Source organism: Apium graveolens, chromosome 11, assembly GCF_009905375.1.
Source record: "Apium graveolens cultivar Ventura chromosome 11, ASM990537v1, whole genome shotgun sequence".
Taxonomy (NCBI): domain Eukaryota; kingdom Viridiplantae; phylum Streptophyta; class Magnoliopsida; order Apiales; family Apiaceae; genus Apium; species Apium graveolens.
The window spans coordinates 148165390-148237478 of record NC_133657.1 but is presented as its reverse complement, the minus strand read 5'-3'; the positions used below and the strand labels follow the sequence as shown (position 1 = coordinate 148237478).

Sequence of the window (72089 nt, the reverse complement as noted above, 5' to 3'; positions counted from 1 at the left end):
AGAGATCTATTCAGAATCACTGGTATAATGACTTCTCAGTATATACCAATGATTACTGAAGATGATGGAAGAGAAATTCCTATGCTGAAGAATTCTGCTAAGGTGGAAGTTATTCTGAAAGGAAAATGCTTATATTATAATGAAAACTCTTCACATCCTAGAGTTATCAGACTTGGTGATGGACTTGAAAGGACATCAATTCAAGCTCTCAGAACTGCCATTTATCAGATTGGTGATAGTAAAGATGAAGAACTGATGCAGGTCAAAGCACAGTTAGTTAAAATTCTGAGGAAAGCTGAAGACAAGATGGTAAAAGATTTTGTTAAGAATCATTATGGATTCAGATTTATCCAGTAAAGTTGGTAAAGCTATAAGGACTGTAAGTTGTAGTTAATAGTCTTATTAAACTCTTATTACATTTGAACTTAAATGTTTTTGACATCATCAAATCTATTAACTTGTATATTTTGCACAATTTACAAGTTGGGAGAGATTGTTAGATATATTTGAGATGTCATGTATAATATGTTTCATGTTTAGTTTTCAGATCTTAACAAACGAGAAATATCAGTACTTACTGGAATCAATACTTACTGGAAGTCAGAACTTAAGGATATCAGGACTTAGATTATCAGAAGATAAATATCAGAAGATGGATATCAGAACTTAAGTACTGGAGGACTAACTGTTAAGGAAGGAAGCTGATTTACAGGAAAGAAGATCGAGACTAATACAAAAAGAAGATATGCATGGAAAGAGTTAGAAGACTTAAAGAATTGTATAAGATATCTGATTGATATATTTTAGGAGACAGAATTATATTCCATATCAATTAGAAGTTATCTTGTAACTGTGTACTATATAAACACAAACATAGGTTTACACTATATGTGTTATCATTATCGAGAAGATTATACATTGTAACCTAGCAGCTCTCGTGATATTTGTTCATCACTAAGAGAGAACAGTTCCATTGTAACAAAGTTTATTATATCAAATATATTTGTTTATTGTTACTTGTGTTTGAAATCGATTTGATTGTATTCTACACTGTATTCCACCCCCTTCTACAGTGTTGTGTGACCTAACACTATTATTTCATGATAATAATTTTTGAAGTTAATCAAATATTACCTTAATCAGTATTTTGATTACAGGATTGAAGTTAGTTGCAAGTGGGTAATTTTTCGTGATTACAGTTGTTTACACAAGGACGTGAGGATATGAAACATATTCAGTTAATGCAAAACTGTATTCTCGGGAACTGTGCATGCAGTAACACACGTTTACATGATTACTTTTATAGTCAACTATATACTGCCACGTGTCCTATTAAATTGAAGTGTTTTTAAATTAGTGGAGTGATGTGTTATAAAATCAGTTTTTGATTTCAAATAACACTTTCCATATCACTATTACTTTTCTCTCTGCTACTTTACCTTCTCTCACCCCGTCAACTCTGAAACCCTAAGTTCTGTTTGAACTTTTTCTTGCAAATTAACCATGACTTCGCCTGTTGCTTCTAAATCATTTGATTATGGTGGTGCAAAGTTTGTGACTAACAACTATTCTGATATCCTGAATAACAATATTGTGAAAGTTGATTTTCACATTTTTTAGGATTTCCTCAGATCTAGTGAGATTGGGTTTGCTCTCACAGCTCCACCCACAATCTATGGTGACCAGGTGCTTGCTATTTGGAAGACTGGAGTTTATGATGATGGAGGAGCTAATGGGTCTCCAAAACTTGTATTTGAATTTAATAATAAGACAAGGATTGTAAATCCTCAAACTGTAAAGGATGCATTATAGTTGCTTACTCATACCTCCTACACTAGATTCATTGCAGATACTGAAATGAGGAGATTCTTTACTGAGATATGCTATGACAAGGATTTGAAGAACATTGGTTAATTAAAAAGGAATAGGCTCAGGAAGGAATGAAATTTCTTCTTTGACTACATCACAAAGGCCTTCAACAACAAATCTTCTAATTTTGATGCCTTGCCCATCATGACACAACAGATAGGGTACTCTCTAATTCATGGTTCACATTATTATTATGGTAGAGTAGTCTTGTCTTTTATAGGTGATAGGATAAATTCTGATAGAAATATAGTATATTATTCTAGATTCTGTTAGTTGATTTTCAATGTTTATTTTCCTAATACCCTTATTCCCTCTAATCAAATAGTGTCAGTGTTTAAATTGACAAAAAGTGCTTTTTCTGACTTAATTTTACAAGATGAAAATCAGTTGAATTTAGCTCCCTTGAAGTTGCCATTGGTTGCTAGGAACTTGCTCATTGCAAGGCTCCTTGAGACTTATTGTTTGCTTAACAGCCAGAGTGCTAAGCTGCAGAAAATTAACATTGGAAACCCCCTATAGCTCACCCCAGCACAACAACCCACATACAAACCCAAACACAAACTCAAAAGACACCTGTTATAAAAAGAAAGAAAGAATTGGCTAAGAGAGCTACAAATCCTGCTATAGCTAAGTCAAAAGTTGAAGCAACTCAAGTTCCTCATTCTTCTAAACCTTCAAAATTTATCAAGAGTAAACTTGTGCTTGCTAGATTACAATCAGATTCAGACGAGGACAATGTTACCATGTCTTCTAGATTTCCAAACCTTTTATCTTGTTCTTCTCCGATACCAGTTGTCCTACCAATTGAAGAGGGAACAACTACTAATGCTGGTACAAGCCCAAGGCCAAAGAAAATAAAATTGGTCAAAGCATATTATAATCAGAACTTGCTCAAGATTAAACAAGAAATTTCTGAGGAGACACAGAGTGCTTCTACTCCAAATCCTGAGTTTCAGACAACTATTGAGGCACCGGTGGAACTGTCTGATTCTCCAATATAGCAAGAGAGCAAGAGAAGTCTCTCATGAGCAAGTTGAAGCTAGTGTCAAGAGGCTGCAAGGGAAAGGCCTCTTCCCTGGATCAAGCACACAAGAACCTTTATCTCAAAGAGGTACAACAACTGCATCTCATGATCTAATCCCATAAAAACCTGCACCTCAAAGTGTTGCATCAGATATTGAAGAACAAGAGCCTCTGACTGAAAAGTCCATTCAAGGCATGATGAAGAGCCTGCTCATGAGTCTAATACTATAATTATGGAGAAGAGTACACAAGAACCTGGGTGTCAAAGTCATTCAGCAACTCCTGATTCTCCAACTACACAAGAACCATTGCATCAAAGTTGTAATAAAGGCACTACTCCTGCTGCAGTTACTCTAATTATAGATGCTGAAGGCAGAATTCATCCATCTCCATAATCTGCTGATGTCTTATAAGTACCACCACTAAATGTCTGAAAAGAAGCTGAATCTTCAGATTCACAAAGTATAAATACTATTTTTTACTTTATCAGCATTTATTCTAAATCCTGATTTGGTATTTTCAGCATTTATTATTGTTGGTGAAACTGCGTAGCTGTATCAACAGTTACGTGATAACTCAACACGAGAACAACACTAGAATAGGACAAGTTAATAATACTACGACTACACAAGAAATCAAGATGAATGAAGACAAGGCAAATATAAAGAATCAGAAGATTAGAAGAAGGCCTGAAATATGTTTACATGTCACTGAAAAAAGTTCATTAATATGATTATGCCTCAGTGAAGAACAAAGGTTAAAGACTTTCAGGATTTCAGAAATGATGAAGATTCAGTATATAAGTGCTACTAGAAGATTCCATTCTATTAGTATTGATTGAAGATGGACAGTGTATAAAGCATAGGAATCTGAAGAATTTAAGACATGGTATAAACAAAGGTTAAAGAAGACAACTGCAGTCTTGAAGCTATACTCACTGACAGGTGTTCATTTATATGTTCAAGCGTTGGTGAAGAACAGTAAATGAAGTATTCCAGATTGTAGTAGCAATGAAGACGTTGTCTACAGTACCAGAAAGGATTTCAGTGAAAGTATAGTTGTTTGTTGACAGTCAGTGTTCGAAGCGATAAAGTTGTTGCAAGCTTAACAATGTAATCAAGTCTATAATACGAAGACCTGAATCGGAGTTATTCATCTGTGAACCAGACCAGTTGCACTAGGCGTCAACAGCTCGTGAAAGAAATCTGGGTATTATTTTTAGAAGAATTTTTAAGTTGAGAAACGTACTTGGATTGAACGTTTATCTGTTAAAGTACGAGAAGAGGTGCTCAGGGTATACAGCTAAGCGGCTTGAGGGATTGGCGAAGCTCAAAGTTTAATTGTTAAATTAAATAAATTTATTTGGTGGACTGTAATATAATTTATTTAATAAACTTAAAATGATCTATCTTATAAACTTTTAATAAGTTTATTTTATAAATCTAAATTAGTTTATTTATATAAGTTATATTTAAGTTAATTTTATAAATTAATTTAGTTACAATTTAAACTAAAATAAATGAAAAGAAAAAAAAGGAAGAAAAGAAAAACAAAAAGAAAAAACAAAAACAAACAAAAACAAAAATAAAAAAAAAGAAAACAAAAAGAAAAGAAAACAAAAAAGAAAACAAAAACAAAAAGAAAACAAAAAAATAAAAGGAAAATCAAAAGAAAAGGAAATGAAGTAAAACAAGGTGACTTTGTTGTGGTCGCCAGTCACATTTGTTTGTTAAATAAAATTAAGTAAATGTCCCCCCAGTCGCCATAGGCAGTTTTATTTTAGTACAAAAATATGTACTAATAATAGTAGTTGGTCGCCACAGAACTAGCTACCTGAGTCGCCACACATGCTTGGAGGAAAATAAACTAAGGCAAAATATTACTCCTTCCCCTGTACCTCTTGGTCGCCACATAACAAATACTCTTGGTTGCCACAGAATCCTCATCCACTACTTTATTGATTCATTCAATTTATTTGTGTGGTTAAAATTGAGCCACACATTTGAATTGAATATAAAATCTACACATCTGCAGCAGAAGCATTCAAGCTATTGGATTAATTTTTTGTTCATCTTCTCTCCCAAGAGAGGTGAAAAATAGCAGCAAAGATTTACAGAGAAGTTTAAGCTTTTTGTATATTTGTTTAACTTCTCACCGGAGTAATGTTATAATGTCTGATTTAGTTCTTGTATATTCATAGGGGCATTATAATCGTTATCCGGTAATTAAATCCTTAGATAAACAAAAGCTAGATCATTGTATATGATTTAATTTGTATATCTTTGTCGAAGCAAGAACATTGTTGTTCTTGGATTGTAGCCGGTTAATTTATTTACCGGAGTGTAGCAACACCCCTCGAGGATTTATATATGAATATATACTTCCCCGAATATCTTGTGTTCCTCGTTTTATATTCCCAAACACTATTCACCTCAAGAACACGGAACCACTAACCGAGCACTAAATCTATATCCGCTAAAGATTTGAAAGAATTTTTAATTTAGTGATTATCGTATTCAACCCCCCTTCTACGATAACTTGAGACCTAATGATTGGTATCAGAGCTTACTGATTGATATACAAATCAGGATCCTTAAATTATTTTATTTTATTAATTTTGCATTTAAATAAATTTATTTTGTAAATTTGATTTAACGAATTTATTTTATAAATTTAATTTAAATAAGTTTATATGAACTTGATTTAAATGAATTTATTTTATAAATTTGATTAAATTAATTTATTACCTAAATTTTAGTAAATAAAAAATTATTAATTTAAATCAGTTTTTCAGGAGTTTTAAGTTGCCATTTTTGAGTATTGTGATATGTTCTATACTCGGGCAAAATAATCAAAAACAAAAGAAGTTGTTTTGGCATCCTTTATTCGCTTACTATGGCTGCCACTTTTTGGTTATTCAATTGATTATCAACTTCAGAATGCATGCACACTTTAATCTTAAACAAAAGAAAAACTGTTTGAGGTACAGTGCACCGCGCAGAAGTTTGTTCGGCACTCACGTGGGTTGGCTTGACTATGCACCACACGCGGAAAAGAAAACATGATCTCGCCTTGTGATACATGCGCCTGGTTCGCGCCTAAGCAACATGCAAATATGAAGCCCACGCGCGAGAGTTATTTTCTGAGCAGTTAGGTACACACTGGGGAGAAATCATTTGGCAGCTAAAGTAGTCGCCATTGAATCAAAGGTACTTGGAGTCTCCGTACAAACAATTGCTTCTCTGTTATTACTCTGGTCGCCACAGCCTTCCGATTTATGTAAATAAGCTAAGGCAAAGATGGCGCAAGAAGTACTAGTAGGTCGCCACAGGGAATAATTTTCTAAGGCAACGTACACCTCCTCTTAACCTCTAGTCGCCATAGAATTATTTACAAGGGTAAAGCTGTAGTCGCCAGTCACTATTTAACAAAATCTGTAGCCCCTAAATAATTATTTCTGATTTATTTATTTTTTCATAAAAATTTAAAATTCTTAAATTTTAATTTTTCTTAGATAATAATTTACGTTTTATTTAATTTTTAAGAAAATTCAAAATTCTTGAAAATTAGATTTTACGTAAATATTTATTTTTGATTAATTTATTTTCTATGAAAATTAAAAATATTGGAAACTTAAATTTATCTTAATTATTAAATTAAGGGCACTCAAAGGGTTGGTAGACTCAGGATTCCTCCGGGCTTTTAAAGTGGATTTTAATCTTTTGAAGAAAGTGAAGACCATGTGCTATTCAAACGGAAAATTCCCGAACACGGATATTATAGATAATGGTTTTCTTACTCCTTTGGAACTGATTTCAAGACCTACAGACGAAATTTTTGGAACTTCCTCAAAGGCTTACTCCATGGGATGCCATTGGGGTTTCAGACGCAGGGAATGAATGAAATTTCTACGGTTATAATTTTTCTCGGAGATTTTAAGACAACTCCATGATTCCAGATTATACAGTCACACAATGGTTTGTATCAATGCTATATTTATCTGGGAATCAATGAGATCATACATGCAGGAATTGTGGAGGTCAGAGAGAATAGTGGGGACAGACAAATATCTCAGTTACATGCATTAAGGTTGGAACCTCAGGACAGAATGTAAAAGTTACTGATAGCTGAATCAGAAGAAGCTCAGGTAGAAGTACTTGAGGGACTGGACATCGGGGCAGTGTTTCATATGTCAAGGAAGTTTGGTCGTATTGGATTCAGATAGAATATGGAAGCTATATCCAAAGATCAAGCCTATCTATTCTGAAGCAAAGACTTTTACAGATTCAGTTCAAGAGGTGATTAAAAAACTGAGATTAGGACATAAACAAGATTTGATAGCTACAGGTTTGACAAGCAATATGTGTCAAGTAACTATTAGGGGTTTTACTACAATAGAACAAGAAGCTTGACAAACAAGGATGAGTAGAGATTCAGTTGAATAAGTTGAGACAAAGGTGAAATGTTTTCTTAGGAAAGCAGTCAGTCCAAACTTATAGTGCACGGGAAAGAGTTGGGATGGATCAGATGATGGGGATAATGAATATTTTGCTTTCATAGCAATCTCTGAAGATGATCTAACTCACATATCTCAGGTTTTAATTTCTTGAACCACTGCAATATTTTGCTCTTAATATTCAATACATGATAAGATCTTAGTGTTTAAATGTTTAACACACGCACAAGCATGATATCATCACACATAGATAATGCTGAACTAGTTCACTAGATTATTTTTCTGGTAACTAGGATTGATGTTTACCTTGTGCATGTTACTTTAGATGATCTTAAATATGTGTTTGAATATTTGTTGAACATGATTAATTGCTTTAGTGAGATATATGTTTTCCAGCATAAGACCTTTGTCTATGCTTATCTTCTGTATCCTATTACAATGTGATTTATTCATTTGATCTGAATTGTTTGTTAAGATGTATTAGTTTATAATTGGATTGAGATAGCTAGATGAGATTCTTTAACAGGATTGGACTAGATAGAATTAGTGACTTATTTGTTAATTCTGTTAATTCTGTTTATTTCATATCATGCCTGTCTTGCTTAATTCTTATGGGTAATGTTTCTGAATGAATGCCATGTATTCTTAATATAATGCTTGCTTAATTTTATGCCATAAATGCATTTCCTAGAATTTGCATCAATTGTAGAAAGCATGTTTAGGATCACAATAGGGCAAAGATTGCTAGTCCTCATTATGTAAGGTTGGAACCATTAATCCCCTAGCCTAAGAAAAATCTGTCAAGGTATTAAAATGGAGAAAATGGTCAGTCAAAGACAAGAATTAGCATGATAAGGTTGCAGCTGTTGTTATCTCCGTTTATAGTAAAATCTCTAATCCAACTGGATCCAAACTAATAAGTTGGGTACCAAGGACTGTTAATCCATTTGTGAGTGCAGGACATAATAGGTCAATTGATTCATATGTATTCTTGGTAATTCATACTCAAGGAATATGATCAAAGAAAGAGCCTCACAATTAAATGTGATAAAAAAAGCTATTCCATTAGTAATCTTTGGAGATGACAATAAAGGTTTTCATTACGGGACAAGTATGCAGAAAAGGGATGTCATCATGGACTCAACAATTGCTATCACTAATAACAATTAATTATTGGAGTCATTGATAACAATTGAAGCATCTTTCTTGCTGGAGAATTAAGACACAAATCCTTTAATCAGACAGTTCTGCATCAAAGGACAAAATGTCAATTCAATGAAGGATTAGTGTTTCATCTGAAGCTGGAAGGTTGAGAAGCTTGCTCTTCTTAGAGTAAGGAAAGGAGATGCTCGTGGCTAGACTGGAAACTCTGAAAAGGTGAAGTCAATGGTTTCTGCTGTAAAGCTTAATCTGACAAAAGTTTAGCTATGGCATTAGAATCTCTCACCCTTGAACATCAACTCAAGGAACTCTTTTATGGAAAGGGGTTAGTGAGAGGACTGCCTCATCTGGAATTTAGAAGATGATAAATATGAGGCATGTCGGAAAGAGAAGTCAAAGACAACATCACATCAAAGTAAAGATATACCTTAGTGATGGTGGTTGACTACTCTTATTAAACAAAGTTGTTGTTCATGCACTCTAAAGACAAGACATCACAGATGGTGATTGATCACATCAGAAGATCAAGCTGGAAGCAACTGTAAAATAAATGATCTTGTAGTCAGATAACGGGACTGAATTCAAGAAGCAGTTCTGATTAATATTTGTAGTATCAAGAATATTTTGAGATATATTCAGCACTGGGAGCTCTGTGTCATAATGGAGTGGTACAAAGGAAGAACCAGAACTTGATTAAAGCTACAAGGGAAATATCAAGCTAATCAAGACTTTCTAAATACCAAAGGGCTAAATCAGTCAATACAGTTTACAACAAGTAAGATCAAACCTTGATCGGGATATATACATGAAGACCACTAATGAGTTAATGGCCAATAGGAGCAAACACTGGATAACCTAAAAGTATTTGGAGAGAATGTTCTACATGAGCAAACAATGAAATGTTTTCAGTTGTTTGAAGATCTTGGCATTTGCAGCTAAGACTTGTAAGGATATTCTTCATGGCTACTCAGTGGAGTTTACAACCTACAAGGAATTTGTGGTTGATCAACAGAAGATGATGGACAATCTAAGTGCATAGTTCAACAACTCAGTGCTCGAAACTGTTAAAGGAGAAATTAATGGTATTGATAATTCATATCCGAGCAGTGAAATGACAGTGTATAACATAACTCATTATTTCAATGAAGCCAGATATCAAGGATAAGGATTTTCAGGAAATCCCAGCAACAACATAGGGGGATCAATAGAAGGACCAACTAGTCAGACACAACACCATATTGAAAATCAGAGGACACTAAAGAACATATATGCTAAGACAAAGGGTTTTATGTCAATATTATTCCCAGAGTCTAGTTCTTAAGTGATCCAGATGGTGGAGTAATGATTAGTAGGGCTACTGAGTATGAATAACTAATTCTCTGGTTTTCTATCTGAAGAAGAAACTAAGAAAGTTACAGAAGCTCTGATAGATCCGAATTGGTTGGGTGATTGCAAAGCAAGATGAAATCAATCAGTCAGCAAGCTGTTTGTAGGGAAGCTGATATCCAAACCAAATGACAACTTTGTAATTGGTACTAGGTTAACTAGAAGTCAATACTGGATGACAATGGCATTGTCACGAGGGACAAGGCCAAACTGGATGCTAGGTTATTATCTGGAAGCAGTATCTGACAGAAAGCACCAGTGATGAGACTTGAGGATATTACGACATATCAGGAACCTGATGCACATTCTACCCGGAATTGGACTCTGGTAAATGTGTACAAGTGCACTCCTGGTTGGTGAGTCAAAAGAGGAAGTCAATGCACAACAGTTCATGGACTTTGCAGTTGTAGATCTATTGGACTACGTATATCTCTTCTTCACAAGCTCACTTCAGGTTGGTATGAACTAGTATACTACTCAAGCAATCATCAAGGACATGGTATGGCACTCTAGCTGAAGTTACAGTTAAATATGAACTAGTAGAGTCATCATATTAATAACTCTCTTATCACCAGGCACGGACATAATGTTATACATGTGCAGTGATATCATGATAATGTTATATGTTGATCTACTAACAAAAACTTGTGCAAGATTATTTGCTAAGTAATTGCAGAGTAGGTATGGATGAGCGTGTTAGAAAGGTTGTAATTCTATTTGGAATTACTACAAGTATGCCAAAAGAATATTTGTTTTAGAAGCTCAAGTAAACCAAAAGAATGATGGCAATACAAGTAAGTTAAGGATCTTTTGAAGATGTAAAATTTTGGAAGATTCTGAACATGCCAAGACTATTTACCAACAGAAACCCATAAAGCTTGATCAATGCAACTCGGGTATAATGATAAGTTATAGAGGTATGATAAGCTCCCTCTTGTACTCAAATGCTAATAGAAAACATGTAATGTTTTCAAGATGCCAAAGTGCAAGGTTCCAAGTGGATCCTAGAGAATCCAATCTTATAGCTATTAACAACATTATTAGATATCTTAAGGGACTATCAACTCTTGGAGTAAAGTACCCTAAAGATATTATGCTTAACAAGTTTGGCTATATAGATACAGATTATGCAGGTTGTAAGAAAGACAAGAGAAGCATCTCTGAAGCTGTCAACCTAAGTGACAGGAGAAGCATCTCAGGAAGTTGTCAACTTCATGGAAGAAGATCGATTTCCTGTTATGATGAGAAACAACTTCAAATTCAACAACTCTTTGGAACACTCTATGACAAGGCACCTTCACACCAGGTATCATTTATTTCGAGAGCATGTCTTTTAGTCAAAGAGTCACGTGCAGAAACACTTATTAAATCACTTATTAAAATTAATCTTTCAAGGCTGGTTTGTAAGTGTGGGATATCATTCATTACATATTAGTTGGAAATCCCATCTGTCAGGAATTCTTCATATAAGTTCACAAGTATTAAATCTTCAATATTTAAAGGACTTGTGAATTTATCAGTAATCCAGTACCTCATACTTAGTGCTACTATCTTGATTATCATGATTACTATAACGACTCGTGTATTTTTGGTATTATTCGAATGCATAATTATGGAATTATTAAATAAATAAAATATGTGTATAGCTTTTGTCAGCTCGATGTTGTTTTATTATTATATATGTGTGATTTATGGTACACCGGGTTGTTCATGTAATAAATTATGAAGTTATGTTGAATTATTTTCACTTTTAAAAGTGAATTTAATGCAAATTTATTTGCATAAATATTTAAAATGCCTCTAAAATTGTTTTTATGGTTTTATAATAACAATAATTATTTATAGGATTTTATAAAATTTAGAAATCAATATTTCATTAATTATTTAGCCCTGAGTGATTTTCGGATTGTATTTATTCGTAAAATCTGCATTTTATTTCAGAATTCTTCAAAAATTATGAAATTCATATTTATATAAGTTGGGAATATTCTGAGAATTTTAAAATTATTTTGGGAATTTTGGGATTAATTTCACCCGCGCGTTGATTCGTTTATTTGTTAAAGCGGGTATAAATTGCGTTTCAAAAATTGTTTTAAAATTACGAAATTTATATTTTTATTAACTTCAGGATATTTGTAATATTTTACGACTAAATTTTTAGGTTTCGGGTTAATTTTTATTTATAAGTTTGTTCGTTATTTTTGCAAAATGCGAACAAAATCTGAGATTATAGTAGAAACCAGGACACGTGTTAAGTTTATATGTGTTGAACTGAAACGTGGCAGTGCAGGATTAATAGGAATAAAACACTCAAAATATACAACTTCTTTCCTATTCTTATCATCAGTCTCTCGAAACCTCTCAATCTCTCTCGATTCTCTGTTTCCCTCCTTTTGCTCTCCCGAACCCATCTTCTTCCCTGTTCTTTCATTTTCCTCTGTTCTTCCCCGATTTCGCGCGGTTTCTCGCCTTCCGGTGAGTTCTCCAGCTGGATTTCCGGTGATTTCTTTGTTCCCTATTTGGCTTGTTATATATACTCCTATATATATGTCTGTGTGAGTGTGTGTGTGTGTTACCTGTGCTGTGTGTGTACGGCGGTGGCCGTGTGGTTGCCGGATGTGCTTCCTGGTTACTCGTTGGGATTGTCCTTTGCAGATGGGCCTGTTAATTTAGGCCTTGTTGTTGATGTTGGGCCTCTAACAGTGAGACCGGTTGTGTGTAGTTGGGGTGATTATTTAATCCTGATTTGATTCTTTTATTTGCAGGAATTATTTGAATAAACATTCGTGATATTATAATTCGTGCAGGAATTTATTTTGTAATCGATGAAATTACGTTGGAAACCCGAAATTTATAGGGTACTCGTAAATTTTACCGCCGTTGACGATGAACTTCGGTGAGTCAACGGTGGACTGTGATGACGCGGTTCTGAGTCCTAATATTTTAAAATAAATAATTTAGTTCGCATATTTTTATTCGAAATAAAAAGTAGTAGTTAAATAATACGTTTTGGGATTATTTGGAATGTGAAGTTGGATTGATTTCCTGTTTGTTGGATTGATTGGTTGATTGTGACGTCGATGATGTTCGACGGGTAGTCCGATAAAACAAAGGAGACGCTGCCCGATTTCTGAGAAATTAAATTACGGAAATACGGGGGCGTATCTGGTAATTATCGGGACGTCGAGAGAATATGTATAAATATATATAAATATTCTATGAGAAACCTGATTGTATGTTGTGATAAAATGTTTTACCAAAACCAACAATCCTACTTTCGTGAAATAATGAGTATGCGTATATTCTGAAAACGAACACCAAACTGATTTCTCGAGAACGTGAACCCTGACTGTTGTGTGTGTTATTGTATTATAACATTACATATAAGTATGAGTCGGGATTGTTATCGTTTGGGTAGGATTGGTATTGAGGATATGTCAAGCATACCTGGACGACTAACATAGAGTATTTCGACCCTGTAGGTTCCAGTCGGGAAATCAAAAGTGGACATTGGACTAAGGACAACCTAGTGGACAGTCGATGAGCTCAGTAGGGATTCAACTAAAGAACCTGAGTGTTGAAGTCGAATCCTAGGTGATCTAGTGGTTAAACGTTAACGCATGAGCGTCCGAGTCGGCTTAGAGTCGATCAGTAATAGTTGTAAAGCTCTGCAAGGCAAGTACCCCTGACCATTCCTTTATGGTTAAGTATATATGAATGAAATGTTGTTTTATTTTTAAACAGGAACAGAAACATTTTAAGTTACGTATCCCCTATATTTGAAAATGTTGTTAAATATGTGTTTTTGGGGAAAAGTAACTTCTGAAAATACCTATCCCTAACGTGTGATTAAAAATGGAAAAGAGGTTTTGAATAGTGTGTTGTGACATAATTGATTTTAACAAGAGAAAGGTAAAAGTGATTTTGAAACTGGATAAAATGAATCAGATATTGGATAACGTTGCGTAAGTGGCTAATTCGGTTGCGCGCATTACATAACCGATTAATCCAGCATGGTTAATCAGAGACCGAGCTAGTCTCTGCGGATCCGGTGATTTTTTGTGAAAGCCCGATCAGCTTTCCTAGACATTTTGTGTGATAGCCCGGCAAACTATCCTAGATAATTTATGTGGAGGCCTGATCAGCCGTCCCTAGATAACATCCAATACATATCTGATTGTGATTTAGTGGTTCCCATAATGGAACAGATGATTTTGTGGTTCCAGTAACGAAACAAATGGTTTTGGGTCCCCGTAACGGGACAAATGGTTTTATGGTTCCTGTAATGGAACGGAAGGTTTGAAAATGAAAATAGCATGCTAAAATTGAACTCTGGTATTATGCACAGCACACGACAGTTGATTTTGTTTTACAGAGCAAGCTAGTTTTGATATCCAGTTTATACCTATTTTACATGTTTATAACAAGTTATGAATTATGTTCCTATAACTGCTTTACTTTAAATCGTTTTTACTTGTTATTCATATAATGGTACTGCTGAACAATTGATTGCTCACCCTTGCAGAATGTTTTATATATGTATTGCAGATGCCTAGGAGATTCTTCCACGGTAGTCAGGGCAGAGTTCCAGTTTCTTTCGTGTCAGGCTCCTCTAAGGTAGTTGTGTTGGACCAAAGATGGTCTGTTGAGTTGCTGTATTAAGATAGTATTGTTCAGATCATTGTTATAGGTTGGTTTTGTATAGATGTAACCTAAGTCATACTTAAACCTGGAAAAGGTCTTGGTAAAGGGGTCGTAGTTATATTATTAATGATTTGAATTATGTGGTGATTAATGACGTCAACTCCTGACCCCGGGGTTGAGGCCGTCACAATTTCAATGTCGTATACATTTGTGGTAGTTAAGTATTATAACATTAAGTTTGAATTTTATTTTAATTAATTTAAATTATGACTGTAGACAATTCCATTCCATATCAGTCTCATAATTTGAATTGTATTAAAATAATATGCAACATAATTATTTGTATTGTGTACGAATAATTGTGATATTTTTAGTATTAGTGATATTATTTAGAATTTTGGTTCTAAGTAATCAATGCTTATTTCTAAAATCACTGATATTGAAAGTTGAAGTATTTTCTAAGTCATGTGTATAAAACTCTCAATATTTTATATGCTTAGAAAGTATTTCTAAAATTACTAATTATCCAGAAAGTGATTGCCATGTATATAAGTCATATATCCTTTTGGTAATTATTCAAGGATAATTATAAATACTTAAGTGCTAGTATCTAACTCATATATATTCAGTATTTATTTATTTAGTATTTATTTTGGGTAGTTTGAATTATGGAAATTGAAGCAATTCAATGATTTTATTTGCTCCATAATTCAAACTAACTTAAAATAAATAAGCAGCATGATTGATTATAACTAAATCTGTCAACAATTGATATCTAGTATATTGATTGTAACTTATGTGTTATAAGTTAATTATGAAATTTTGGTTTTAGTGAATTTAGCAATGCTTATATCTCAAGAATTCACTGAAATCAGAATATGATTGTAGCATGATTAGTTGTGTGTAAATTCTTGACTTATATCAGTTAATGATATCTAGTTAAGAGTTTAACTATGAACTAATTGTGAAGTATTAGTATTTGTGACATTACTTAGAACTCCTCTAAGTAATCAATGCTTATCTTCAGTCACTTATACTAATATAGAAAGTGTGGAAATTTTTCTTAAGTACAACTATGGTAAAAATGTTTGATTTCTTTATTAGAAGTAACCATATGTTGTCAAGTTAGAATAATTTTTATACTTATTTGCAAATTCCCAAACACTTCGATAATAGATGCAATACTCAATGGATCAAAGTATATGGAATTTAGAATATTTTTCTAAGATTTCAAACAAGTCAATGTTGGTTAATGTTGATTTATTTATCGAACCAATATTGTTTGAGATATTACAGTTGTTAGGAATTAACAATTGTACGATATATGAAATTGAATGCTGATGTCTTTTTGATTTATAATTGGTATTTAATTAATTGATATCTTATTTTAATATTTAAAATAGGATGCAACATAATTATTGGTATCTAAAGTACTTGACACATATCAGACACTGATATATTATTAATATTTTGTTGCAGATAATTGTGAGATCTTAAGTTCTAGTAAATTTATATGAGTTTCTATATCTGAAAGATTCACAATAATTTGAAATCAGAAGCATAGTCAGTCTTATTAAGGTTATTTATCAATAAACAATATTGTTGGTAATAATTTTATAAAGATAGATTATGGAGCTTTTGACATGAATGAGAATTGCTTAGATTTTACCCTAAGTGATCAATGCTTTTACAAAAACTCATTCATATTGAAATACAAAATATTCCTTTCTCTTCTTAATACTGCTAGGTCATCGGTCTATGTCTTATCAAATCATTTATCTTTTTAGGCATAAAAACAGACTCATGCACTCGAACAGTTTTAAGAGAAAAATCAAACTTCTTTCTACAGTGGTGATTGCTTATTTCATTAATTTTTTTTGAAATCACTATTGTACATCATTTCTCTCAAAAGATTAAATGCATAACTTTCATTCATTATAGATCTTAAATGCATTTTATCTCTGCATAGCAATATGTTCTGTGATACAGATTCAGCCTCCAATGGCCTTCTTTCATTTGATAGTCATGAGGTTGAAAACCCACAACTTCTATCCTAGACTGTAAAGACAAACACGGAAACAGAACCAACCAACACTCTCTTACCACTAAAATGAGTATGAGTGAGCGTGGGGGAGTAAGTGCCTTAGTGTACCACATAAGGAAGGTTCTGAAGTCAACCCGACAACTCTGTCTCCAACAAAGTTGAGAAATATCAAAACTGAGACAACTACTAGCCCCATGCATCTTCTCAAAAAGATGTAATGGCTGAAAAGGCACAAAAATAGTTACTAGATTCATCCTTTCAATAGCGTGTGTCTATTGAAATTTGCCTGTCGGCCAGGGTATCCGATGTAGTGTCACCACCTCAAATATAAACAATTCTTGATGCACAAGGATAGGTTACACACACAAAGGATGAGTTAACGGAAACAAGAGTTTTGACCATTTTACGGTTAGATTCGATTGTTCAAGGTTCTCTAATGGACCAATTACCTTTGCAGGTGTTAGGAGAGGATACTGATCCAATAGCCATATGTCAGTGGTCAGTGTCTACCTCCCCAGGATTAAACCCCCTAGATGCATCTGCGGATAGTGGATCTGACATAGGTGTTGTAACACCCCCAAATCCGGGGTCAGGATTGGGTGTCACTACACAACTTTAAATAATAATAAAAACCTGTATATTAAAATAATATACAGATAACCCCTCATATTTAGGATCGCTTACAGGTCATACTATGAAACAAGAATCTAACCTTCTAAAATTTACATTGTCTAAATACAATTTCATTACCTCACTACTAATTTCCTTGTATTGATCACTCCAACATCTTCACATTTCTTCAGCTGGAATCTCACCACTTTTGCTGTCTACTAAAAGCTATTCACCTTTCCCTCATTTAATACTGAAAGAAATAAGAGTTCACAAAGCAAGAGTGAGCCAAAAATGCCCAGCAAGTATCATAAATGGTTTCCAGATATCAGATCAGAAAATTCCTGGAAACGATTATTGAACGATATTAAAAACGTCTTTATATATTTAAATAGTTGAGCGAACAAAACATTGGCCATCATTGGCCTTTAATCATAAATCACATTTTTCTGTAAAAGGAACAGTGATAGTTTCAATATTTCGTCCTCTTGAAATTTGCAAGTATGAACTATTCGGAAAGGAATGCCATTTATGGCGACCAACAATAAATTAGACTGGATACTAGAAACCAACATATGCACTATAACCTGCTCACCAGTCAGGATACAGTGCGGATCTATACCCAACTGTATAGACCCAACCGACATATGGGGCACCCAGGCAACTATGGCCTAAAGGGTCCAGTCCATCCCTAACCCATAAGATCCAGCTTATCACTGGTCCTAATAGTAACCGTCCAGCCCGTAGAGTATTTTGATATCAAATCATTTTGATTTCAAAACATCCCAAATTAGGGTTCACAAATAACCCGAACGAATGGGTATTTGCTCAAGAGAGCAATCGAATTTTAGGAACAATAATGAAAAGAACTGGCATAATAAGAGTAATTGCAGCGAAATATAAAACAGTTAACTATTCTGAACTTAGAATAGGAGCGAATAAATATTTGCAGTATTTAAGGAGAAAGGTTAGGAATACTTGCAGTATTTAAAAGAAAGTTTGGGAATACTTGCCTCAATTGATAATCCTCCGATCTTTAACTAGCTGCCATATCACTCAGTCCTGTCGCATCTGTATTACCCTTGACGGGCTACTTGACCTTTCTTATCATTTACCCTCTTAGGTTTATCTTTATTCTGAATCCACTCGTTTCAGTATTAGACGCAATCAGGCTTTACTTCTACAATCTCTATCTGGCTTTGAACGTCTCGCACTATGTGCATCTATCATAAATAATACTATTCAATGAACTGACAATATATAATTGACTAGTCTATACCCTTATCCCTATCGTCTACCCGCCCGATAATAATATATAAGAATCACATCTCATTCAGATAACGTTCAAAAGACATGCTGACTCATTATTTACATAATACGTACACATAGGGCAGTTAATCATATTATCCACATAACACATAATCACATAATTCATGTAGCACATAAGTTGAATCGTCAAAAGATAGGTCTCAATATGTTTAGAATTGAAATCGGGTCAAAAAGAATATTTTATAGATCAATTATTGACTCAAAATGATTCCTAAAACAAACACCCTTCTGATACAAAAGAATTTAGGTCTCGAAAATATTTTTAAAAGAAGCAGAATATTTCGTTCATTTCGTATGAATTTTAGAACATTTTTCGAAATTAAAACGGTCTCCGAATCATTTAATAATTAAATAATAGGGTTCGAATACTGGAATATGACTTTAAAATAATTTTATAATAATTATCAAGCCTTGAAAATAATTTAAAATAATATTTTAAGACTCGAAACTATTTTTCGGAATTTTAATCAATTTTAAATAATTAAATCTAATTATTAAATCAAGTAAAATTAATTAATAATTAATTAAATTAATTAATCAATTAATAATAAATTAATCGATTAATTAAAATAATTAAAAACTAAATAAAATTAATTAATAAAATAATTTCGATTTATTTTTGAATAAATAAATAATTAAAATATTTTTTCTGAATTTAAAATAAATAGATAAACAATTTTCTGATTTTTAAAATAATAAAAATATCATTTCTGTAAAATATTAAACACAAATCTAATTTTTGAATTTTTATAAACTAAATTCTAAATTTTATAGATTTTAAAACCAAAATATTAAATATGCAAATCAGGAAAACTTCGGGGTACTAAACTGTAGTTTCCCCCGTCGTCTTCCCCCTTCACCGCTCCGGTGGCCGGCCGCCATTTACGGCGGCCACCGGGCTTTTCTGGCAACTGTAAAAACCACCCAGAAATAAGCTAAAATAACTGGAATCATTCCCCTCACTTCCAGAAGCGTATCTGCAAAATCAAATCGACCAAACGATACGTGGTTTGGCCGAAAAATTTGAAAATCTCGTCGAATTTTCCGACGCCGCCACGTTCGTTTTTCCGGCGAACACCTTCCAGGAACCCTCTGTTAACCACATATATACCAATCGACTTGTTTTTGGACGATCTACAAGTTGGTGTAATCAATTCGATCTAATAACCCTTAACAAAGAAACGCCTAAAAATCAATTAAGAACATTAGTTCATAAACCCTAATTTACAAATTTGAGAATCAAACCATCATTTAGACATGTTATTGAACTCGGTTTTTGACATATAATATACCAAATTGATCAGGAGAAAATTATCTACATGATTATGGCATCAAATCATACAAACAACATCAAGAACAAAAATTCCTATTTTAATTCATAAATAATTCGAATTTAAATAATTAAATCAGAAAAATACCTTGAATTCTGGGCAAAAACACATGGTGGATTAAGGTAGAGTTTTTCGAGAGCTTCGTTTTGATATGTCGCACGCTTGAATCGGAGTTCGGTAACGTCCTTGTTCGTGCGTTTGATTCTCGGGTACATATCGTTTTTAAGGGTTTTTCTCTGTAATTACTATATTTTTACTGGTTATAAATGAATAAACGAATAAAATAAAATAGGAAATATGCTATTTATATTTACAGAATATTGGTTCGTTCTGGATCATTTTGGATCATTAAATTAGTTGCTTAGCCGCTAAGTAACTGTAATAACGATCCGATTTGATATCAGTTTTGGATAATTATCCCAACCGGGCTTTTTATAAAACACTCTATACGAAAATAATGTAATAATATCTCGTCTTTTGAAAATACGGGTTTCGTTGATTTACCGAAATGATTATCGTATCGAAAATTTTCCGTCGGGTCGCGCACAGGTTAAACCGTAATTCCAATCGAAAAAGTCAAAATACGGAAAATGTCCGGAATTACCAGATTAGGTTAGGAAGGAGTTTTCGGAAGAGTTTCGGGTTATAAAAACGTAAAAACGGTTGAAGTCGGACGATTCCCGGCTTTATAAAATAATTTTATAATTATTCAGAAAATAATTAATAATTCATAAATCATTATAAAATCATCTAACACTCCAAAAATTACCAGAAAAATACCTTAATTATCTATATTTTATTCTTGACATATTAAAATTAATATACTCACATTTTATTACATACAAACATCCAAATATTATTATCAAACATCAGATAATTCACCAAAAAATCATATAATATTCACATAATAATCATATATTGATACAAATAATTACACGATATTTCCAGGATGTTACAGGTGCAAATCGGCAACTTGTTAACAACGATTCAGATTTACCTGATGAGTCACAAGGAAATGTCTTCACAGACATTAGAAGGGAACTTTGATCTTTATGCTAAATTCTCTTGATCATTGTTTGCCTTCTCAGAGTTCAAATATGGAACCCTAAAAGGGAAACTAGAAACTTGTAGATTATGACTCATATTCATCTGACGAGTCTAACAAGGATGGGGATTTGCGAACTCCCATTGCACCACCAGTGACCTCCTTAAGGATGGCTAAGGTGATTTTCCTTGCAGGTACAGCTGAATTTTGGAGCTATGAGAGGAGTAATACACTTGTGAGAATGAGTGTAAACATGAAAGGAGAGAAGAGTGAAACACTTGTGAGGTACACGAAACAGAATCACACACTCACAGTGAGGAAGAAAGAGAACCACCATATCCCATTCCCTATCCCTAAACATGGTTCTTGATACTTCGGGTCTCGAATTTGTTTATGATTAGAACCTAACTCTTAGGGACCTAACATTTACAGATTGGTTTAGAATACTTCGGGATCTAACCAGTTGGGACATAACAATTGGTAACAATTGGTGATCTTACATTTGGGAGGTATAAGGAGTTGGGAAGATTGGTGAGCATGATGATCAACAGTGAAGTCATTCTTGCAGCATTTAAAGGGACATGGTTAATCAGACTCTGACTTGTTATTTCTTTTCCAACCAAGTAACATATGAGAACTCCTTTAGACAACAGCATACATTCCTTCTCTTAGGGGGAGATAAAAGCTTAAGTAATAGTTTGGAGGATTCCTCATTTAAGGGGGAGAAATAGCAGGGAGGGGGAAAAAGGTAAAGCATATGTACACTACACCACAACATTATTGTTTGTAAGTACGGATCCTATTGTACGTGAGAGGTGGTAAACACAAGGTGATTTCCTAGTGATCAGAAGAAGTGGTTTGGTTCATCATTCTTCTTCATAAGGGGAGAAGTTGTTTTTCAAAAGGGGAGTACCATTGGTTTTTATCTATGGATCCTATTGTACGGGAGATGTGGTAAATGAAGGTGATCTCTTTTAAGCAGTTGATTCTCATAGGGGGAGAAGCAAGAGAGATATGTGCTTCTCAACAGGAAATGTGGTTGTATAAAAGAAGTTGTTGATGATTACTTCAAGACTGAGAAGTATTATCTGGCAGAGATTTGAAGAACCAAGGAAATAAAGATGAAACTGCTTGAAGATCAGTTCAGTGCTAGAGGAACAAGCATCTTTCATTTCAGTTACTCAAGAAATCTGGAAATGCAGTATTTGATCCAGAAAACCAGTAGCATTATTTACAAGTCCCGGTACATTACTTTTTCTAGTTGTTAGTTGAGTTATCCCCTCTATTTAATTTGTTTGTTAGGTTTAACAATCAAATAGGGGGAGATTGTTGGTAAAACTGCGTAGCTGTATGAACAGTTACATGATAACTCAACACGAGAACAACACTAGAACAAGACAGGTTAATTATACTACGACTACACAAGAAATCAAGAAGAATGAAGACAAGGTAAATACAAAGAATCAGAAGATTATAAAAAGGCCTGAAATCTGTTTACAGGTCACTAAAAGAAGTTCATTAATATGATCATGCCTCAGTGAAGAACAAAGGTTAAAGACTTTCAGGGTTTCAGAAACGATGAAGATTCAGTATATAAGTGCTACTAGAAGATTTCAGTGTATTAGCAACGATTCAAGATAGACAGTGTATGAAGCATAGGAATCTGAAAAATTGAAGACATGGTATAGACAAAGGTTAAAGAAGACAACTGCAGTCTTGAAGCTATACTCACTGACAAGTGTTCATTTATATGTTCAAGTGTCGGTAAAGAACAGTGAATGAAGTATTCAAGATTGTAGTAGCAATGAAGACGTACAGTACTAGAAATGATTACAGTAAAAGTACAGTTGTTTGTTGACAGTCAGTATTCGAAGCGATAAAGTTGTTGCAAGCTTAATAATGTAATCAAGTTTATAATACGAAGACCAACAGAACACATCTTAATTCTCTTTTTCTTTCTAATTCTAGTAACTCATGCTTATATGCGTTTCCAACTGTTACTCGGTTTTGAACCTCGTCCTTATATGTTTCTTCGTTCAAATAACCTAATTTGTAATCACTTCCCATCGCATTAGAGGCTTTTTGACCGTTCCTGTAATCTCTTTTTTCATTTGTAAATGATACACTGAGACGAGGGACTATTTTCTTTCTGACGTTGACTATGATATTTTCCAAGTATCTTTCCTATAATTCTTCGGGTCTCATCACTTTAATCACAACTCAACAATCTCTCACCGACATTAAATTTGTCAGTTACTGACGTAACCTGAATCAACCTTCATTTTATACGTAGGGAGCTAAATTACCCTTCTTAGTCATATATATTTGAACGTCTTATGAACTCGTGATGCCTGTAACAACAGGGTCAACCCATTCGTAACCGCTCTATCTATCTTATTGTCTCGATGGACCAACTTAATTTATACTAATCTGCCCTTCTTTCTAATTTTACTAATTTGTGTTTATGCATCTTCCATTTTCCTTGACTGTTCTACTTCTCTTCTCACGTCTCCTTCTGTTTGGTTAGTCTGGCCTATGATTGCTTTCAATCGTATTCGAGAATCTTTGGTTGGTCTCTTGTACTTTCAATCCATCTGCGCCCGATATACTGAGCTCATGGCGTCTGATGCTTCAAAATGTTCTATATTTATTCAAAACTAAAAATTAAAAGAAAATCTCGACCTTTGCGCTTAACTCATCACTTTGTAGTATTTTTCAATTTTTTTTCAATTACTAACAAGTATATTCATCGAGCGAAATCTTTTACTCTTTAAAAGGAATATTAATTTGGAATAGAATGAACCATAACTTTATTCAAAACCGAACTCTTGGTACTAATACCAATTTTGTTGTCATATCAAATTAGATATCATTATGAACTTTGATGCTCACAACATTCCATACTGAAGTCAACATCAATCATCTATATTACTACCACCTTTGATATCTAACGACAAAATAATTATCAGTATAATCCAGAAGTCGGATCAAAACCTGTTCTTAATTTCTAACTTTTACAATTCCTTTATCCACTCTCCAGCAATCTTAGTGATGCTCAATCTTTCTTTTCTACTCAAGACATCTGTCTCTGTATAGATCTTGCTTGGTTAGTAATTAACCATACTTCCGTAGCTCAAAGGTAATTATAACCAGAGTTCATACCTTTGTAGCTTAGAACGCAGTTTCTAACCTTTTTCCCCTCACATGCATATCTCCATGTGTTCAACTTGGTCTTCCTTAATTCTTGAATGGGCGAGGATGTTATTAATAAATACAATCACACTATCCCATTACTCCTTATACCTTACATTCATTTAATCTTCAGACTTGCAATTTCTGATAACTGATGCGTGACTTCATACCTCCCTTCTCTTTTCCCTATGATCACCTTTGTGTATAGCGCGAAGTACTTCTTTATTTCATTATTCTTGCATTCCACATTTCTGAAGTTTTCCTTCACTCAGTATCTCATTTCTACTGGGTTATACGATACAGGGCTTTTGACACCAACTCGACTCGTACAGTAACTGATGAAAATTCTTACCTCATTTCCCAAGGTAACCTTGGTAAATCATTCGTTAGAATCTTTGGGGCTTCACTTTAGTTATGGAGAGTTTCGATATGAGATTCATTGTATCATTCTCCTCTATTAGTTTGCCACGAATAATGTTGTTTGATCTTCCCTGCTTACGCGCGTCCTTTGAAAGAAATTCTTGTCTTCAATTGTCGGTGTTTTACTTCATTCCCCTATTAGTTCTGGCATATCTGATGTTCATAACATTTCTTTATCATCCTTTTGATTCCACTTCTTTTCTTATTTAGTTCTTCATTCTCATTAACTCTTTTAACATAAGGAATGTCTTTTTCTTGATAATATTAATATATGCATTATTATCTATGCCATATCTGAAGTTAATAAAAGGCTTTTATTTATAATATTTAAGTTCTTACTGACAGAATTTTCAAAATTCATCGATAGATACTTTCTTAGCCTTACTTAAATCATCATTGATCACATATTTCGTTTTTTCCAATTGATCAACATTTCTTTTTCCTAAGTTCACATGCGGACTTCGTTAGTCTTCGTCTCACATCGGATACTTGGATTTGCGAGCTTTCTAAAACTTTTATTCAATCCCTATTCGATATGGTTATACTTTCAAGTCCTCCTTGGAACGCTATTACAGATGATAGAATCTCTTTGCTTTATCTTGAACCTTCAGTTCTTGAAAACATTCTTCTTACTAGCATGTACCAATTACTTTCTGTTCCTCTTGAAAAGAGCATATTTATCTAGATAAAGTCTCGCACATGTCTGTGGTAACATCACGCTAATTCTACTAAATTTTCGATTCCTGCTAATGTCATCACTTCCTTCAACTCGCTAACCGCTTTGATTTTAGATATGAAAATCATGTTAGAGCTTGACTCAATCTAATTGGAATCGATCTCCATTTAGCTAACAATTAGTTGGTAAAGTTGATCAATTAACTCTTTTAACCGATCACTTACACCAAGTAAAGACTAGCTAACTAGAATCAAAAACCAATTACATAAAATCAATTTGATCATAACATTCTTTCTCAAGAACCGAAATCACCACCATTCGGGGTACAACTGGGAGTGAGAATATACTCCTTTATCCTTACATGTAGGGTAATTTTTGAAAATTTGGGCAGCACCTCCCCTATACCATCGACTACCAGTCGGACTCAAACCAACACCATCAATATACCAAATCATCTACAATCACATCCACCCATTTCCATCAACCAAATTCATCCATCCACCATAGCTCAGACTATATTATTCTGATTAGTATAGGTATGATTAACTGGCATAACATATATTTTTTGAAATGAGACTTAAGGTCTTAAATCAACAAGGATTAGTATGACCACTCTCTTTCCAGTTCTTTCAGAATATTACAAAATTTTATTAGTAAGCTTTAAAATTTATCTCGTGTCTCAAAATTTTATTTCGCGAGTATTTTAACTTAATTATTGTCGTTACTAATTGTGTATAGTTACTTTTAAGAATTATGCCGCATCCTTCCATAAATCAAAACAGTCATCTATCTTAGACGATACGCATTCAACTTCATTAACTAATCTGTTTATCTTTTAATAACCATGCACGGTTTTCATTACTATCGTCGCAATCTGGTAGAAATTTAATCGTTATGTCGTTATTTCTTAAAAAAATTCACCGTCGAGTCACCATTACTTCATCTCCACTTATGGTTTTGCATCAAACTTTCGTCACTGACCCGGGTATGAGCATTGAATTCATCATCACTTATTTACGCAAGTTAGAGAATTTCACAATTTCTTGAAGAGCACGTTCGCAGTTCGATTACATTTAAGATTTTTTTCCATCTTAAATCTTCACGACAAATATCTTCCCGCGATGAAGGGATGTTTCACGTAGTAATTGCATGTCTGAGTCATTGTTCAGAATTTCCTTGATCTTTGATCGTTGTCTTGATACTCGTTTGCTCCGTTTGACGTACACAACTCACTTCCTTATTTTGTAATTGATCTAATTATTATGGTTCACTAACGATTCATTCCTCATCGAAATCTTCCAATTCGAAGTGCATCGTGTTAACGTAATCTACCGTACTGATGAGATCCCTGTAGCAAGTACAACTGTCTGACTTGATATCTTCGCCATGTCCACATTTATCGGTGCATCTATTTTCCTTGCTCGCAGATGTCCACCATTTATCGATTTGCAGTCGTATCTATGTTCGTTGTATGATTACACGTATCACACTATTTCATTTCTTTTGAAATCGTCAGAGAATAGGCTTCACGCAAAAGGAGAGTTTCCGAATATGATTTTGATTGAAAACTGATTAAGGAATAACAATACCACAAACGATTGGGAGAATTTTTTTGTAATTCAATAAATTGAAGGAAGAAGAATGAGTGAAGATTTAGATGTGAATGAGACAACCATATTCGTATTCAAGATGGCCAGTCTTTCATACTATATGGCATATAGCACATAATTAGGTGGCGTCCCACCCGACTCTTCATCATTTCGACAAAGCGTCATACCACAACACTGTTTGTCTCAATCAGAAATCAGTGATTTGAGGAGAGAAACAATTCAGAAGGAATACAACAATTTTCTTTCGTCTTCACCACATATGATTTATCCACCGAAGAAACTTATACGAATTCAAGAATCAAGAAGAACATATACTATCGTATTAGAAGAAAAAATATCAGTGTTGATCACCTTCCATGCTTCGCCTACATCTGCCTTCAGAACCCAGTCGAATGAGAGATTCAATATTTAGGTCACACTATATCTTCGAAATGTCGTCTGGAAATGCCTCCGCATTAAATGCTTTAATGATTTGATCGTAATCGCGTTCCTACAAAATTTATAACTATTACTTCCAATTTCTTTTATACCACGTAAGGTAACAGTTGATTCCGCAACGTCTCAATTCTGTCAATAGAAATTCTATTATTCTCCAACTATCTGGAAGATTCTTCCATTTCCTCCAGTCATCCGCTGTCCGTTCAAATTACGAATCTCGTTAAATATTATAAATTTCATGAACTGGGTAAATAATGTTTTAACATGTTCATTCAATTGTTGGTATTATTTAAACAAAGATTACTCTCATCTTTCACAAAAACTTTAAACTTTCTTCTTACTAGTGGGTCTAATGGATCCTCCAGATTAACAATACTGAGTCTATAACCATTCTTCTATTTAGGTCATTTTCTGTGGCACCCCAAAACCCGGGGTCAGGAGTCTCGAAAGCCATTCCATCTAAACTCACACTATAATATGTAAATACTCACGCTTCACGACCCCACACTTACCACACACACACTTACAGGTTATTGTCTTGGAAACGAACCATCATTACTAGAGTAATTTTATTACAACCCAAATATAATTAGTCTTACCGGGGAGTGACCTTTAGGTAAGGTTAGTCCGCCGGCCAAATATGCGTTTCTTGTTTCTTATCTTACATAAACCATACTTATAAATAAGCTGAACTATAAACAACTGAAAACTAATCCAGCTTATTCTGACTACCTGAGGTACAACACCAAACAATCTACGGAACAACTGGCCATTTCCTACCCGTTTCCTGGCTGTGGTTCTCATGGCAGGCATCTTGATTCACTGTTGTGTTGTGTCAATTTAAGAAAACAAGTGTGAGCCTTAATGCTCAGCATAATAATGTACAGTATGGAAATGACTGTATGAAATCATCATATATTATATATATGTTTTATTCGAAAATAGTTTTCCTTGGTGTTACACACCTTCTTATGAAAACAATTCTTTAAGGGGGTTTTATAACCTGCGAATACCTTGATAGTAATCCCAGCACCTAGGCTTAGGTTACGATATTACATCTCAATTCCAATTGGAAGATTTTGGACATTCACTGGAGCCAACGCATACGATGATCAGTCGTACTACGGAAATAGTAACCTTTTCTACTAGTAGAAAGACGAAACCGTCATCTCTCGGGTATCACCCTGGCCGCATACGGGCTATGTGTCCTCATTTCGGGTATACACACACTTCGCAGGTCCATAGGTACATATTGTACCGTCTCCTACGGTACCAGTAGCCTATCCAATACACAAAGTACTTGGAATACTACTATAGTTGAGGGAATATAATCGTTGGAAAATCATTTTAATAAAAGTTCGAGGTGTTTTAATGTTTCGTAAATGGACGATGAGTCCCTTTAAAATGTACTATTATGGACTTATACTCGTCCTATAATATCTCCGGAATGATTTCCGGGTTTTATCTTAAATCCCGACCGATCCTCGGTCTTATATAATACGTCACGCCTAAAGAGAAATAACATTTCACGATATATACTTATCGTACAACATCGCTATATTATGCGAAAAATCAACAACTACGTATCATGGAAAACACCGTATCATAAATCAGGGGATAGTTTCCTTTGTGCAAGAGAGTTTTGAAAATTATTATGTTGTCACTGTTTAATGAACTGAAACACACCAGGTTTTAAGAAAATGACCTAGGTTTAGTTCCGATCCTGGCAGTTGCGTTGCCTTTTTTTATAATACTTTTTTTTAATGTTGAATTTTACTATTCATGATATTTGCGTACTGGAAGATAGCATAGTTAAAAAATCATGATTCCCAACACAGCACAATATAGGATGATCTAAGGAAAGAATAGAAATTTCTTCAAGAAAAAGGAAAGAAAAGAAATAAAGTTCATTGTATGTTTTGGTAGGGTGTGTCAGGATCAGCAGTAGTGCAACACATGAGGACCCCAATAGCAAGCTATTGTGGCGGGACTCCCCGTATAAAAAATTACTTTAATATTGTGTGGACAATGACCTACATATCAGATATTAAACTGATAAGAACATATACTACGCTTGAACTTAGCCGGAAGGTCGAGAAAGGCTGGCCTAAACAGTACTGGTGACTTTGTTTATAAAGCTGAGATCAAGTCGCCACCATACATGACATCTCGTGGTGATGTAGAACTCGAAAGAGTACTAAACTTCAGATATTACCGCAACTGCAATAGAAGATGAGGCATATTTGAAAAAAATAGAGTTGCATTGTCTAAGTTGCCTAACTTTCATCCCTAGACATATTATATACCTTTCTATTCTCGGAGAAATAATTATTTCTACGTATACAACTACAAAAATATTTTTGTTTGATTTAATTTTTTTCGTTTGTAAGAATATATATACATTGTTGTCACGTCGACGACTAGTCGACGGCTAGTCGGCGACTATTCCCAGTCGACACAACAGAATAAGTCGAAGCCTGACTAATAGTTTCTCGCGTCCATGGGTTTTACCCAGATCTGACCCGGTACCCGATCCGAGTCCGACCTGGTACCTGTTGGGTCATTTTTAATCTAAATATTGTATGGGTTTTTATTTGTCTGATTAGTAATAAACCAATGTTAGTTTGTTAACGTTGGAGAGTTTGATTTACTCTAGGAAATTGCTTTCATTTAGGAAGTTAGTGGAGATAAAATAGGAGATGAACCTGTTTTGTAGGTGTATGTGGTTTTAACTCTTATATGTATTTGCAGTAGTAGTTTCAGAAGAAATAATAAGAACATAGAACTTTCCATATCAGTAATCTATACAATTCCGTATCTACATTCAGTTTTATATCTATCATCTGGTATCGGAGCTTTACGCATCCTGGGTAAACTTTTCAATGGAGTCCAACAGAAGCAAGGAGGGAAGTTATGGTTTAAGCTATCCAATGCTTACAAAGGCGAACTACACGGTCTGGGCAATTAAAATGAAGGTGATAATGCAGGCCTATGGCGTTTGGGACGCTATCGAACCTAAAGATCCTAAGGCTGTTGTTGACGAGAAGATGGACAAGTGAGCATTGGCAATTATTTATCAAGGAATCCCTGAAGGAATCCCTGATGACACCTTGTTAGCGCTGGCAGAAAGAAAATCATCCAAGGAGGCATGGACGACACTAAAAACACTGAGCCAAGGTGCTGACAAGGTAAAACAAGCTAAGGCACATAACTAAAAACTGAATTTGAGGCGTTAAAAATGAAAGACACGGAACACATTGATGATTTCTGTATGAGACTCAACGGTTTGGTCGCAAATATCAGATCGTTGGGAGAGGTAATTGGTGAAACATACGTCGTTAAGAAGTTGTTGAGGGCCGTACCAACGAGGTTTCTTCAAATTGCTTCAGCAATTGAGCAGTTCGGGACCTCGACACTATGTCCGTAGAAGAGGTCATGGGCTCACTGAAAGCTCACGAAGAGCGTATGCAGGGAGGGTCAGAAATAAGTGAAGGACAACAACTTTTGATGACAGAAGAGGAATGGAAATGCAGGGAGAGCAAAAATGGCAAACTTCTCCCAACACGAGAGGAATGGTTAAAACGGAGTGGGAAGAATGTGTCTCCTGGTGGTAGCGACTATCATGTGAGAGATAGTTGAATTGTTAGAGATAGGAGCCAAGTCAAGTGCTTCAACTGTGGGGATACGGTCATTTTGCGCTCGAATGTCGAAAACCAAAGAAATTTAGACCACAAAAGGGAGAGGTGAACCTGACTCAATTAAATGATGATGAGCCTGCGTTACTTATGGTTCTGTGTGAAACAAATGCAGATGAAATTATTTTACTGACAGAGAACGAGAATTCAAAAACCAAGCAAGAAGTTGAGGCAAACACATGGTACCTTGACAATGGAGCCAGCAACCACATGACAGGACATCGAGAGAAGTTTGAGAATTTGGACAGAACAGTGAAAGGAGAAGTGAAATTCGGAGATGGGTCTGTAGTCAAAATCGAGGGCAAAGGATCTATCAAAATTATGTGCAAAAATGGAGAAGCCAGGGAGTTACATGGAGTTTACTATATTCCCACGTTAAGGAGCAACATTATCAGTTTAGGACAGCTTTCTGAGGAAGGGAATCGAGTCATTCTGAATGGTGAAAACCTGTGGGTTTTTTATAGCTGTGGGCGTCTACTCATGCAAGTTAAAAGATCTGGGAACAGGCTTTACAAAATTCACATAACTGAAGCAAAGCAACAATGTTTACTGATGCATCGTGAGGAAGAAACATGGTTATGGCACCACAGACTCGGGCATGTGAATTTTAAAGCGATACATTTGATGTCCAAGCACAATATGGCACATGGCCTACCTGCACTTGCCCAGTTAAATGAAGATCGCAGTGGATGCATCATGTCCAAACAGACTCGTAAGCCTTTCCCCTCTCAAACTAAATTTTATGCAAAATATGCCTTGGACTTGATACATGTTGATCTTTGTGGACCAATAACTCCATCTACACCTGCGGGTAATAGATATTTTATGCTTTTGGTAGATGACTACACCCGCATGATGTGGGTATATATGTTGAAAAATAAATTTGATGCTCTTCACTATTTTAAAAACTTTAAATTGATGGTTGAGAACGGAGCCGAACGGAACATACAAGTGTTGAGATCAGATCGTGGAGGGGAATTTTGCTCCAAAGATTTTAAATCTTTCTGTGATGAACATGGTATATTGAGACACTATACAGCGCCCTACACACCCCAATAAAACGGTGTGGTAGAGCGCCGTAATCGCACTGTTATGGCCATGGTTCGAAGTTTATTGAAGGAGAGATAGGTACCTACAAAGTATTGGGGCAAGGCAGTGAGGCACGCTGTATATGTGTTGAATAAATTACCAAGGCGTTCATTGTCTTCCATCACGCCGTATGAGGCTTGGCATAACAGAAAGCCTAGTATGGGACATTTGAAGATCTTTGGATGCACAGCCTATATGATGGTCCCATCCGTACACACAACTAAACTCGATAATCGAAGCAAGTTGGTAGTGCATTTTGGCAGGGAACCAGGGACTAAGGCGTACAGGTTATTTGACCCAGACACCAATAATATCCATGTCAGTCATGATGTGAAGTTTAATGAAGATCAAGCTTGGGTCTGGACTCCCCAAAACACCAGTAGTCCATTTGTTCCAAGCCACTGTACGCTGGACATCAGTGACACAGAATCTTCAATCACTCCCAATGAAACACCTGAGTTACAAACTCCGCACACCAGCTCTAGACCTACTGTTGATCCTACAGTCGACACTAGTGAGCTACGACAAAAGTATAGGAGTTTGACTGATATTTATGATCACACCACAGAGGTTGAACTGGCAGAAGAAGAATTGTTTCTTATGGGTATTGACGAGCCACTGTGTTTCGAACAAGCAGTGCAGGAGAAAGTTTGGCAGGTAGCAATGGACAATGAAATCGAATCCATTGAAAAAAATCGAACATGGGAACTGACTATGTTACCCAAGGGACATAAAGCTATCGATTTGAAATGGGTTTTCAAACTAAAAACCGATCAGCATGGTTAAATTACAAAGCATAAAGCTCGTCTCGTCGCCAAAGGTTATGCACAACGACAAGGCATTGATTATGAGGAGGTGTTTGCCCCTATCACCCGTTTAGAAACTGTGCGTCTTATCCTTGCTTTGGCAGCTAAAAATGACTGGGAGGTCCATCATATTGACGTTAAATCTGCGTTTTTAAATGGTACATTGCAAGAGGAGGTCTACGTCTCACAGCCAAAAGGGTATGTCAAAAGAGGGCAGGAACACATGGTCTATCGTTTGTTTAAAGCTTTGTATGCTTTATGTCAGGCCCCCGGGGTTGGCACTCATGTTTAAATCACTACTTGCTGCAACTGGGGTTTGTCAAGTGCCCTTTCGAGCACGCAGTTTATTCCAAACGCACCAGTACTGAGGTTTTACTTGTTGGTGTGTATGTTGATGATCTTATTATCACAGGCACAAAACTGTCAACCATTGTCAAATTCAAGGGGGAGATGAACAAAGAATTTGACATGTCTGACTTAGGCAAACTGACTTATTATCTCGGTTTGGAAGTGTATCAGGGTCGTGGTTTTATTGAAATTCGACAATCAGCTTATACGAAATAAGTTCTTGAATGAGCTGGTTTGGCAGAGTGCAATTCTGTGAAGTATCCCATGGAGTATAAACTGCAAATGCACATGGACAGAGAAGGGACTCCAGTGAACCCAACGTATTTCAAAAGTGTTGTAGGAGGGCTTCGTTATCTTGTGCATACACGGCCTGACATAGCCTATGCTGTTGGGATAGTAAGCCGGTATATGGAAAGGCCTACGGAGTTGCACATGAATGTCGTTAAACGCATTTGTCGATATGTAAAGGGGACACTGTGTTATGGTTTGTTGTATAGACAAGGATGTGGTGACTATATGTTATCAGGATTCTCGGATAGTGACATGGCGGGGAGTATGGACGATCGAAGAAGCACCGGAGGGATGGCTTTTAACTTGGACGAAAATCTTATTACCTGGGTATCTCAAAAGCAACGTTGCGTCGCTCTTTCTTCTTGTGAGGCCGAGTTTATGGCAGCCACAGCTGCGGCATGTCAAGCTATATGGCTTTAACGTGTTCTGAGTTATATCATGGATGTTAAAACAAGTCCAGTCATCATATATATCGACAATAGATCTGCTGTTGATCTCGCCAAGAACCCAACTTTTCATGGTAGGAGCAAACATATTGATTTACGGTACCATTTTATAAGAGATTGTGTTGAGAAGGGTCTCATTGTCATCAAGTATGTTAGCACAAACGAACAGCGAGCTGATATAATGACCAAGGCGTTGGCAGCGACTAAATTTGAGAAGATGAGGAATTTGTTGGGTGTCATGAAGCTTGAAGATCGTTTAGATTAAGGGGGAGTATGTTGGGTCATTTTTAATCTAAACATTGTATGGGTTTTTATTTGTCTGATTAGTAATAAACCAATGTTAGTTTGTTAACGTTGGAGAGTTTGATTTAGTCTAGGAAGTTGCTTTCATTTAGGAAGTTAGTGGAGATAAAACAGGAGATGAACATGTTTTGTAGGTGTGTGTGGTTTTAACTCTTATATGTATTTGCAGTAGTAATTTCAGAAGAAATAATAAGAACATAGAACTTTCCATATCAGTAATCTATACAATTCTGTATCTACATTCAGTTTTATATCTATCAGTACCCAACCCAATTAAGTAAAAATTAGGTCACTTGTGTCAAAATTTACGTTTTTTTAGATCCACACAAGAAAAAGGAGAGAGATAAGAAGGGTGGTGATAAGAAGTCATCTCCTTCTACTTTCTCAGACCCAGCGGCGGCACTACTCCGGCGAAGCTTCTCCGATCTCCGATTTTCGGTAAGTTCTTTCTCCTTGTTCCTTTCTTTCTTTCTCCTTCATCTCTTTTCTCCTTCCTTTCTTTCTCCTTCCATCTCTTTCTTCATCTCCTTTTTTTCTTTCTCTCTGGTAGTGTGTCTATATGTGTCTATACACACGTATACAAACACATACACAATCCTTCCTAGCCGACTTATATTTCCAAATAAATTTTATTAATATAAATAATGATTTTCACCTAATTTTTTTGCCTTTTTTAACACTATAAACTGAAATATTTTATTAATAGTTTTTATGATTTTTTCTGGTTTCTTTTATTTGATTTTACTTTTTAAGTTTCTTTTTTTATTTTACTTTTTAAATATGAAGTACAATTTTCTGAATCACTTTAAAATTTCTTTTATTTGATTTTACTTTAAAATATTAAGTAATATTTTACTGCATCACTTTAAAATTTTCAGTTTTTGTATTGCTTTTTAGAGATGCACAAAAAGTCTGGGCCCGGAAATCTGGCCTGGACCGATCCGGTCAAAGCCCGGCCCGGGCTTAGGGCCTTGACGGGCCCTATATTTTTAGGCAAAACCCGACCCTTTTATACACTCACTACATCAAAGGCACCCTTACAATCGTATATCAAATTTTACCTTTTTTGGAATCAAATTACAACAAAGCCAATAGACATCACTGTTACAGTAAACAACAAGTCATTCATTACACATAAATTCACTGCATTAGAAACAATTCTACAATCCATTTGCTTACTGTTGCTCTACAGTCTACACCTTCATTTGCTCATCCATTTGTTGCATCCTTGCATTTGTACCTGCAACTGCCACTAAGTTTAATAAATAATTTTGAGTTGGCTAAATACCCGAAAAGAAAAGTAAGATCAAATGATCCTGGATGGAAGTATGCATATTATCGTTTTCCGGAGACCAATAAAGATGTCGTGAAATGTATTCTTTGTGGGAATTCAAATCATGGGGGGATTAATTGATATAAACAACACTTGATTGGTGGCTATCCGGATATACTTAAATGTCCTAAAACAACCAAAGAGATTGCCAAGGAAATGAGTGATTATATGAAAAGTAAGAAGAGAAGCAGGAAGAATACGCAGCAGCAGCAGATTGAAGAAAACAGTGATGATGATGTTCAAGAAATACCCTCGGTAGCCTCCAATATGGTTCAAAGTTCAAAGTTATGTGTTGGCACCAAAGGCAAGGCTGCTGGCCAGCCTTTTAACTCCAAAATTCCAGCAGCAAGTACTAAATTTGCTACGTCAATGAAGTATAGTAGGACCCAGGAACAGGTTGTTGAAGAGAGGCACACCAAGGGAGCAAGTCAAAGCACTTTGGAAAATCGCTTTAGAACTCCGGAAGAGAAAGCAAAAGTCCATATGCATATTGCAAATTTTTTCTATGAATGTGGTATTCCTTTCAATGCCGCAAACTCTAGGAGTTATGAGGTGATGGTTGAGTCCATTGGCCAATATGGACCGGGTTTGAAGCCTCCAACATACCATGAATTGAGGGTGCCTCTACTTAAAAAAGCAAAGGAAGAAACCGAAAAATTGAAGGAGGATCATGAGAAAGCTTGGAAGAGGTATACTGATAATTACAAGGGATAAAATGACGCGTGTCTTCTTTTGTTATACTGATAATTACCAGGTAGGCCTGTCAATGGATCGGGTTTGAATCAGATCGGCCTAAATCCATATTCATATCCATTTATTTTTTCGGATTCGGATTCGGATCAGATCGGCTCCGGATTTCTTATAGGCTGATCCATATCCGGATCCGTTCGGATCATGGATTTCGGATCGGATATCTGCTCCATTTATGTATATTTATTTTTTTACCTTTAATTATTACAAAATCTATTTAAAATTGACAATTTCGAAAAATATTAAAATACAAGTAGAATATAACGAAGTCCAAAAATAAATTGCCAACTAAAATTTGCTTTTTGAAACAAAAATACTATTAGGTTGTATAGTATTTTAATTCTAACAATGAAAAAAGTTATGTTATAAAAGAAAAGTGTTATATGAATTGAGACTTGGGTTATGCGGCTCTAAAAGGTAAAATAATTAGGGTTATAGAAATGGACACTATAGAGATCGAACCGAACTAAATATAGATCATGGGACTTGACTCGAGGATAATGGGACTTGACTCGAGTATAACGGAACTTGACTTGGAAATGAAAGTATTATATGAATTGAGACTTGGGTTATGCGGCTCCAAAAGGTAAAAGAACTAGGGTTATAGAAATGCACTAGACTATAAAGACCGAATCGAAGGAAATATAGATAATGGGACTTCACTCTAGGATAATACGTTTAAAATTAGAATTATTAAAATATATTTCAAATACATTATATATATATAAACCAGATCGGGTTATTAACGGATCGGATCAACCTAAATCCATATCCGCTCCATTTATAATCGGATTTTTCTTATCGGATCGGATCTCGGATCGGATTTCTAATAGGTCGATCCATATCCACTAAAATAGCCTCGGATCGGGTCGGATCGGATTTTCGCTCCATTGACAAGCCTATTACCAGGGATAAAAAGCCTACATGTTAAATTACAATTTAATCACAAAGTATTATTATGAGAAATCTATACATGTGTCTTTTGATGACAAGAAGATTACAGGTCTAGAAGATGCAGATGACCATGACAAGTTGAGATTTGAAAATGAAGTACCATATGTTGAACTCTTAAATCCTGATCCTGACACAGTAAATCCTAATATCACTCCAAGCTCTGATGATCCACATGACAGTGGAAATTCTTCAGATACTGAAGCATATGTTGAGTGGGATCAGCATGATTCAAATCCAGAGTCTTCTACAAGTGATTCAACTTAAGAAACATCAGTAGATAAGTCAGTAGACTCTCATTCCTCAAGTTCTAATGAGTCAAATTACTGATAACAATGGAAACACTGATTTAGGGGGAGTATCAGGATATGATAGTGGTACTAGTCAAAGAAATAACAGAGAATTCATGGATAAGGGGGAGGTTCTTTTGTCAAGGAGTCAACTTCCATTGGCAAGAAAGTAGTCTAAGTCACACACACCTGACTTAATCACTGGAAATCCTGATAGTGGTGTAAGAACCAGAAAAGCTACTCAAAATAAATGTCTTTATCATTCTTTTCCATCTCAAACTGAACCCAAGAAGGTGGAAGAAGCTCTTCTGGGTTACAACAATGCAAGAAGAGCTTAATGAATTTGAAAGGAACAAAGTCTAAACTCTTGTGCCAAGACCAAAAAACAGATCAGTTGGTACAAAGTGGGTGTTCAGAAATAAAACTGATAGTGAGGGCAATACTACAAGGAACAAAGAAAGACCAGTTGCAAAGGGCTATTCACAACAAGAAGGCATTGATTATGATGAGACGTTTGCTCCAGTTGCAAGGCTTGAGGTAATAAGAATTTTTCTAGCATATGCTGCTCACATGAAGTTTAAATTGTTCCAAATGGATGTAAATAGTGCATTTTTAAATGGAGAACTCGAAGAGGAAGTTTATGTTGAACAGCCTCCAGGGTTCATTGATCCAAAGTATCCAGATCATGTCTACTTACTGGATAAAGCACTCTATGAACTAAAGCAAGCTCCAAGGGCCTGGTACGAAACACTTGCTCTATTTCTGATAGAAAGTGGTTTCACAAGAGGTACAATTTATAAAACTAGCTTTTATAAATATCATGGTAAGGAATTGTTATTAGTACAGATATATGTTGATGATATCATTTTCGGATCTACTAATGATAAACTCCGTGAGGGATTTGCAAAGCTAATGTAGTCAAGATATCAAATAAGTATGATGAGAGAATTGAGTTATTTTCTAGGGTTACAACTAAAACAGACCGATGAAGGGATCTTCATAAATCAATCTAAATACACCAGGAATTTTCTTAAAAGATTTGGAAGGTAAGACAGCTCAACTGCATCAACTCCCATGGTCACTGCAACCAAGTTAGATTTAAATACTGGTTCTTCAGTAGATATAACTAACTACAGAGGTATGATTGGCTCACTCCTATACTTAACTGCTAGTAGACGTGATATCATGTATGCTACCTGTCTTTGTGTAAGGTTCCAAGCTGATCCAAATGAACCTCATCTATTAGCTGTGAAAATAATTTTTAAATATCTCAAAGGCACCATGAATATGGGATTATGGTATCCTAGAGATTTAGATTTTAAGCTAATTGGATATTCAGATGCTGATTTTGCAGGATGCAAAATAGACAGGAAAAACACATCTAGAAGCTGCCAATTTCTTGGTGGCAGGTTGATTTCTTGGTTCAGCAAGAAACAAAAGTCAATTTTCACATCAACTACAGAAGCTAAATATATTGTTGCATAAAGCTGTTGTGAGCAGATTCTATGGATGAGAATCAGTTACTGGATTATGGGTTAGACTATTATGATATTCCTATATATTTTGATAATCAAAGTGGTAGTGCAATGACAGAAAATCCAGTGCAACATTCAATGACTAAACACATCAGCATTAGGTACCATTTCATAAGGGAATATTTGGAAAAAAGGTACGGTGGAATTTGTCTTTGTTCCAACAGATCAGCAATTAGCAGATATATTCATCAGGCTTCTCTGTGAAGCTACTTTCACAAGATTGGTGAATAAATTGGGAATGATATCAGGACATTTCTCAAACATTGATAATTAAGGAATAACTACTGATAGTTAGAGTATGGTATCTTATCATTATGAATCAATACTTGCTAGTTATTGATAATTATGTAAAATTTTGATTCCATGCAAGCATGCAATTAATTTCATTCAGTATCTGCATGTTAAACTCTGATTATGTGTATAACCTCTGATATGGGTCAAACTTGTTTTGACTGATAGGTCCTGATAGTAGTTGTTAAATTCTGATATCGGTCAAACTAGTGTTGATTGATAAATCCTGATGGTTTGTGATTAAATACTGATAATGGTCAAACTTTGGTTGACTATTATTTTATGATGATAATTTTTGAAGTTAATCAAATATTACCTTAATCAGTATTTTGATTACAGGGTTGAAGTTAGTTGCAAGTTGGTAATTTTTCGTGATTACAGTTGTTTACACAAGGACGTGATGATATGAAACATATTCAGTTAATGCAAAACTTTATTCTCGGGAACTGTGCATGCAGTAACACACGTTTACATGATTACTTTTATAGTCAATCATATACTGCCACATGTCCCATTAAATTGAAGTGTTTCTGAATTAGTGGAGTAATGTGTTATAAAATCAGTTTTTGATTTCAAATAACACTTTCCTTATCACTATTACTTTTCTCTTTGCTACTTTACCTTCTCTCACCCCGTAAACTTTGAAACCCTGAGTTCTGTTCGAACTTTTTCTTGCAAAATTAACCATGACTTCGCCTGTTGCTTCTAAATCATTTGATTATGGTGGTGCAAAGTTTGTGACTAACAACTATTCTGCTATCTTGAATAACAACAGTGTGAATGTTGACTGGGTTTGCTCTCACAGCTCCATCCACAATCTATGGTGACCAGGTGCTTGCTATTTGGAAGACTGGAGTCTATGATGATGGAGGAGCTAATGGGTCTCCAAAACTTGTATTTGAATTTGATAATAAGACAAGGATTGTAACTCCTCAAACTATAAGGGATGCATTGTAGTTGCCTACTCATACCTCCTACACTAGATTCATTGGAGATACTGAAATGATGAGATTCTTTACTGAGATAGGGTATGACAAGGATTTGAAGAACCTTGATCAATTAAAAAGGAATAGGCTCAGGAAGAAATGAAATTTCTTCACAAAGGCCTTCAACAACAAATCTTCTAATTTTGATGTCTTGCCCATCATGACACAACAAATAGGGTACTCTCTAATTCATGGTTCACATTATGATTATGGTAGATTAGTCTTGTCTTTTATAGGTGATAGGATAAATTCTGATAGAAATAAAGTATATAATGCTAGATTCCGTCAGTCGATTTCAATGTTTATTTTCGTGATACCCGTATCCCCTCTAATCAAATAGTGTCAGTGTTTAAATTGACAAAACGTGCTTTTTCTGACTTAATTTTACAAGTTAAAAATCGGTTGAATTTAGCTCTCTTGAGGTTGCCATTGGTTGCTAAGAACTTGCTCATTGCAAGGCTCCCTGAGACTTATGGTTTGCTTAACAGCCAGAGTGCTAAGCTACAGGAAATTACCATTAGAAACCCTCCTGTAGCTCACCCCGGCACAACAACCCACATACAAACCCAAACACAAACTCAAAAGACACCTCTTGTAAAAAGAAAGAAAGAATTGGCTAAGAGTTGCTTTGTCTAAGTTTCATATCTTTCATCCTAGACATATTTTATACCTTTCTATGCTCGGAAGAATAAGTATTTCTAACTGTACAATTACATAATATAGTTTTTGTTTGATTTAATTTTTATCGTCTATAAGAACATATATGTGTCGAAGTATTAAAATTATTTACCCGTTTAATTACAATTTCATTGATGATGGTTGGATAATATGACAAAGTTTACTTTCATCAATTTTATTCCTTTATGCTCACAGTGTTTGTTTAGTACATTTAATTAACTTATTGCGAAGTTCACATAATACAATTGGTCTTTCAGAAGAGAATCGAGCGACTTATAACCATTTCATGGTGTTTTGACTCTTTTCTGGTGGGGGGTGCGTCATCCCGAAGTAAAATTGCTTTGGGCAAAGCATATGGAGCTATTGTGCTTCCCCTTTCACTACCAATAAATTAATTCGGTAGAAATCATCAGGTGACAAACTTAGAAAATAGAGAAAAATGACGCGTACCTTCTTTTGTTATACTGATAATTACCAGGGATAAAAAGCCTACATATCAAATTACAATTTAATCACAAAGTATTATTATTATAAAAAGTTTACAAAATTTCATTTGTTTGATTATAGAGTACAACAAAATCTTATCAGGACGCCTCCCAAGTGCAATTGGAGGTCACTAACCTTTGCCATGGATCTTATCGGTCGACCATTTATTTAACCCTTTTATTGATAGCCCGTCCATTTTTAGTTTACTTGGTGGCAGCAAAGAAAAGTATGCCCAATCATAATGTGCGGCTTTGTTTATAAAGCTACAACAAGTAGCAATAAAACAATTTATCTCGGTGTGGTTTAAAATTGAATCTTAAAATGAGCTCGTAACATCTGCTAAGAAGATGTTTAGAATTTCATTTTTTTTTGTAATAAAAAATTAACCCTTGGTGCAACTAACTTAATGTGTGGTTCATCTTAATTAGTTGCAATTAAATTTATGTCATGTTGAAGTTACACAATATTTTTGTTGATTGGATGCCCGGAAATCTTACTCTGATTTTATTCTTGACGTGCAGTGGTCAAAAGATATTCTTGCTCCCTTGTGCGGAGCTCGAACAGAGGCAAGCAAGAGAGGGAATCAGGGATTAATTTGTTTAAGCATTCAATAGACCGGCTCCTCCAAGAAGTTGTTTTGCATGTCCTCGATTCGCTGGTATTGAGATCACTTCTTAATTTCTGTCCCTTTGCTTATCATAAGTGTGGTTGTCTTTATTGTTTTGTGTGCAAATGAATGTTTGAGCTCGTTCTACATGGTTTACGAATTGCTTAATTTATTCTTCATCATAACAATAAAAAAATTAATTGCATTTGAGGAGTATCTTGCTTTTAGTACTCCCTGTCACAAATCAGGGGATAGTGTCCTTTGTGCGAGAGAGGTTTGTAAATTATTATGTTGTCACTGTTTAATAAACTGACACACAACAGGTTTTAAGAAAATTAAGGCAGTTGGTGATGCCCATTTTCATTCTTTTCTTTTCTTTTAATGTTGAAATTCATTATATTTGCGTATTGGAGCGCAGTTAGAAAATCAAGATTCACAACACAACATAGGATGTTCTAGGAAAAGAAAAGAAATAAAGTTCATTGTATGTTTTGGTATGGTGTGCCAGGCCCAGCTATAGTGCAACACTTGGGCGACACATGAGGACCCCAATAACAAGCTATTGTTGCTGGACTCCCCGTATAAAAAATTACGTTAATGTCATGTGGAACGTTGGATCAAATATCAGATATTAAATTGATAAGAACAAGAACAGATACTACACTTGATCTTAGCCAAAAGGCCGAGAAAGGCTGGACTAAACGGTATTGGTGACTTTGTTTATAAAGCTGAGATCAAGTAGCCACCGTGCATAACATCTCGTGGTGGTGTAGAACTCGAATAAGTACTAAACTTCAGATATTACTGCAACTGCCATAGAAGATGAGGCGAATTTGAAAAAATAGAGTTGCTTTATCTAAGTTTCATATCTTTCATCCTAGACATATTTTATACCTTTCTATGCTCGGAAGAATAAGTATTTCTAACTATAAAATTACATAATATAGTTTTTGTTTGATTTAATTTTTATCGTCTGTAAGAACATATATGTGTCGAAGTATTAAAATTATTTACCCGTTTAATTACAATTTCATTGATGATGGTTGGATAATATGACCAAGTTTACTTTCATCAATTTTATTTCTTTATGCTCACGGTGTTTGTTTAGTACATTTAATTAACTTATTGCGAAGCTCACATAATACAATCGGTCTTTAAGAAGAGAATCGAGCGACTTATGACCGCTTCATGGTATTTTGACTATTTTCTGGTGGGGGGTGCGTCATCCCAAAGTATAATTGCTTTGGGCATAGAGTATGGAGCTATTGTGCTTCCTCTTTCACTACCAATAAAGTAATTCGGTAGAAATCATCAGGTAACAAACTTAGAAAATAGAGAAAAATGACGCGTGCCTTCTTTTTTTATACTGATAATTACTGGGGATAAAAAGCCTACATGCCAAATTACAATTTAATCACAAAGTATTATTAATATAAAAAGTTTACAAAATTTCATTTGTTTGATTACAAAGTACAACAAAATCTTATCAGGACGCCTCCCAAGTGCAATTGGAGGTCACTAACCTTTGCCATGGATCTTATCGGTCGACCATTTATTTAACCCTTTTATTGATATCCCGTCCATTTTTAGTTTATTTGGTGGCAGCCCGAACTCTTTAGTGCTTGTAGTTTTGTTTTTGTCTTGCTACCCGCCTACCCCAGCCCTGTCCGCTGCCACAGGTCCAACCACCAAATTAATCCTTGGTAGATGTATATTAGTTGTTTAATGTTATGAGGAGATTGTGTGTAAAATATTTCTGGATAAGATTGTGGTTTGAGAAACAGTGGAAAACACTAGGCTCATTTATGTTCCAAACAGCGGTATGTTAGGTAAAATTCTATGTGTATATCCTGGAAATTCAAAATCTTAACAACATCTCACACACGTTATATGAAATCATAAAGTGTTATTTTTTGATAAATATTAGAATAGATTTGTTGGGTGTGCCAGACCTGAGAAGTAGTGCAACACTCGAGCAACACGCGAAGACCCCAATGTCAAGCCATTATTGTGGGACTCACCAGTTTATAAATTAAATTTAATACCACATATCAGATGTTAAACTTGTTAGAAAATGGAAAGTTTGAGGCATATTTTATATATGTTCTTGATATGATTTCCGGAAACTAACACTTGGAGGTTGTTTCTTGACATGAGGACTTAAACTTTCATATTTGGATCTAAGATATTTTCTTAGTGGAATCCATGAATATATTGAGACAAAGTTGTTTGTTTGAAATGGGTTATGGGGATTTTGTCCCACATTGGTATTGTAAAATAAAAATATTGAGTTTATATAGCATCTTGTGTTAGTGTTGTTTACAACTACTAGCATAAGTGGAATGCTTGTGTGGCCTAGTGCTAGTGGGAACTCTTATATTTTTTTTTCTATTACAAGTTTAATTATTTATATTGATTATTTAATTATTAATATAAAATATATTGAGTAAGGATTATTTTAATCATACTCTGAATATATTTTGTAATATTAATATTAATTAATCAGGATATAATATAAATAATAAGGAAAACCCATTTTGTTTACTTTTTCTGTTTTGTTACTTGGTGTACCACATCGAGTAAAATAGAAGAAGAGCAACTTGAGATGCCTATATATTGAAATGTATACTTGAGATTAAAATGACACAAGTCTCGGTGCCTACCTCGCAAACATATATGAGTTGCATAGGTTTTTTGGGCAAACTGAGGTGCGAGTCGCCGTTGATCATTGCTGGTTCTGTGGCTAGATTGATCTGTTGCTGTTTTATCCTGGAAGCGATATTGCTGCATTCCATCACAGCTTAAGTGGAGGGCAATAATCTCTTCAAGAACATTCAAGTCCTCTTGAAGGGTTTGGCGACTCAGCTGTTGTGTTCTTCTTCTTATCAGAATTTGAAAAGCGATAAGAGATAAGTTTTCTTTACTTTCTTTGTCAATTACAGTCTTTATAGTTTGTTATTGCCTTCGTGTTTTATTTCGTTAATTGGTTATTTGCCATGTTCTTGTTATTATATATATAACTGCCCATTGTTGCTGTGTAGATAGAATTATACCCAACAATCTTGAAGAGATTAGCTGTGTTATATATTAATTAGCAAGATGGTTAATGAAACTGCTGATGTTCCTAAAATTATTGAGACTGGTTTTGGTTCTGGTGGTACTACTACCATTGACTGGACCACGTATCGTTTTCCCCATCCAATTGATTTATCGGGTATGCCTAATAAATTCAGTGGTGGAGCTTCTTTTTCTCGTTGACAGAAAAAAATGAAGCTCTGATTAACGGTTAAGGGTCTATGGTTAGTGGTACAGTATGATCCTCCTGAGTTGGATCAAGAGAAAGCTGAATCTGTTAAGGTTTATGCTTTATGGGCTGAGAAGGAAAGGGTGGCCATGGCAGCTATTTTGGCATCCTTGGAGAACACCTTGTTTGATGTTTATTCATCAGATGCCTATACTGCTAAAGTCTTATGGGATAAGCTGGACCAAACCCATAATACTGATTCTCAAGGATTTGAGAAGTATTATGTGGCTATGTTTCTTGATTTTAAGCTGGTGGATGGAAAATCCATGACTGAACAAGTTCATGAGTTTGAGATGTTAGTTCATGATTTGGGTGAGTCCGGTATGGTCTTGCTTGAAAAGTTTCGAGTGATGTCTGTGATTGAAAAGCTCTCTAAGTCTTGGGATGAGTTTGCTCTCTCCCTGAAAAGACAGAAAGGAGAGATCACATGGACTAACTTGATGTTGGACATCTCAGTACGGGAGCAGCACAAGTCCAAATAGGGACATGTGTTGCATGTGGAACATGGGAGCTCGAAGGTAAATGTAGTGACTGTAGGACAGAAAATAAAGGTAGTCACGAAGAAGGCTAACACTAAACCTGACAAGAACAAGGCTAAGAAACCAAAGGCGAACAAACCATGTTGGTCTTGTGGACGGGTTGGTCATTGGAGCAAGGACTGTCCAAGTAAGAAAGCTAAGAAAGCTGGAGTGGTAGCTCAAGCAAATACTGTGCTTGGACTTGGAACCACGAGTGGGCCAGTAGCTAACATGGTCATTGGTGAGGTTGTTGCCTCTGGAACCGATGACTGGTATGTTACTTACCACCCTGTACTACTTTCCACTTATCTGTCACGTGAGTGGTTGATTGATACTAGAGCTAATGTACATATTTGTGCTGATATTAGCTTGTTTGTATCTTATCAACAGTCATGGAGTGACAGTGACGATGGGGAATGCTAGTGCTGCACAAGTGCTTGGAATAGGAAACGTGGACCTGAAGTTTGCTTCTGGGCGGATTCTATCTCTCACTGGAGTGTATCATGTTCCCTCTATTCGTAGAAATATTATAAGTGGAAGTTATTTAGTTAAAAAACGGCTTTGAACTTTCTTTGAAGTGTAATAACGTAGTTATTACTCATACTAGTACATTCTTTGGCAAGGGTTATTTGTCTAATGGTTTGTTTTAATAAATGTTGAACCCATTTTGGGTGGTTTTATTAATGATAGTGTTGCACCTTCTGTTAATTGTGTAGAATTATCTGATTTGTGGCACTTACGACTTGGTCATTTTAATTCTTGGTGCTCTAAAGAATATGTTGAATTTAGAGTTGATTCCAAAGTACGCCATTGATAAGAAATCTAAGTGTCAAGTGTGTGTAACTGCTAAACAAACAAGGATATCTTTTCATAATGTTGTTAGGGATTCAGACTTGTTAGATTTAGTACACTCAGACATATGTGAATTTGGTGGTGTTGACTAAGGATCACTGTAGATATTTCATTAACTTTATAGATGATTGTAGTAGATAGTGTTATGTTTATTTGCTTAAACATAAGAATGAAGCACTAGATAAATTCATTATGTATAAAAATGAAGCTGAAACACAAATTGGCAAAGTACTTAAACGTTTGAGGTCTGATAGAGGTGGTGAGTATACGAGTACCTTATTTAATGAATTTTGCGCAAACAATGGTATAGTTCATGAGGTTACTCCACCATACATACCTGAGTCTAATGGGTGGCAGAATGAAAGAACAGAACTTTTAAAGACATGATTAACAGTATGCTAATTAATTCTGGGTTGCCTAAGTACATGTGGGGAGAGGCTCTGAATACGGTTTTCCATATTCTGAATAGAGTCCCTCTGAAATATATGGACAAGACACCATATGAATTATGGAGAAAGCGTAGGACAAGTTTGAGTTATCTTCGTGTGTAGGGGTGCTTTGCTAAGGTGCTTTTCCCTGAACACAAGAGAAAAAAACTGGGTCCGAAAACTGTTGATTGTATCTTTCTGGGATATCTTGAAACCACAACTGCTATGAGATTTTTAGTATTAAAATCTGACATAGATGGTATTGTGGCGAATACGATAGTTGAGTTTCGTGATGCAACTTTCTTTGAGGAAGTATTCCCAATGAAGACTGGTATATCTTTGGGTAGTTCTGAGGATGATCCCACTCACACATCAAGTTCTATTCCTGATCATGTGGAAAAGATGACAAATGTGGGGGTGGATCCTGGTAGTAGCTCTACTCCTAACAAAGTAGAGGAACCTAGAAGGAGTAAGCGTGCAAAGGTAGTCAAGGACTTTGGAAGTAACTTTATCACTTACAATGTCGAGGATGAGCCTTTAACTTTCCGTCAAGCCAAGGATTCTTTGGAGTCAAGGCATTGGAAAGGCGCTGTAAAGAGTGAAATTGACTCAATTATTTCAAACGGAACATGGGAGTTAGTTGATCTCCCTCCAGGGTGTTCTACTATTGGATGTAAATGGATCTTTAAGAGGAAGCTAAACCCTGATGACTCAATAAATAAGTACAAGGCTAGGCTAGTTGCTAAGGGTTTTAGGCAAAGGGAAGGCATTGATTATTTTGATACATATTCTCCAGTTGCCCGAATGACAACAATCAGAATGCTTATTGTATTGGCTTCTGTACATGGTCTTATCATCCATCAAATGGATGTAAAGACAGCTTTTCTTCATGGTGACCTTGAAGAAGAGATTTATATGGATCAGCTTGAGGGATTTGTTGCTTCTGGTAATGAGAGGAAAGTGTGTAGACTAGTCAAGTCCATCTATGGCCTTAAACAAGCACCTATAGACTGGCATAAAAAGTTTGACGAAACTGTTTTAAACTTCGAATTTTTTAGTTAATGAAAGTGACAAGTGTGTCTACTATAAGGTTAGAGGTAATGATTGTATGATCGTGTGCTTGTATGTAGATGATATCTTATTGTTTGGAACCAATATTGAGATTATTAACGAGACAAAGAGTTTCTTGAAGATGCACTTTGAGATGAAGGATATGGGTGAAGCTAGTGTGATTCTTGGGATCAAGTTGACTCAGTCAACTGATGGAATAATTTTGTCACAGTCTCATTATATAGAGAAATCTATACTTGAGAAGTACGGTTATTCAAATTGTAGAATCGCTAGTACACCATATGATTCAAAAGTTGCCTTAGTCAAGAATAGTTCAGGAGTTTGTATCTCAGTTAAGGTATTCTCAGATTATTGGGAGTTTGCAATATCTTGCTAATGTGACTAGGCCAAATATTTCTTATTCTGTGTCTAAGTTGACTAGATATACAAGCTATCCAAACAAGACTCATTGGGAGGCACTGGATAGAGTTCTTAGATATCTAAAGGGAACTATTTCCCTTGGCTTGCATTATCGGAGATTTCCGGGGGTACTCGAGGGGTACAGTGATGCAAGTTGGATAGCTAAGAAATCTGGCTCCAATGGAGTGACTAGATATGTGTTTACCCTTGCGGGTGGAGCAGTGTCCTGAAAGTCTTCTAGACAGACTTTGATTACTCGGTCTACTTTTGAGGCCGAGTTGTGTGCTCTTGATGCCACGGGGACGGAGGTTGAATGGTTACATGGACTCGTGAGTATGTTACCTGTAGTAAGCAAGCCGCTTCCTGTCATTTCTGTTCATTGTGATAGCCGTACAACTATCGACAAAGTCAGTAGTGTAAAGTATAATGCTAAAACAAAGAGACACATCCAAGTTAGACTAAAGTCTATAAAGGGTCTTATGTCTGATAGGATTATTGCTATAGAGTTCATAGGAACTCAGGATAATATAGCTGATCCGCTGACTAAAGGGATTGAGCATGCTATAGTCCTTAAGTCGAGGTTGGGGATGAGACTGGTAACCCATCATAATTCATCAACAGCGGGAACCCAATACACCTGAGAGGAGATCCCCCGAAGTGTATTCAATGTGGTAATAACAAGTTATAATGATGAATTGGTAGTACCTCTACCATATACATTTAGATACTTATGTATCTGAGTCTACTCCCTATAAACCTTAAGAGGTACTTGAACTGCTAGTTAGCAAGAGTTATTTGAACTCTGAATGGGGTCAAGTCATTTGACGAGATGATAACAGTACATCTCTGGAGATGCCCAGCTAAGCGAATGTAATTGTGTGATCGCAATTAGAGGAAAGGGTTATTCCTCGAAACATTCGACGAACAGGATCGAGACATGACCATTAACGTCTCAAAGCCGTAGATTGGCACCATAGACTTTGACTTGTCGTCGTCTATGGAGTGTGGTTACACCCAACGGATAAAGATTCAAGGTGAAATATTCCATCTGTATCCGGTAGCCATCGAAGTAGAGGACTTAGGAGGGTTCAAACCCGGAAGGGTACCGACTCTGAAAAGCAAGTCATGATAAAATCCGGTATGCAATTTAATTATGGATTTGTGGGGATTGTTAGAAAATGGAAAGTTTGAGGCATATTTTATATATGTTCTTGATATGATTTCCGGAAACTAACACTTGGAGGTTGTTTCTTAACATGAGGGCTTAAACTTTCATATTTGGATCTAAGATATTTTCTTAGTGGAATCCATGAATATATTGAGACAAAGTTGTTTGTTTGAAATGGGTTATGGGGATTTTGTCCCACATTGGTATTGTAAAAGAAAAATATTGAGTTTATATAACATCTTGTGTTAGTGTTGTTTACAACTACTAGCATAAGTGGAATGCTTGTGTGGCCGTGCTAGTGGGAACTCTTATATTTTTCTTTTCTATTACAAGTTTAATTATTTATATTGATTATTTAATTATTAATATAAAATATATTGAGTAAGGATTATTTTAATCATACTCTGAATATATTTTATAATATTAATATTAATTAATCAGGATATAATATAAATAATAAGGAAAACCCATTTTGTTTACTTTTTCTGTTTTGTTACTTGGTGTACCACATCGAGTAAAATAGAAGAAGAGCAACTTGAGATGCCTATATATTGAAAGGTATACTTGAGATTAAAATGACACAAGTCTCGGTGCCTACCTCGCAAACATATATGAGTTGCATAGGTTTTGTGGGCAAACTGAGGTGCGAGTCACCATTGATCATTGCTGGTTCTGTGGCTAGATTGATCTGTTGTTGTTTTATCCTGGAAGCGATATTGCTGCATTCCATCACAGCTTAAATGGAGGGCAATAATCTCTTCAAGAACAGTCAAGTCCTCTTGAAGGGTTTGGCGACTCAGCTGTTGTGTTCTTCTTCTTATCAGAATTTGAAAAGCGATAAGAGATAAGTTTTCTTTACTTTCTTTGTCAATTACAGTCTTTATAGTTTGTTATTGCCTTCGTGTTTTATTTCGTTAATTGGTTATTTGCCATGTTCTTGTTATTATATATATAACTGCCCATTGTTACTGTGTAGATAGAATTTTACCCAACAAAACTGATAAGAACAGATACTACACTTGATCTTAGCCAAAAGGCTGAGAAAGGTATGCCCAATCATAATGTGCGACTTTGTTTATAAAGCTGTGACAAGTAGCAATGAAACAATTTATCTCGGTGTGGTTTAAAACTGGATCTTGAAATGAGCTCGTAACATCTTCTAAGAAGATGTTTAGAATTTCAATTTTTTTTTGTAATAAAAAATTAACCCTTGGTGCAACTAACTAAATGTGTGGTTCATCTTAATTAGTTGCAATTAAATTTATGTCATGTTGACGTTACACAATATTTTTGTTGATTGGATGCCCGGAAATCTTACTCTGATTTTATTCTTGATGTGCAGTGGTCAAAAGATATTCTTGCTCCCTTGTACAGAGCTCGAACCGAGGCAAGCAAGAGAGGGAATCAGGGATTAATTTGTTTAAGCATTCAATAGACCGCCTCCTCCAAGAAGTTGTTTTGCATGTCTGCGATTCGCAGGTATTGAGATCACTTGTTAATTTCTGTCCCTTTGCTTATAATGAGTGTGGTTGTGTTTATTGTTTTGTGTGCAAATGAATGCCTGAGCTCGTTCTACATGGTTTACGAATTGCTTAATTTATTCTTGATCATAACAAAAAAATTAATTGGATTTGAGGAGTATCTTGCTTTTAGTACTTCATGTCACAAATCAGGGGATAGTGTCCTTTGTGCGAGAGAGGTTTGCAAATTATTATGTTGTCACTGTTTAATAAACTGATACACACCAGGTTTTATGAAAATTACCTAGGTTTAGTTTCGATCCTGGCAGTTGGCAATGCCTATTTTCTTTCTTTTCTTTCCTATTAATGTTGAAATTCATTATATTTGCGTACTGGAAGATAGCGCAGTTAGAAAATCAAGATTCCCAACACAACAAGAAAAGAAATAAAGTTCATTGCATGTTTTGGTAGGGTGTACCAGGCCCAGCTGTAGTGCAACACTTGGGCGACATATGAGGACCCCAATAGCAAGCTATTATGGCAGGACTCCCCGTATAAAAAATTACATTAATATCATGTGGACCGTTGGCCCACATATCAGATATTAAACTGATAAGAATGGATACTACGCTTGATCTTAGCCAAAAGGCCGAGAAAGGCTGGACTAAACGGTATTGGTGACTTTGTTTATAAAGCTGAGATCAAGTAGCCACCGTGCATAACATTTCGTGGTGTGCTGTAGAACTCGAATGAGTACTAAACTTCAGATATTACAGCAACTGCCAAAGAAGCTGAGGCGAATTTGAAAAAAATAGAGTTGCTTTGTCTAAGTTGGATATCTTTAATCCCTAGACATATTATATACCTTTTTATGCTCGAAAAAATAATTTCTAACTATACAATTACATAATATAGTTTTTGTTTGATTTAATTTTTATCGTCTATAAGAACATATATGTGTCGACGTATTAAAATTATTTACCCGTTTAATTACAATTTCAATGATGATGGTTGGATAATATGATGAAGTTTACTTTCATCGATTTTATTCCTTTATGTTCACAGTGTTTGTTTAGTACATTTAATTAACTTATTGCGAAGCTCACATAATATAATTGGTCTTTCAGAAGAGAATCGAGCGACTTATGACCATTTCATGGTATTTTGACTCTTTTCTGGCCGGGGGTGCGCCATCCCGAAGTAGAAGTGCATTGGGCAACGCGTATGGAGATATTGTGCTTCCCCTTTCACTACCAAGAAATTAATTCGGTAGAAATCAGTAGGTAACAAACTTAGAAAATAGAGAAAAATGACGCGTGCCTTCTTTTGTTATACTGATAATAACCAGGGATAAAAAGCCTACATGTCAAATTGCAATTTAATCACAAAGTATTATTATTATAAAAACCTTACAAAATTTCGTTTGTTAGATTCCAAAGTACAACAAAATCTTATCAAGACGCCTCCCAAGTGCAATTGTAGGTCACTAACCTTTGCCATGGATCTTATCGGTCGACCATTTATTTAACCTTTTTATTTATAGCCCGTCCATTTTCATTTAACTTGGTGGCAGCCCGAAAAAAAATACTTTTTCCGATCCTCTTTAGTGCTTGTAGTTTTGTTTTTGTCTTGCTACCCCAGCCCTGTCCGCTGCCACAGGCTCAACCACCAAATTAATCGTTGGTAGATGAATATCAGTTGTTTAAGGTAATGCGGAGATTTTGTGTAAAATATTTCTGGATAAGATTAGGGTTTGAGAAACAGTGGAACACACTAGGCTCATTTATGTTCCAGACTGCGGTATGTTAGTTAAAATTCTATGTTTGTAACCTGGAAATTCTAAATCTTAACATCTCCTCACAAATGTTATATGAAATCATAAAGTGAGTGTTATTTTTCGATAAATTTTATCCTTCGACCATTTATTTAACCCTTTTATTTATAGCCCGTCCATTTTTAGTTTACTTGGTGGAAGCCTGAACAAAAATACTTTTTCCAATTCTCTTTAGTACTTGTAGTTTTGTTTTTGTCTTGCTATACCACCCCTGTCTGCTGCCACAGGCTCAACCACCAAATTAATACTTGGTAGATGTATATCAGTTGTTTAAGGTTATGCGGAGATTGTGTGTAAAATATTTCCGGATAAGAATAGGGTCGGAGAAACAGTGGAACACACTAGGCTCATTTATGTTCCAGACTACGATATGTTAGTTAAAATTCTGTATGTATAACCCAGAAATTCTAAATCTTACCAGCATCTCACACATGTTCTATGAATATATGAAGTGATTGTTAATTTGGATAAATATTAGAATAAATTTGTTGGATGTGCCAGGCCCAAGCAGTAGTGCAACACTCAAGCGACGCGACCCCCCATTAAAAAATAAATTTAATACCACGTTGGTCCACATATCAGAAATTAAACTGATAAGAATAGATACAACACTTGATCTTAGCCAATCAAAATGCGCGGCTTTGTTTATAAAGCTGCGACAAGTAACAATGCAACAATTTATCTCGGTGTGGTTTAAAACTGGATCTTGAAATGAGCTCCTAACATCTGCTAAGAAGATGTTTAGAATTTCAATTCACCTTTTTTGTAATAAAAAGTTCACCCTTGGTGCAACTAACTAAATATGTGGTTCATCTTAACTAGTTGTAATTAAAATTATGTCATGTTGACGTTACACAATATTTTTGTGATGGGATGCCCGGAAATCTTACTCGGATTTTATTCTTGACGTGCTGTGGTCAAAAGATATGCTTATTCCCTTGTGCGGAGCTGGAACCGAGGTAAGCAAGAGAGGGAATCAGGGATTAATTTGTTCAAGCATTCAGTAGACCGCCTCCTCCAAGAAGATGTTTTGCATGCCCGCGATTAGCAGGTATTAAAATCACTTGTTAATTTCTGTCACTTTGCTTATCATGAGCGCGGTTGTGTTTACTGTTTTGTGTGCAAATGAATGCTTGAGCTCTTTCTACATGGTTTACAAATTGTTGCATATATTCTTGATCATAACAATAAAATAATTAATTGGATTTGAGGAGTATCTTCCTTTTAGTACTTTATGTAGCAAATTAGGGGATAGTGTCCTTTGTGCAAGAGAGGTTGTAAATTATTACGTTTTCAAAGTTTAATGAACTGATACACACCAGGTTTTAAAAAAATTACCTAGGTTTAGTTTCGATCATGGCAGTTGGCGATGCCCTTTTTTTACTTTTTTTAATGTTGAATTTTATTATTCATTATATTTGCGTACGGGAAGATAGGGCAGTTAGAAAATCATGATTCCTAACACAACACCACGTAGGATGTTCTAGGAAAAGAGAAGAAATAAAGTTGATTGTATGTTTTGGTAGGGTGTGCCAGGCACAGCAGTAGCGCAACACTGGGGTGATACATAAGGACCCCAATAGCAAGCTATTGTGGCGGGATTACATTAATATCGTGTGGACCGTTGGCCCACATATCAGATATTAAACTAATTAGAACAGATACAACGCTTGAGCTTAGCTAAAAGGCCGAGAAAGGTTGGACTAAACAATATTGGTTACTTTGTTTAGAAAGCTGAGATCATGTAGCCACCGTGCATAACATCTCGTGGTGGTGTAGAACTCGAATGAGTGCTAAACTTCAGATATTACCCCAACTGCCAAAGAAGATGAGGCGAATTTGAAAAAAATAGAGTTGCTTTGTCTAAGTTGCATATCTTTCATCCTAGACATATTATATACCTTTTTATGCTCGGAAAAATAATTATTTCTAACTATACAATTACATAATATAGTTTTTGTTTGATTTAATTTTTATCGTCTGTAAGAACAAAATGTGTCGAAGTATTAAAATTATTTACCCGTTAAATTACAATTTCATTGATAATGGTTGGATAATATGATGAAGTTTACTTTCATCGATTTTATTTCTTTATGCTCTGGTTGTTTGTTTAGTACATTTAATTAACTTATTGCGAAGCTCACATAATATAATTGGTCTTTAAGAAGAGAATCGAGCGACTTATGACTGCTCCATGGTATTTTGACTATTTTCTGGTGGGGGGTGCGTCATCCCGAACTAGAATTGCTTTGGGCAAATCGTATGGAGCTATTGTGCTTCCCCTTTCACTACCAATAAATTAATTCGGTAGAAATCATCAGTTAACAAACTTAGAAAATAGAGAAAAATGACACGTGCCTTCTTTTGTTATACTGATAATTACTAGAGATAAAAAAGCCTACCTGTCAAATTACAATTTAATCACAAAGTATTATTATTATAAAAAGTTTACAAAATATCATTTTTTTGATTACAGAGTACAACAAAATCTTATCAGGATGCCTCCCAAGTGCAACTGGAGGTCACTAACCTTTGCCATGGATCTTATCGGTCGACCATTTATTTAACCCTTTTATTGATAGCCCGTCCATTTTTAGTTTACTTGGTGGCAGCCCGAACAAAAATACTTTTTCCGATCCTCTTTATTGCTTGTAGTTTTGTTTTTGTCTTGCTACCCAGCCCTGTCCGCTGCCACAGGTTCAACCACCAAATTAATCCTTGGTAGATGTATATCAGTTGTTTAAGGTTATGCGGAGATTGTGTGTAAAATATTTTCGGATAAGAATAGGGTTGAAGAAACAATGGAACACACTAGGCTCATTTATGTTCCAGACTGCAGTATGTTAGTTAAATTTCTATGTGTATAACCCATAAATTCTAAATCTTAACAGCATCTCACACATGTTCTATGAAAATATGAAGTGATTGTTATTTTTTGATAAAGATTAGAATAGATTTGTTGGGTGTGCCAGACCCGAGAAGTAGTGCCACACTCGGGCAACACGAGAAGACCCCATTGGCAAGCCATTGTTGTGGGACTCCCACCTTTAAAAATAAATTTAATACCACGTGGCCCATTGGTCCACATATCAGATGTTAAACTGATAAGAACAGAGACTACACTTGATCTTATCCAAAAGGCCGAGAAAGGTATGCCCAATCATAATGCGCGACTTTGTTTATAAAGCTTCGACAAGTAGCAATGCAACAATTTATCTCGGTGTGGTTTAAAACTGGATCTTGAAATGAGCTCCTAACATCTGCTAAGAAGATGTTTAGAATTTCAATTCACTTTTTTTTGTAATAAAAATTTCACCCTTGGTGCAACTAACTAAATGTGTGGTTCATCTTAACTAGTTGCAATTACAATTATGTCATGTTGACGTTACACAATATTTTTGTGATGGGATGCCCGGAAATCTTACTCGGATTTTATTCTTGACGTGTAGTGGTCAAAAGATATTCTTGCTCCCTTGTGCGGAGCTGGAACCGAGGCAAGCAAGAGAGGGAATCAGGGATTAATTTGTTCAAGCATTCAGTAGACCGCCTCCTCCAAGAAGATGTTTTGCATGTCCGCGATTCACAGGTATTGAGATCACTTGTTAATTTCCGTCACTTTGCTCATCATGAGCGCGGTTGTGTTTATTGTTTTGTGTGTAAATGAATGCTTGAGCTCGTTCTACATGGTTTACAAATTGCTGCATATATTCTTGATCATAACAACAAAATAATTAATTGGATTTGAGGAGTATCTTACTTTTAGTACTTTGTGTTACAAATCAGGGGATAGTGTCCTGTGTGCAAGAGAGGTTGTAAATTATTACGTTGTCAAAGTTTAATGAACTGATACACACCAGGTTTTAAGAAAATTACCTAGGTTTAGTTTCGATCATGGCAGTTGGCGATGCCCTTTTTTTCACTTTTTATTTTTTATCATCTGTAAGAACAAAATGTGTCGAAGTATTAATATATTTACCCGTTAAATTACAATTTCATTGATGATGGTTGGATAATATGACGAAGTTTACTTTCATCGATTTTATTTCTTTATGTTCACGGTGTTTGTTTAGTACATTTAATTAACTTATTGCGAAGCTCACATAATACAATTGGTCTTTAAGAAGAGAATCAAGCGAGTTATGACCACTTCATGGTATTTTGACTATTTTCTGGTGGGGGGTGCGTCATCCCGAAGTAGAATTGCTTTGGGCAATACGTATGGAGCTATTGTGCTTCCCCTTTCACTACCAATAAATTAATTCGGTAGAATTGTGTCTTCTTTTGTTATACTGATAATTACCAGGGATAAAAGGCCTACATGTCAAATTACAGTTTAATCACAAAGTATTATTATTATTATAAAAAGTTTAACAAAATTTTATTTGTTTGATCACAAAGTACAACAAAATCTTATTAGGACGCCTCCCAAGTGCAATTGTAGGTCACTAACCTTTGCCATGGACCTTATCGGTTGACCATTTATTTAACCCTTTTATTTATAGCCCGTCCATTTTTAGTTTACTTGGTGGCAGCCTGAACAAAAATACTTTTTCCGATCCTCTTTAGTGCTTGTAGTTTTTTTTGTATCTTGCTACCCCAGCCCTGTCCGCTGCCACAGGCTAAGGCTTAACTACCAAATTAATCACTGGTAGATGTATATTAGTTGTTTAAGGTTATGTGGAGATTGTGTGTAAAATATTTCAGGATAAGATTAGGGTTTGAGAAACAGTGGAACACACTAGGCTCATTTATGTTCCAGAGTGCGGTATGTTAGTTAAAATTCAATGTGTATAACCTAGAATTTCTAAATCTTAACAACTCTTATACATGTTCTATGAAATCATGAAGTGAGTGTTATTTTTCGATAAATATTAGAATATATTTGTTGGGTGTGCCAAGCCCAAGAAGTAGTGCAACACTCGGGCAATACGCGAAGACCCCAATGGCAAGCCATTGTTGTGGGACTCCCACCTTTAAAATTTAAAAAACTAATTTTAATACCGCGTGGACCATTGGTCCATAGATCATATATTAAACTGATAAGAATAGATACTACACTTGATCTTAGCCAAAAGGCCGAGAAAGGTTTGTCGAATCATAGTGCTCCGCTTTGTATATAAAGCTGCGACAAGTAGCAACGAAACAATTTATCTCGGTGTGGTTTAAAACTGGATCTTGAAATGAGCTCGTAACATCTGCTAAGAAGATGTTTAGAATTTCAATTAATTTTTTTTGTAATAAAAAATTCACCCTTGGTGCAACTCACTAAATGTGTGGTTCATCTTAACTAGTTGCAATTAAAATTATGTCATGTTGATGTTACACTATATTTTTGTTGATGGGATGCCCTGAAATCTTACTCGGATTTTATTCATGACGTGCAGTGGTCAAAAGATATTCTTGTCCCTTGTGCGGAGCTGGTACCGAGGCAAGCAAGAGAGGGAATCAGGGATTAATTTGTTCAAGCATTCAGTAGACTGCCTCATTGAAGAAGATGTTTTGCATGTCCGTGATTTGCAGGTATTGAGATCACTTGTTAATTTATGTCCCTTTGCTTATCATGAGCGCGGTTGTGTTTATTGTTTTGTGTGCAATTGAATGCTTGAGCTCGTTCTACATGGTTTACAAATTGCTGCGTATATTCTTGATCATAACAACAAAATAATTAATTGGATTTGAGGAGTATCTTCCTTATAGTACTTCGTGTCACAAATCAGGGGATAGTGTCCTTTGTGCAAAAGAGGTTTGTAAATTATTGTGTTGTCACTGTTTAATAAACTGATACACACCAGGTTTTAAGAAAATTACCTAGGTTTAGTTTCGATCCCGGCAGTTGGTGATGCCCTTTTTTTACATTTTTTTTCTTTTAATGTTGAATTTTATTATTCATTATATTTGCGTACTGGAAGATAGCAGAGTTAGAAAATCATGATTCCCAACACAATACAACGTAGGATATTCTAGGAAAAGAAAAGAAATAAAGTTCATTGTATGTTTTGTTAGGGTGTGCCAGACCCAACAGTAGTGCAACACTTGGGTGACACATGAGTACCCCAATAGCAAGCTATTGTGGCGGGACTCCCCGTATAAAAAATTACATTAGCTATGGTGCAAAACTGGAGTTTGAAATCAGTTCGTAACATCAGCAAAGCTATATAAGATGTTTAGAATTTAAATTGATTTTTCTATGGAATAAAAAATTCACCTTTGGTGCAACTAACTAATTGTGTGGTTCATATTAACTAGTGGCAGTTAAATTTATGTTATGTTGACGTTAAACAATATTTTTTGTTGATGTGGATGCCTAGAAATCTTACTCAGATTTTATTCTTCACGTGTAATGGCGCTTCTTAAAAGATATTCTTTCTCGTACGGAGCTGGGATCGAGCCAAGCAATAGAGGGAATCAGGGATTAATTGGTTCAAGCATTCAAGAGCTGCCTTCTCCTAGAAGGTTTTTTGCATGTCCGTGATTCGAAGGTATTGAGATCAGTTGTTAGTTGCTATTAGAAAATCTTGAGCTGCCTCTACATGGTTTACAATTTGCTGTATTTATTCTTTGATCAAAATAACAAAATAATTAATTGGATTTGAGGAGTATCTTTGCTTTTACTCCGTCTCACAAATCAAGGGATAGTGTCCTTTGCGCCAGAAAGTTTTAAAATTTATTCTGCCGTCACTGTTTAATAAACTGATACACACCAGGTTTTAATAAGGTCCTGGGATCTTGCAATTGCTTTGCCTTTTTTTCAACTTTTTCTTTTAATGTTGAGTTTTATTATTGACGTTTGATATACCCAAACAATTGAAGTTGTGTGTTTGTGAAACAGAAACGTAGATCTTGGCTTTGACTTATGATTGATGTACTATGCAATGTCTATTTAATTTTATGGAAGTTAAATATTTTATATCCCTTTTCGTGCTTTACAAAATCCTATTGATTGCTGCAATGTTCAACGATCAATTAATAAATTAAATATATGGTGGGTCTTAATAATTTGAATTTACACTATGAACTCTCAACCATATATAAATGAGTCAACTTAAAATGTATTAAATATATTATATCTTATGATTTTAATTCACAAATAAGAAATAAGATATATGCGGTACTAATTGGGTATATATTTATATATATTTTAAAGGATTTTATTCTCATATTTATAATATTATATCATTAATTGGATATTATTAATTAGAGTTTATTGTTTTATGACAGAAAATAAAAAATTCCCAACTTTATATGGAATTGGACTTATTTGGACTTAAATCATAAGAAAATTCAGATTTATTGGGCTGCGCGTATACATCAATGTTTGGGCCGTAACTTGAGTTCCAAACATCAGAATTGGGTGATCTTACAGCTCATGCGAAGCTAACAGAATTATCTATGGTTTAAAAGTGGTCCAACATCAAGAATCCAACTGGAACAGCCCAGAATCAGGCCTGAAAGACAACCTACGAATTTTATATCAAAGTTCAATTTATTTTGGGAAAAACATTAAAAACTCTTTGATATTAGGTTTGAGACATATTGTATACAGAGACCATAACATATTGTATTAGAGAATAGAATAGAGATACTTTGTAATTCTTGAGAGGAAATGATCACTTTAAGAGAGAGGTTGGAGGAAGGAGGGATTTCAAAGGAACTTTAAAGTTGTATTATTTGTGCATCAATTCTTAAACTCATGGTTTGCGTTCTTAATATATATTTTATTTATCTTATCATGAGTAACTAATTCTTTTATCGAAGAGTGGGTAGTATTCACTGGTTTAATATGTTTGTTTGATTATATTATGATTTTCTTGATTTTCTTGTTATTGTTAATTTGTCATTAAGTGCTTATACAATTAGAGAAGTAGCTAACTTCTAATTGAATCTTTAGGAGTTATAACGAGTCGGGAGAGGAGTTGTAATTCTAATACATGATATGATAGACACAATTTTAGTATTAGATCGAGAGATTGATATGAGAATTGTGAAACTTATAATCCTTGATTTTTAATAATCTATAATTGTACTTTATATGATCATGGGAGTGGCGTTCAATGGATAGTTGTAGGCACTATAATCTATCTTGGGAGAAGATTTTATAAACATTAGAAGGATTGTTTTTAACAAAGCAAGAACACAAATTAGACGTTCATGATAGCCATTGAAGAACCCTTACTCTTGAATTATTTTCTCTCAAATATATTATATAATTTTTAATTATTTATTAGTTTAATTAGTTGATAATCACACATCACAAATTATTCTCTACACTTCTGAACTGTAAGAAATAAAAGACTTGAAATTGGTGTTAATATCAGTCATTCCCTGCGAATGATACTCTTAAAAATACACATCAACAGGTACGTGTAAACTATAATGTTTAGTGAATGTATTCATGGGAGGAGCCATGTATACAAGTACATCGATGATTTATCGCGATATGAAATGTTACAGAAATCGTGTACACGCATCACCCTTTAAAAATTGTAACAATGAATTATAGCAATGATCATTCCCGACCGGAAGTATATCTTTTACGTATACAAACATCACACAATAAGAGCATCTCCAACAGTTTCTTAAGTTACTTCTCAAATGTATTATAAAATATTGACTCTTAACAACTTAATGTGCATTCACCTTCAACAACACTCTTTATATTCACTTTATAAATAATATTTTAATATTAAAATATCTTTATTTAATAGGAGTACAATACAAAGTGGAGAGGAAAAATGGGTGGTTGAATTATTTTATAATAAAATATAAGTTAAGACTCCTAATGTTTTAAAGAGTCTTTAAGAGTCTCTTGGAACTCCAATTTTGAGAATACTCTTTATTTTTACATTTAAGAGTTTGTTTAAAGAGTTTGTTGAAGATGGTCTAGGAGAGTAAAAAAATATATCTAGTTCCTATTATAAGTCACCGTGCAAAAAAAATATGGATGACTTAATTAACTACTAAACTTCATTATCAAACTTAATTAACTTAATAATAATAATTAAAATAACAATTGTTGGACTTCCCAAACAGTCATCATCTTCCAGCTGCTTGCTTCTTCTTTTGCTACCTTGTTTCTTCTTTTGCTTCAGAGCTCCATCTTCTCGCCTACTTCCTGGACAACACCAGCCCCCACCGCCCCAGCTTCTGGAAATCCCACCACAACCTCAAGCCCCGCAAAATCATCCACACCAGCAACTCCAGCCACATCAACTTCTTCATCATGCAAACCCAAAAACCTGAACCTGAACCGCATTGATCTCCGCATCCTGGGCCAAGTCATCTTCTTGAGGATCAAAAACCTCATCTTCCATAGCAACAGACTCAATCTCACTTTGCCTAACTGCCCTGAACCTCTGATCAATATTCCCCAAACCCATGTCAAGATACCAAAGATCTTTAATTCTTCTAAAATCCCTTTCTATTATCACCATTTGATCCCAATGATTAGCACCATACTTAGCTAAATATACAGTTTATTCATTAAACTCTCTATAAACCAACCTAAGCTCTCATTTGTAGTTTTTATCAGCCTTATGCTGATTAAGCTACCACATGACATGAGCATATTGAGGCCTTCCCCCAACAACTGTAGAATTATACAACTCCCAGTAGGCATCTACATGATCAGTCTCAAGAATGACCTTCTTATAACCCTTGTAGTAGGCCTCCTTAAGACCCTCCAACAGTGCATGAAACACATTTTCCCTCTGATCTTCAAACCCCAAAGATCCACCAGTCATGTGTTAAATGACTCCCACACAATCCATAAACACAACACCTATACCTGAGTGCTTCCCATTTGGTAATTCTTCTTGTGAAAATAAACTGTGCACATTATATTTAACCACATCCTTGCTTGGAATCAACCACCTCGCATTAACATTCATATTTTCTTCTTCCATTGAAACTTTTCCTAAAAGACCGATGAAACCCTAAATCTGAATTTCTCTCAAAAGAAGAAGAGTATAACAGTGAATTGAAATGATTTCTATGGAGTGGTTGTATGCAAGGAACCCTCTTTATATATTACTTCCAGTTGATCCCCCTACACTCTGTTATAAAAGCCCTACAGCCTCAATATTACTCCCCAAAGAAATCGTTTAGGCTTCTAAGAGGGAATCTAAAACTTTTTCAATTTCCCTAAGCTAACATAATGACTCTATGTACAAGTAATTATGCCTATAATATTTACTGATTTGAAATAATCCACTAAAATCCTAATTAAATAAAGTACTTTTATGCACCCCCCTAAAAAAAGAAAACAAATCCCTATTTAATCACCTCTAATTTATTCAAAATAGCGCCTCCTTTTGCATGTCCATCTGCTATTTCATTCCATCTTCGACTAATATACTTTAACTGAACAACTAATTACTTATCACTTCAAAGTCCCACCTGAAGAGCATCCGGATCAACCTGCTTAACTAGCTTCTCATTATTTGAAAGCACCAATATATGATTTTGCTTTCAGATACTATCTTTCAACAATCTAAACAAACTTCTAGAGCATAGCATTCCACTTCAAAAACACTAGAAACTGTTACAGGTGCAGCAAACTGCAATAAATATTCTCCTACAACAGATTGAATTACTCCACCAATACCAGACAGAATCTTACCCTTAACATCCTTTTTGAAGCTACCATCTATAATGCCACAATAGGAAAATTGTTCTTATTGACTATCTCCCACCACAAATCCTTTTCACTTGATGTCACTACACCAACTGGGTTATAAGACCACCAAATGATTCTCCTCTTATTAATGATGTCATTATCTAAACACCACTTCAGAGCTCTACTTTGTATCAGAATATACACTTGTTTGTGATCTGGAGTTTTACTATCAAAGATACAATAATTCCTATATAACCAGATGGTCCATAACGTGGATACTAAAATACTATACCAGACTGTTTTGATACATTCATGATGAAAAAATAGCATGGATCTCCACATAGATGTCAAATCTTCTATATACACTCTTGAAACTATCCCCCACCAACTTAGTATAAGGATCCAAATTTTCTTTAAAAAATACACTTCCAAAACATATGATCTTGAGTCTCCTGTTCCAAGCCACACAACATAAATATCTTACATTCACTGAAATTATGAATTCTATTAGATAACCATACCTTTTTTGGAACAATCCCAGACTAAATTTTCCAGAAAAATAATTTAACTATTTCAGGCACTTTACATTTCCAGATAGTTTCCCAATGATCACCACAGACACTAACTTATTTATTTAATGATTCATATGCAGCTCTAGAGGTATAAGTTTCCATAACTGGGACCCAAACTAACCTATCCTGTTTACCAGACAATTGTACTGAATCCATTATTATGCTCAATTCTTTTAAATCTTCTAACTCCCAATTTCTTAATTTCCTATTCCAAAATACTTCACCACTCCTGTCATAACAATCCCATAATACTTTGAAAATTCTTACTTACTTCTGTTTTAACTTGGATATACTATAAAGTCTAGTAAATCTATCCATAATAGGTATGTCTTGAAACCAAAGATCTTCTCAGAATAAAGCTGACTCCCCATCAGCAATTATCCATCTTAAGCTTCCTGATCCCATATGACCCGGCTCAGAAAATTTAGAAACTGCCTATAGTATATCTTTTACCATAGTTGAACAAGACTTGTGATTACTCAAGCATTCTAAACCCTCCCCTTAAAATAACCACACTTATCTCTTAACCACACATTCCAACCCACCTTTCTATCAGCTTGTCATTTAAACCACCATCTGCATAATAGCACTAAGTTTCCTACCAGCTTGATTCAGATTGTCTCTCTTCCAGTTAGCTAATTAACTCTTGAATTTCTCCACTAATGGCTTTCAAAAAATGGATTTTCCGGGACTAATACCAATTTGACTACCCAGATAGACTAAAGGCCAAGTACCTACTTAGCAACCCAACTTCATTGCAAAAGACTCCAACTCCTTACCTCGAATGTAACAAGAATAAATATTGCTTTTCTGAAAATTGATCCTTAAACCAGAAAGTAGTTGAAAACATTGTAACACTCTCTTTATTCCCAAAATTGATTTCTCACTGCCCTGTAAGAATACTATTGTATCACTAGCATACTGCAAATGTGTAATCTTCTTACCATCATTGATCATTTGCAAACCCTCAATCAGACCACTCTCACTTTCTTTGAAAATCATTTTATTTAAAACTTCTCTTGCTAAATTGAAAAGCATAGGTGATAAAGGGTCTCCTTGTCTAATTCCATTTGACATACTGAACTCCCTGGAAAAGGGAACCATTAACCAAAATAGATAATCTACTTGTCTTAAAGAAATCTTCAATCCACTTAATCCATCTGCTCCACAATCCTAAACAATTCATTGTCTTGAAAAGAAAACTCCAACTCACATAATCAAAAGCTTTCTCAAAATCTAATTTTAAGATCAACCCCATATTTCTTGAAAATTTCATAGAATGTTAAACCTCATTAACTATAAAAATACTTTCAGCAGCCTGTCTTCCTTTTACAAAACCAAACTGATTCATGCCTACCAACTTTTCATATATTGTACTGAGCCTGCTAGCTAACGCCTTGGTTAACAATTTGGATACACTGTTTATAAGACTTATAGGCCTGAAGTCTTTCAACTTAATTGGTACCTTAATATTTGGAACCAAATCTATGAATGAAGAGTTAAAACCTTTCGGAAGAACCCCTGTACTAGCAAACAAATTGAATCCTTTTAGAACTTTATCCCTCAAAAAAGGCTATAATTCCTTGATATATTTCATATTTAAACCATCTGGGCCTGGATCTTTATCATTGCTGAAGGTTTTAATGCCTTTTATAGTTTCTCCGTACAAAAGTCATTCCCTAGAAAAAGCACTTCCTCCCCACTTAATCTATTATCTATCAATGAACTCAACTCAAAAAGTTCCATATTTCTTAAGTTGAAAATATTTCTGAAATAATTATAGAAAGCAATTATAACCTCCTTTGAATCACTCAACACATTCCCTTCTACCACAATTTTGTCAATTCTGTTCCTGCATCTTCTTCTCTGAATCACTTTATGGAAAAATTTAGTGTTTTTATCTCCTTGCAGATTCCACTGAATTCTTGCTTTTTGCCTTTGCATAGAATCCCTCTTCTTATAGCTTGAAGCCAACTCCAAAATATATTGTAAAACTTCATCTCCCCAAGCATGAGTTTTGTCAAGAAATTCCAATCTACTCTTTAAATCATCAATCTTAATTTCCAACTTATCTTTAGGACCTTTGCACCATTATTTTAAACCTAGTTTAAATTTCTTTAAAAGAACTTGAAAGCTCTATTAAGATCCAGATTCTTTACACTGCTTCCAGATTCTCCATCTCCTTCCTAGGACCTTCCTCAGAAATCCACCAATTGAAGGCCCTAAAAGGTACAATATCACCTTTAGATTGTTTGACATACAACAAAATAGGCCTATGATCTGAAATTATCATGTTCAAGGTAAAGACTTCCCAACAATCCCGAGCAAACCAAATATCATTCACTAAGAATGTATCCAGTTTACTACACCTTCCATAAGGACCAAACCAAGTGAAATTTTCTTTAACTAAACCAACGTCACATAAGTTATTATTCTTAATGAAAGCCCTAAACCCCTGCACATCCAGCGTTCTATGCCTATAATTTGCTTTCTCATTTTCGTCCTTGATACTATTGAAGTCACCAACTACACATATCATGTCATTTTTTAAAATTACTAGAACATCTGAAAGCTCTTCCCATAATTTTCTTTTACCTTGCAAACTTTAAGGACCATAGACATTAATCACATGGAAAGTTTCATCAGACACCCTGCATTTGAATTGAATCCATTGCCATGTCCTACCTGAAGCCAAACCTATATACTGAAAACACAAACTATCCCAAGCCAATATCAACCCTTCTGACATACAATCAAATTTAAATTTGGACTCCTAAATTTTCAGAAACAAAAACCTTTTTGTTTAAAGGCCCACTACTAAGGCACAATCATTATTTAATGTTTCATACACACAAATCATTCAAAAGAGAAGTACATTACGTTTCTATGTTAGGTTTTTAAGCATTGTTTGCTCACTTTATTTTTAGTTAATATGAGTACTACGAGTAAAGAGAAGCACCTTTCTAATATCTCAAAATTATAAGTTTCTAATTAATTTTTCTAGTGCTTTCAAAATTATTTATATGTGTGTATATTTGACTATCAAAAACTTGGGTCAAGTGATGATATATTTTGAAGTGATATGTATTATTGTATGTGGTGTGTCAACAAAATAATTATGGAACTTTGATTTACACCATGTTTCGTAGTGATAGTTTTCTAAAAATTTATGATTGTTGTTACCGGGTTGTAGTGATCAGTGGTATAAAAAATGGGTTTTAAGTTATTGTTGTTTATGTGGTATTATATATACCGAATGAGAATATGAAAGTGTGTCAAATTATTTGTTTCGTATGTCGTTATCATATGGTATTAAATATCGTATTATCATATTTATGTATGTGTGTGTGTTGGCCCAACTAGTTAGATCGATTGGTTCCTTGGTTATACAGGATCAAGTTGGATGGCATTGGAGTTCTAGGACTTAAAATTGGACTATATTGACTTTTAGATTGTCATTGTTAGATGTGTTTTTGTTTTAGTGATCTTTGTAACTTTTTAACGGTGATGCAGAGCATAAAATAGTTGAATTACTTTTTAATTACTTTATAATATTATTTAAATATAAGTATTTTTTATTTAGTAACTACATTATCTACGTAGAAACATTATATAGTAGATGATTAATATGTATGAATTATTAAACACCTTCCTTAAAAAAAATCAACTCTCAGCAGCCAACAACCAACAAGTGGACACAAGCAACAATTGTCAAAAGTCGCTAACAACCACTGGCAACCACCATCGACCACCAGCAGTCCCCAACAACCACTAGCACCAGCCTACACCAATTACTAGCATAATCCCTAGTCCTTGCAGTTTTCGAACTTTTACAACAAGACAAAGTTCGTGATTTTGTTGAAGAAAATAATGATGAGAACTTCCGAAACAATTGATTTTGAGATATCCTTTGCCGGGAAAAATCGTTTAGCCTTATCAATCACTTTCATTATTGGATCCATACATTTCTGATTATACAAGTTTAAACGAGAAGTGACAATATGATGATAATTTGACTACACATAAAAAAATGAGCACAAAATATCATTACTAGAGAAGATATTGAAGGTATCAAAGGACATGAGTGCTAAATATATATCTGATCTGAATTAATATGATTGAAACTTTCAATATTTTAGATATTCCGCTTTGATGGCTTACTAAGAATTGAATATGTGTTCTAATGTGAATTACTTTTATAATGTAATTGATGTAAGTAAATATTCGTTGTTACGTATTATTCTGTAGTGTACCTTATATTATTTCATTACATGTTTTAAACCCTTTGTTTTTATTATCCTAATTAAGATATCGTTATATGATTAATAAGATTTAATTTTTGTAAGAATACCCTTATTTTAGTTGCATATTGAATCATAGAATATTATCACTAGATAGTGCGATACATAAATGTAGCTTATGCACGTTCTGGAACACATTGATACCTTGTTAAGTTTATCTTAACGAGGGACATAAACTGGCCCCCATCAAACCATCAAACTATAGAGCCATGTCGCTGACATAATGCAACCACATGAGATTTTAAATAAGAATGTAATTTTAAGATTTAATTATTGATTAAGAATTTTGATTATGTGGATAATAAAATATATCTTGTGCATATCTTTGAAAATTGTTAAAGAATATTATGTGCATCTTTGTACTAATTGTTATCGGGTTTGTTATGTAATATTATGTGATAGATGTAATGTGTTATGTGTTATGTGTTTAAGTTATGTTTTTGGAAAGATAAAAATGTTATTTTCAACTGTTACCAATAGGTACTTGTTGGGCTTTGCAGCTCATTGTTATTATATATTTAAGGCAGACTGAGGATGTGAACTTTGTGGAATTTCATGTTATTTGTTTGATATGCAATTTATTGGAAAAGTCTTATCTTATTATTATTAGAATAATTTCAGGAATATGAATGACATTGATTTTTGAATTTGTGAAACTTCATCTTTGATTATATTACTTTAAGATTATTATGTTGACTTTCAGTTTGACTTTTGTTTATTTTAGATTTACTAAATAATGAATCTATTTTAAGTTTTGTGTTTAGAATTAATAGTGCGAAAATTTGGGATGTTACAATCTAATCCAAGAAAAAGAATGAAAACTATAAAGATACGGAAGGTACTCATATACGATTTATTGTTTTTGTTAACTAGGGAATCTAGTTATATCCACTATTTACGTAACAAGTTGTTGATCAGGAGAACATCAAAAGATATGTAACAAAATGTTGGTTAACATATATTGATGAAATCTCTTAGTGAAGCCTCAACTTGAAGCAAGAAGTTTTAGGTAGAACTATGGATTTTTGCCCGCGCTACGCACGCTCACTAATTTTCATTTTTTGAAAAAATAAGTTTAAATTTAATATAATATGGTGATGATATTTTATTTAAACATAATTAACTAATATTATATTTTGTTTGTAATAAAAGCAGTGAACGTTCAAATTTTTTCATATGATATACATTGCTTTTGCAATGTCTACAGTTTTAAGAAGAAAATTATCAAATAAATAAATTATTTAATTAATGAAAAATTAAATAATCTCACTATATGTATCTTCGATATTTTTTGGTTAATTTTTTGAATGAAAATTAATGTATAAAATGTGATAATTATTCATTTATAACTATATAAGAATTTAAATGGAAATAAATTTAATTTTGATATTTTTTTGATGATATGTTGTAAAATTTAATTTAATATTCTTTATCAAATTTCAATACTACGAAGAATTTTACTGTTGTAATATTTTTTTAAAAAATAATTTAGATTTATATTTTAAGAGTAAGTAATTCATACCCAACATATCTTTATCAAACTATCGAGTTTGGGCCTAATAAACCTACTGACAATGGTGAACAAAGCACGGCAATTTAGGAGGATCGAATATTATGATTGCGGCAACTCACACAGAGAAAATAGAGCAATTATCGAAATCAGAAGATTATGAAAATTTTATGGAGGTTAGTAACTCGATCTCTTGTCATCACTTGTTTTTAAGGGTTTATGTTTAATAGTTTTATTAATACTTTAATTATGATCCAAATATAATATTTCAGTGTATATAATGAAAATTTTGTATGAATAAGAGTATTCCTTGTGTTTATGTTGATTGCATGTGTAAGTTGCGAGTCATATAGATAATGATTTGATTTCAAGGTTTATTACAGTAGTTCTTAGAGTTAATAGATTGATCACAATTTTATTAAGAATTATGTATATCCTATTTTGGATTGAGTTTCAAATTTTAATGTTCAGGAAGTTAAGAGAAAGCACGACTCATGGAATGTTGACTGGGATATGGGTAATATGTTAAATAAATTTTTTTCATTGCTTCTGAAAAACTGAATGTAAAGTTTAGGTATACATGATTAATCAATGTTATATGTGGGTAGAGGACGAAAACCGTTAGCGAGCTTTGTTTCTGCAAATGTCGAGAGAAATGAGCATGGGGCATTTGTAAGTTATTGAATGCTTGTATTTAAACGTTATTAAGAAGCTGAAGTTTTATTGTACTTGACTTTGTCATCTATCTAAAATTGCTGAGGGTTCCATCTAGTTTTATTGATAAGGTTCGGAGTAAACTTCATTCCCAATTACACATAAAGTGCAAGACAATTGTTTGGAACGCGAATTATGATAAGTATAGAAAGAAATTTTGCGGACTTCAAGAACTTATGAGATTTTATGATTTAAAAATATATTCTGTTGTTGTTTTTGAATATTATGGGTATGGAAACTTTACTGTCCACTGTTACAACTATATGGCGGTTTCAATTACGCATCCATCAGTTAGCTAGTGGATTTTTTTCAACATAGAGAACTATAACAATTGGATGATGGATGAGTTTATATATTTTCGTAATCATGATGTCACAGAAAGGTACCTCGCTTGTATTCACTATAATTCTATAAGACTTGATCTTGAGCAATCCTTGATGATGATCAGACAATATTCAAGTATGGAGGACTTAAATAATATGGTGACCACTCAATCAATCTATACGTTTATTATTAACCTCATATGTATATACATCTGTTTTATATCCTTAAATGTAGTATTCAATATGTTCAATTGAATAAGAATTGTCTACTGATTTGGAAAATTTGTACAAGCGATGGAAAGGATTGTCCAAGATTTGTTTAAAGCATGGATGCAGAAAATGGGATGTACTCATACATTGGATTGAAGATAAGTGTTTGTTTGGGAAAGGATGGTATGAAGTTCTGAATGAGTTGGATATTTGCGTAGGTGATGTTGTTGCTATGAATATGTCTGAAGAGTTACAAGAGATTGTTTTACTTTTTATTTTTAGAAAGAAAGACGTGGAAGCTGAGAAAAAGAAGGTATCTCATAATTTTTTTATTAATGTTATGAGAGTGCGGAATTTTATTTGAAATATCAGGTTTTTGATCAAGAGAACATCAAAAGACATGTGACAAAATGTTGGTTAACATATATTGATGAAATCTCTTAGTGAAGTCTCAATTTGAAGTAAGGAGTTTTAGGTAGAATTACAATATGGTAGAGATGTGCGAAATTTTGTTATTTAGTTGAGATGGCTAGTAAAGTGTAGTAAGGTGTGACGACCTAAATCTAAGGTCAAAAGTATGGATTTTGGGACGTTATGTACATAATCTAGAAATCTTATTCTAACATATTTTAAATTTAACACATAAAAACTATTATAAACGAAAAACAAAATACCACAAATAAAAATAATCA

General features: G+C 34.6%; 4 non-coding genes and 4 pseudogenes across 4 annotated transcripts; all 8 read right to left on the bottom strand.

The window, feature by feature from the left end:
• Nucleotides 1–29155: 29155 nt before the first annotated feature.
• On the bottom strand, nucleotides 29156–29337 carry LOC141699475 (U2 spliceosomal RNA; annotated as a pseudogene).
• Nucleotides 29338–42612: 13275 nt separating this feature from the next.
• LOC141699453 (U2 spliceosomal RNA) lies at nucleotides 42613–42812 on the bottom strand. Its single transcript, XR_012565916.1, has one exon. It is a non-coding gene; the product is annotated as a U2 spliceosomal RNA (small nuclear RNA).
• A 7963-nt stretch (nucleotides 42813–50775) lies between these two features.
• On the bottom strand, nucleotides 50776–50908 carry LOC141699533 (U2 spliceosomal RNA; annotated as a pseudogene).
• An 877-nt stretch (nucleotides 50909–51785) lies between these two features.
• LOC141699406 (U2 spliceosomal RNA) lies at nucleotides 51786–51979 on the bottom strand. Its single transcript, XR_012565872.1, has one exon. It is a non-coding gene; the product is annotated as a U2 spliceosomal RNA (small nuclear RNA).
• Nucleotides 51980–53639: 1660 nt separating this feature from the next.
• LOC141699498 (U2 spliceosomal RNA) lies at nucleotides 53640–53818 on the bottom strand (annotated as a pseudogene).
• An 856-nt stretch (nucleotides 53819–54674) lies between these two features.
• On the bottom strand, nucleotides 54675–54852 carry LOC141699487 (U2 spliceosomal RNA; annotated as a pseudogene).
• Nucleotides 54853–56110: 1258 nt separating this feature from the next.
• LOC141699394 (U2 spliceosomal RNA) lies at nucleotides 56111–56306 on the bottom strand. The gene has a single exon (XR_012565861.1). It is a non-coding gene; the product is annotated as a U2 spliceosomal RNA (small nuclear RNA).
• A 1730-nt stretch (nucleotides 56307–58036) lies between these two features.
• On the bottom strand, nucleotides 58037–58240 carry LOC141699442 (U2 spliceosomal RNA). Its single transcript, XR_012565905.1, has one exon. It is a non-coding gene; the product is annotated as a U2 spliceosomal RNA (small nuclear RNA).
• Nucleotides 58241–72089: the final 13849 nt, after the last annotated feature.